This window comes from Bos indicus x Bos taurus, chromosome 1 (assembly GCF_003369695.1).
Source record: "Bos indicus x Bos taurus breed Angus x Brahman F1 hybrid chromosome 1, Bos_hybrid_MaternalHap_v2.0, whole genome shotgun sequence".
Taxonomy (NCBI): Eukaryota; Metazoa; Chordata; class Mammalia; order Artiodactyla; family Bovidae; genus Bos; species Bos indicus x Bos taurus.
The window spans coordinates 70,865,585-70,937,673 of record NC_040076.1 but is presented as its reverse complement, the minus strand read 5'-3'; the positions used below and the strand labels follow the sequence as shown (position 1 = coordinate 70,937,673).

The window sequence follows — 72,089 nt, the reverse complement described above, 5'->3', positions numbered from 1 at the left end:
GGCCTGGTGGGCTGCCGTCTATGGGGTTGCACAGAGTCAGACACGACTGAAGCGACTTAGCAGCAGCAAGCTTCACCTCCTAGAGTGGGGATCGTCTACATGCATTCTTTGGATTTCTGCATTTGTCTCTTCTTCTCCCTTATTTACTTATTTAACTATTTCTTTATATTAGTGTGGACAGATACAGAACAAAACAGGGAATGATAAAAAGAATGAAATAATTCCATTTTCAGCAACATGGATGGTCCTAAAGAGTGTCATACTGATCGAAGTAAGGCAGAGAAGGAGAAATAGTATGCGACATCCCTTATATGTGGGATCTAAAAAGAAATGATACAAATGAACTTACTTACAAAACAGAAACAGACTCACAGACTTGGAGAATGAGCTTATGGTTGCTGGGGGGAGATTTGGGGGAAAGGGATTGTTAGGGAATTTGGGATGGGCACGTACACCTTGCTGTATTTAAAATGTGTAACAACGAGGACCTATCTTACAGCACATGGAATGCCACTGCCCAATGTTATGTGGCAGCCTGGATGGGCAGGAAGTTGGGGGAGAATGGATACATGTATTTGTATGACTGAGTCCCTTTGCTGTTCACCTGTAACTATTATGACATTGTTTGTTAATGGGCTATACCACAATACAATATAAAAGGTGTTTTAAAAATTAAAAACAAAAATAGAATGGATTTGAAAGTAAACAAGCAGCTGACTGGCCCTAGAGCTCAAGCCAATATTACTTAACTTGATCTCTAGTTTCTCTGAGATTCTGAGGCTCAAAGCCTAAATTGAAGTGGGTTTTTTCAAATTAATTAATTAATTAGCTTCACTGGGTCTTAGCTGTGGCACGTGGGATCTTTGATCTTTGTTGTGGCATAAGAACTCTTTTGCGGCATGTGGGATCTAGTTCCCTGACCAAGGATGGAACCTGGGCCTCCTGCATTGGGAGTGTGGAGTCTTAGGCACAGGACCACCAGGGAAGTCCCCTGAAGTGTCTTTTGGGTCACTGGATCTGTGATGGATTGATGTTCTGTATCACCCAGCTTTGAGATCAAGAATAGAAAGGGCCACTCTGTAGATCTGTACTATGTGACAAACGCATGGTTGACACAGGAACAGAAACTGCTCTTCCGGGAGCACATTAAATTAAGAAAACTGAAGACACAGAAAAGAGCTTCTGTTAAACATGTGCCACACTCTTTCATAAATGCCCAAAGGAGCACGGAGTACCTCAGCCCTATTTTAATCAGAGTAGTCCAGTACTCAGCTTTCCAGGCGAGTCAGAAACAGTGGAGAGTCTGGGAAATGGAAAAGAAGGAAAGTAATTGCAAGAGAAACCAAGAAGAAAAATAGCTTTATCTGTATTCCCGGGGGCTTTCCTGGTGGCTCAGATGGTAAAGAATCTGTCTGGAGACCTAGGTTTGATCCCTGGGTCAGGTAGATTTCCTTGGAGAAGGGAATGACTACCCTCTCCAGTATTCTTGCCTGGAGAATTCCATGGACAGAGAAGCCTGGCAGGCTACAGTCCAGATCAGATCAGTCGCTCAGTCGTGTCCGACTCTTTGTGACCCCATGAATCGCAGCACGCCAGGTCTCCCTGTCCATCACCAACTCCCGGAGTTCACCCAGACTCACGTCCATTGAGTCAGTGATGCCATCCAGCCATCTCATCCTCTGTCGTCCCCTTCTCCTCCTGCCCCCAATCCCTCCTAGCATCAGAGTCTTTTGGGGTCGCAAAGAGTCAGAGACAACTGACACTTTACAGGGACAAGTATAGAAGAGGTTCAGTAAATATTTGCTGAATGAATGAATGTCTTAGGGCTGTGGGCTTGTTCTCTCATCATAGAACATTGGAGGACATGGAACAAAAGACAAGGTGTTTCTGTGCATTTGGGCTTGAAATAAGCCCCAAGCAACTGAGTAAATGTTCTTAAAATTAACAAACCTGAAAGGTTTACAATGTTGAAACCATAGGGAAGACACTGAGCTGTAATTCGCTGATTAGGACATCAGATTTGAGGATGTAGGGTTGGGATGATGCAGCTGGTTTTTTTTAAGCTCTAGTTGACTGATACCAAGAAACCCGTGGGCAGTTCACCAGCAAAGCACCACTTGTCATGCTCAGTAACTTCTAACCTTCCCCTTGCCCTGTCCTTCTGTTACTGTCAGTTGGTTTGTAGCAGAGGGGAATTCCAGCCCATTTTAGGGGCATTAAGAGGGAGGTTTCTGACTTCTATCCCTTAGGTGCATCCTGGGACTCTGATGAAAATGGTAGATCTGAAATACACCAGTCTCAGAGAGTTACTGACTCAAGAATGGATATGAGCTGGCTAAAACCTTTGCAGACAACAGACAAAAAGATCCATGTATGTGTTCTCACAAGTCTAGAAGCTCACAGTTATGCACAACAGGATCACGGTGATCCATTATCACCTTCGGGCTATCAACAAACCAGGCACCTCCATGTTGCTCTGTTTCTTAACAAGGCTGGCCCCTCCCCTATTCTTTAGAATTTTATCAATTAATATTTCATTTATAAATATTGATAATACCTGCCTACTTCCCCCAGAATGATGAACAGAAAGCTCCTGAGAATCATGAAATGCTAGATTTGTAAGTCACTGAAGAAATTATCTAGTTCAGCCTCCTTAGTTTGTTGGTGGGGAAGGTGAACTCCAAGAGGGAAATGTGTGCCTTAAGTGTGAGCATCCAGTTAGAAGTCAAGTATAACCTCTCAGTTTAAGGCTCTTTGTTCCTCCAAAGCTGCTCTTCTACCTTGGGCAACCTCAGAGTAGATGCTATAACCAAACCTAAGACTGTCCTACCCTCCTACCTAACAAAGCTCAGGAACTGACAGTGGAAAGATGTATCATCAAATGGTAGTTTTTTTTTAAATTATCTATGCAGAAAAGAGCATTTTGGGATTGGGAAAAAGCAGATGGCCCATAAAAGATAGAAATTGTTAGCCAATGAGGACTCAAAGGAGCAGGACCAGTCAACTGGCAACACTCCCTCATTTGATACAAGCCTCCAAAAGAAGCTCTACTCAGTTACCTCAAAGAAGGTGCTGAGCACTGCCATCTGGGACCAGAAATTAAGCAGAATCTCGACTTTAATATTGAAACCAAGTCATATGAGAACCTACTAGTTTCTGCTAGCAACTCAAACTTAAATTGTCCTCTGAAAATGAACAAACCTCACGGACATGAAAGTTCAAACATCAGTTAAGTCTTAACAAACAAGCCATGCACCATCTTGGTTACCATGCAACAGGATCATAACTCCATAAATGATTCAGTGATTAGAACCATGAACAAAATACAAAAAATAAACAGTAAGCTCAACATTTTGCAAGGGCACAGAGATTTCCATTTGTGAGGCAATGAATCCACATTGGAAAACTAAGCCCGCCAAAGGAAGTAAAATTTGGTCATGAACTCACAAAAATACATCCAAGAAAAGCCCCTGAAAATGAAAGAAATGGAGAAGAAGGACGAGTAGGTGCAAACTGGAGAGAAAAATATTAAATAAATCAGGAAGGGAAGAGATGATAAATTCAGACAACCAGAATTCAATGTCAGCCATCAGAGGCTGAGCTTCTCACATAATTAAAGAAGCATCAGTCATAGTCTTCCTTTGAAGCCTGAGAAGCAAATTGTACCTATTTCAGTTCAGTTCAGTTCAGTCGCTCAGTCGTGTCCAACTCTTTGTGACCCCATGAATCGCAGCACGCCAGGCCTCCCTGTCCATCACCAACTCCCGGAGTTCACCCAGACTCACGTCCATCAAGTCAGTGATGCCATCCAGCCATCTCATCCTCTGTCGTCCCCTTCTCCTCCTGCCGCCAATCCCTCCCAGCATCAGAGTCTTTTCCAATGAGTCAGAGATCTTAAATGCCAAAAGGGGGAGAGTACTCAAGTTAAGAGCTATCAAAAAGGAAAAAAAAAAAAAAACTACAACTGTTCCAAAAGTTTTCACCAATGGTCTGAATAAACTAAAAACGTTCAAGGAAAGCTGTTCTGCCTCTGGAAAGAGGGAGAGCTAAAATACCAAGAGAAAATTCAATAGTTGGGGAAACCCCTCTCCAACTTGAAAGCTTCAGTAAAATTACCTGTAGCCAAAAGTAAATAAAGCACATTTTTAAATAGATTTTCATTCTCTTCACAACACAGGATTATATTGCAGGGACTGACTTCGTAAGGGCCAATTTCTTTTTTTTTTAATATAAATTTATTTATTTTAATTGGAGGTTAATTCCAATTTCTTTTGAATAGTATTTTTTTTAATATGTTGACCCAGTTTGTTTATTTATTTTTACTCTTTTTTTTTTGGCTGCAGGATATGTGGGACCCCAGCTCCTTAACCAGGGATTGAATTCATATTGGAAGCATGGTGTCTTTTTTTTTTAATTATTCATTTAATTATTTGGGGCCATGCTGAATCCTTGTCGCTGCTCAGGCTTTTTTCTAGTTGGGACGAGTTGGGGCTACTCTCTAGTTGCAGCGAGGGCTTCTCATTAATGTGGCTTCTCCTGTTGCAGAGCATGGGCCCTAGGGCATGTGGACTCAGTATTTGTGGCTCCCAGGCTCAGCAGTTGTGGCCCACAGGCTTCTGTTGCTTATGTTGTTCTGAGGCATGTGGGATCCTCTCGGATCAGGGATCCAACCCATATCTCTTGCACTGGGAGCTGGATTCTTTACCACTGAGCCATCAGGGAGGCCCAGCATAGTGTCTTAACCACTGGACCACCAGAGAAGTCCCCCAGTTTCTTCTTTGTAAATACATTCTTTATGCTAACAGTTCTTTCATCACAGAATGCAATTAGTTTTACAAATTCAAATATCTTATTCTTCCTTTTTTAATCTTTCTTCCGTAATTAATTTGCTCTATTGATAACATTTCCACTTAACTATCTTTATACTTTCATACGTTTTGAATTTTTACTGTCGTAATAAGCTTTTTTTTTATTCCTTTAATATTTACAAAATTGTGATATCTCATTCTTTTTCCATTTTTGGACTCTCTTTTTTTCCTATGTGTAATTTCTTTATTCATTTATCCCCACATACATATTCAAATGGCATTAAAGCTCTTGTGAAACTGGAACTCAAGTAAAGACTTATGTCTCTTTGCCTTATCTTGGGTAATTAGTTTCTCTAGATTCACTAAACAGATGATTTTCAAAACTACAATAAGGTATTACCTCTTACTGGTCAGAATGGCCATTGTCAGAAAGTTTACAAATAATAAATGCTGGAGAGAGTGTGGATTAAAGGGAACCGTCCTATACTGTTGGTGGGAATGTAAATTGGTACAGCCTCTGTGGAAAACAGTATGGAGATTCCTTAAAAAACTAAAACTAGAATTACCATGTGATCCAGCTATCCTTGTCCTGGGAAAATACCTGGACAAAACTATAATTAAAAAAGATACATTCATCCCAATGTTCAGCGAGGCACTGTCTACAATAACTGAGACATGGAAACAACCTAAATGTTCCTTGACAGATGAATGGATAAAGAAGATGCAGTGTATATATGCAATGGAATGTTACTCAGCATAGAAAGAGTGAAATAATGCCATTTGCAACCTCATGGGTGGAGATGATCAAACTGAGTGAAATAAGTCATACAAAAACAAATATCATATGATATCACATATCATATGGATCTAAAATTGTACAAATAAATTTAATTTACAAAACAGAAACAGACTCACAGACTTAGAAAACAAATTTATGGTTACTGAAGGGGAAAAGTAGAGGGGGAGGGATAAACTAGGAGGTGGGGACTAACATATGCATACTACTACATACAGCAGATAACCAATAAGGGCCTACTGTAGAGCACAAGGAACTCTACTCAATATTCTGTAATAACCTATATGGGAAAAGCATCTAAAAAAGAATAGATATATGTATACATATAGCTGAATCACTTTGTTGCACACCTGAAACTAACACAATACTGTAAATCAACTATACTCCAATATAAAATTTAAAACTTTTCAATAAATAAATTGATTTTGCCCAATAATTTGTCATGCCTCATATGCTGCATTATGTCTCCATTTTTATCCAAACCACATTATATTCAATCTCTTATACACCATGATCACTTAAACTACAAATTCCCTTTTTTATATTTGTACCATCTTCCTATTCATAATGAACACTTGTATTTGTTCTGCTGCTTTAGTAGTATTTGTAACCATTTTTGCAATTAATGACAGTTTTTATTTCAAAACTGAAAAAGAAAAGAAAGCTTAATTCAACCTGTCACAATGCTCCCCACTCCCAGTGGAGCCAGCTGACGGAGCTGGGCACATCTCCTTCTGCAAACCTACTGCACTAGTTGGTTACTTAATACATGTGTAAAGTTTTTTCTGTGGGATATGATACATATCCCAAGAATATCTGATAGTCTTCCATAAAAATTGGTGAAGAACATAATTTAAATATTGTTGGAACTTCTGGTAAAGAAAAATGAAGTAAGAACACAGTATCTTTAGAAACGCAGCTGGATGTAGCAAAAAAAAAAAAAAGAAAATCTAGGCTGATGCTAGCGACAAAGATGTCTGTGCCTCTTGACTTTGTCTCCACCTGCCAGGTAGTCCATATTTGCCTGTTAAGAGAACTATAGGAAATGGAGTTGGAGATGCAAACCTTACTTTTCTTTCAAGGGGAGAAAGCATAGCCTGTTGGAAAAGTTAGAAAACTGGAGGGAGTTTCCCTTCCTAATTGACTGTTATGATCAAAGTGGAGCTTGTGTTGTTGTTATCTCTCTTTTGAAGGAAGGATGTACTCTGATGTGAAACACAGCAACAGAGGAAGATATTATTGTTAAAGAAATCTAGTTCAAGAAAGTTAGGGTTGGCTTGAAAAGTTGAGAGAAGTTTCTTACAGATTCTCAAAATCTTAGGAGAGGTGACAGATTGCAGTTTGACAACAGTCTTTTCCACAGATCTCCCGAAAGTATCATCTAAGAAGAAGGCATGGGGAAGGTACATGCCAAACCAAATTTCAAAGAGGATAAAATTGGCCTTTTGAAGAATAGAAGACAAAAGTTGGCCACTGAAAAGTAAGGCAAGGGTAGGCTATTTTATTAAGTGGTAAGTTATGTGGTGATATAAATAAATATTTGCACTGATTATGGTCCTATAAATAGATAAATATGTAAATATATGGCAGCCTGTTGGCACCACCTGTGTGTTTCACCCCAGGGACCAGGATGTTATTTCAGCTAAATCTCATCAAGTATTTCATAGACAGTAAGAGCTCATAGTAGCAAAATAAATCAGAATCTGATATTTAAATGATTCTTTCTAACCCTGCAGAACTTCGGGGGAGAGCCTCACAAATAGAAGGATTTTAAGGGCATTAAGCTAGGGTAAGTACATTACTCATGCTCTTTTTTGGGGCTCCAAAATCACTGCAGATGGTGATTGCAGCCATGAAATTAAAAGACACTTACTCCTTGGAAGGAAAGTTATGACCAACCTAGACAGCATATTAAAAAGCAGAGACATTACTTTGCCAACAAAGGTCCATCTAGTCAAGGCTATGGTTTTTCCAGTAGTCATGTATGGATGTGAGAGTTGGACTATAAAGAAAGCTGAGTGCCAAAGAATTGATGCTTTTGAACTGTGGTGTTGGAGAAGACTCTTGAGAGTCCCTTGGACTGCAAGGAGATCCAACGAGTCCATCCTAAAGATCAGTCCTGGGTGTTCATTGGAAGGACTGATGTTGAAGCTGAAACTCCAATACTTTGGCCACCTGATGCGAAGAGCTGACTGACTCATTGGAAAAGACCCTGATGCTGGGAAAGATTGAGGGCAGGAGGAGAAGGGACCGACAGAGGATGAGATGGTTGGATGGCATCACTGACTCAATGGACATGAGTTTGAGTGAACTCCGGGAGTTGGTGATGGACAGGGAGGCCTGGCGTATGGCGGTTCATGGGGTCACAAAGAGTTGGACAAGACTGAGCAACTGAACTGAAGTATGTTACTTTGGCAGTATCCCTCTGTACAGATTTCCTTATTCTTCCTTTTAAGATTTCCTTTGTCGTCTACTCTGTTGTTTTTCAAAAATGTCCTTTTTCTGGAGAGAGATTATTTCCTGGATCTGGATTGACTTGAGAAGCAGCTGAGGATGTGACCTGACTGCAACATCTCAAGGAAAAAGGGAGCTGTGTTCCCTCCCAGAGGCTGGCATTCCTGACCGACCCAGAGGAGCTCCCCACTCCCCTACCCGCCTTTCCCCCTTTTTTTAATTTATTACTTGCATTTTGCTGCACTGGTAAGACAACAGGAAGCACTGGGCTTCCTCCCAGGGCATTCAACTGAAGGGATGTGCTCACCACATTGATAACAGTAGCCGGAAAAGAAAGAAACACACCCACCCTCTAGAAAGCGTGACCCTCCCCCTCACTCTCCGTTCCCGCCTCATGTGGCTCCACTTCCCCTCGGAGCCTCACAGGCTCCGTCAGGGTTGCACTATGGAGGCACTTGAACACTCCAGTGTTCAAGCCAATTTTATCCCCATGAAAATGTGGTTTGGCCGTGTACCTGCCCTATGCCCACCTCTCCGGTAGTGTTTTTTTGGAGCTCTGCGGCAAAGACAATCTTCAAACTGGCTTCTGCTAATGCCACTTCTCCAGAGATTTTGAAACTTCTTCTCTCAGTTTCAGAAACACGTGTGATACTGTTGTCTAAACTTATTAAGCATGAATCATTGTCGCACTGACTCAACTGGTATCAGTATTGCTGCTGCTGCTGCTAAGTCGCTTCAGTCGTGTCCAACTCTGTGCGACCCCATAGACGGCTATGCATGTTCTTATATGAAAAATTGTTGTGTTGTCCTTTATAAGCCAACATCCATGAAATAAGAAGGGGGAGTGGATTTTTAGTTACAAACTTAGTGCATCCAGTGATGTGTTACATATCACTGAAGTTTGGAGTCTAGTTTCCATATTTTCCATATGAAGGGTTGTGAAGTTAGGGAAAGTGTGAGACTGAGTGCCCGAGGAATGACCACACGACCAAGAAGACCCAAAAAGATGCTGAGGACGGTCATTGCACTCACATGAAGATGGAACAACTGAAACAATAGCCGTGGCTAGGATATGAGTGAAAGACACAAGCAGATCTTGGGAGCAGTCGCTGAAGACAGTTTTTAAGGAGCACTAAGAAGTATAATTTGATCAGAGATTTCATCTGGAATGTGGAGTCTGTGCATTGCAGTCTTTCCTGGGATTTAGCTGGCCCTCGTCTACCAATCCTGGTAACTAACACTAAGACCAAGAATTGCCTGAGCTCTCAGATGTCCCGAGTGAATGGGTCAGTGCCTTAAGAATTCATAAGTCTCTAACTGAGTACTATGTCCACTGATGGTTCACCTAATCTTTCTTACCAGAGAAAATGCATCTATAGATGTTGGATTCTGCATTTGAAAACTTGGTTATCCCAGAAACAGTCTCTGCCCTGGAACAGGTAGTTTCCCTGGTCAGTCCCCTCAGCCACCATGAATCTTGAAAATCATGGTGAAAACTAGAATCCTTTTGCATCAGCCTTTTGTCTTGATTGTTGAGTGGGAAGACGCTGCATGAGTGAAAGAGGAAGGAATTGAAAGAGATTCCTTTGTTGTAAGTTACCTCTGAGCTCTTACCAAGCCATGCTGCTGCCTTCAGAACAGCCTCAGAAGGATAGGTGACCTTAACTACTCTGGACTTTCTCACCTCTGTACCATATGAACCTTTCCACGTTTGCCATTTTATAACCAAACATGTGCTATTCAGTAACCACTAGCTGCCTAGTGGTTGCTATTAGGTTGACAGTTAAATGTCTCCGTGCTGTGCTTTGCTTAGTTGCTCAGTCATGCCCAACTCTTTGCAACCCTATGGACTGTAGCCGGCCAGGTTCCTCTGTCCATGGGATTCTTCAGGCAAGAATACTGGAGTGGGTTACCATGCCCTCCTCCAGGAGATCTTTCCAACTCAGGGATCGAACCCAGGTCTCCTGCACTGCAGGCGGAATCTTTACCAGTTGAGCTACCAGAGAAGTCCAAAGTGTCTCTAAACTTCCCATAGCCTAGGGTTTTCACAAATTAAATGAAATATTCCATATAGAGCACTTAGAACAAAACAAAGGTTTGGTAATTGTTGATGAGATGGAGTAGAAGACAAGGCTCGTTAGTGATGAGTATTTTTTTCTTTTCCTTACAATACTTTCCCCCTACCTATTGTCTGTTTCTTTTGGCCCCATGCCATCATATCCTCCACACTGTTTTAGAGAAGGTGTCCAAGGCAGGAATCTTCTCTCCAATTTGGGCTACATTTGAATATGCGTGCTCAGTCGTGTCCTACTTTTTGCGACCCCATGGACTGTAGCCCACCAGGTTCCTCTGTCCATAGGATTTCCCAGCAAGAATATTGGAGCAGGTTGCCATTTCTTCCTCCAGGGGATCTTCCTAACCCAGGGATTGAACTCACATCTCCTGCATCTCCTGCATTGGCAGGTGGATTCTTTACCTGAACCACCTGGGAATCCCACATTTGAACGTACTACTTGTAATATGATGAGATGTGGCATCTTACTCATGTCCAACCTCTTCCGATGTCTACTCATAATGAATTAGAGGTACAATCATTTCTGGAGGATTTGCCTTTATACCTCTGACTGCATTCTTAGCTGTCTGTGGTTCCCTGATACACCCGAGTACCAGAATTTCTCAGGCTCAGTATTACTGAATAAACAACCAACACACTCAGGGTCCCAGAAGGAACCAGATGGGTAAAGGTAGGAATTGCATTCAAACAAGGATAACTCTAGAAGGATTTATAAAGGGACTGTTTACAAAGGGGTGGGAAGGGAAAGGCAAACCACAAGAGATAATGCAATTACACAGGGCTGGTAATCCCAGAGCTGTCCCCTGTTCCTAGGCCCAGAAAGGAGGAACCCATGATGTGAGTGGCTCCAAGAACCCCAAGGCAGAGGTCTGTGTGGAAAGGACCACCTTGAGAGGAATGTGACCTCTGATTGTGAGTACAGCCAGTTTGAGACAAATCCAGAGGAAGGAGTCAGGAGAATGAACACTCTTGCCTCCTTTTCTCTGATCTACCAAGGCTCCTTCTCAGCCAAAGACAATCAGATATGCCCTCCCAAAGGACAAAGGAGCCCACTGAGGTCTGCCTCCTGAGGCAGGATAGAGAAGTGTGGAGGATGATTCTGGAGGGAGCAATGGAAGAAATAGGGCATATTACAGAGATAAAAGTGGGCCATGCATGTATCAACAGTGACCAAAGACGATCAGTGGTATGAACCAAGTGTTTATCCAATTTATTTCAACTGGGGTCCTTGAAAAAAATCAGTGGACCTCCAAACAACTTGTTTTGGGCTTCTAGAAAAATCTTAAATTTGTTTTGTGACTGGATTTTCAAAGTCTGAATCCCTGTTATACTAACAGTCCAAATTCTGACATTATTTATCTTTGATTCTGAATACTCTCTTGTCTGAATATTCCAGCTTGTGGCATCTGGTGGTGGCCTCCCATCGCCACCCACTGAGGAAGCATCACTGGGTGCTCCATCTGGCTGTGCGGGAGGCTTTAGGCAGACATCATGCTGGTCTCCCCAGGGAACTCTGGGAACAGGCTCTGTGGATCCCCACCTCTGGCATCCACGGAGAGGACATGAGTGTACTCTTCTCCTGCAGGTGGGGCAAGGGTGGGCAAAGCAGGACAAAGGTACAGAATTAGCTGGAGAAGCAGCTCAGGACTGGAGGCAGAAATCCCCCTGCTCTTACCACTCTTCTTCCTTTTTATTACTGGTGTATAATTGCTTTGAAATGTGTTTGTTTCTGCTGTACAACAAAGTGAATCAGCTATAAGTATGTGTGTATATATATATATATATATATATATATACATATATCCTCCCTCTTGAGTTTCCCTCCCACTCCTACCCTCCCTTACCACTCTTCTTAACACAAGGAAAGAAAAGAAATCTGGAAAAATAGCCTTTGGACCCTAGTGATGGACTAACAGACTAAGAAAAGTTTACAGCCTTCTGAAGTTCCTGCCACAGGCAGGGGTAGGGCTCTGTCCTGATGTCTTCTCAGGGCTCCATTCTGCAAGGCTGGCCTCTGAGAACAGGTAGAGAGGGTGGTGAGTGACATGGTGTGACCGGAGGGACTTCAAAAGGCCTGCCTGATCCCAAACTATTTCCCTTGCTGGCAGGAGGGTCTGTCTGGAGTTTTCATCATTAGAGTCATTTCTTTATGCAAAGAATTTGCTTCAAGAAGTCCTCTGCTAAAATGTACACTCTGCTTTAAAAGGTGTGGAACGCATCTGTCTTTCTCTTTGGTCTTCTCAAGATCTAACTTCCCCTCCTGTTCTGAGAATTTCACCCCTTATGATTATTTATAGGAAGCAGAGCCCATCTTCTATTGCCAGGGCAGGCGCACGGGAGCTAAGGTCAACCAAGCAGGTCCAGTTGCTCCAGACTATGTATCTGGAACTAGTGACCCGGGATAGCAGAATATGGGCGAGCACTTGTTTTGGCAGTAGGGGGCAGCGGTGGCGGTGAGCCTTGTGCCAGGGGCCTTGTCGCGAGCTGTCAGTGGCAGCAGCACAAACTCTGGTGTCCAGAGGTAGGGAGAGGCTGCAGTCATGTCCTCACAACTAGTTTGCTGCATGATTCGGGCTGCGGTCCTCACTGCTGTGTAGCATCCCCTGTTCCTGCCCATTTTAAAGTCTGTTCTTCAGCCTTCCCAGAGTCTAGAGCTTCCCAGGATCCTTTTACTAAATCTTCCTGCGGCTTAAATCACACAGAGCCATCCTTAGCTGCAGGAAGCTAAGAACACTGGCTGACACGAGGGGTGACACAGTAACTCAAGAGAATCCTTATAGGTACCAGCCACAGATAGATTCGTGTGTGGCTAATTGCCACCTTGGGAAACAGCAGGATGGCAGGAAAGAGTTTTTATTGGTGGGAGAAAAGAGTCTGGTCTTAGGGGCATCAGCTGATGGGTCTTGCCTAGAAGAACACTGGGCAGACACTTCAAGGCAAACTGAGGGACAGCTATCCATGGGGCTAGGCTAGAGCAGTGCAGGATGGAGAGAGGTACGATGACAGGAAGGATGAAGGCACAATGAGGGCAAGAGCTAACACAGGCTGACATGAGTGCTACCGAGTGTGAAGCTTGCTGAAATGGCCTTGTTTATACTTGTAGAGCATCCAAGGGAAGTTTCAGCTTTGTCAAAGTAAGACCACTGTTTTTTTTCACTTTGATTTGCCTAAACATTTCTGCTGACATTTAGCCTTCATGGTAATAGTAATCAACTTGTGGGATTTCTATCCTCTCCCCACCTTCACATCCCCACTGCCGTTTATTTAATGAGCAGGGATAACAAGGCAAAGACAGCTCGCTCTCTCTCTCAACTACTGAAAGAGCCATGTCTTTACGAACTTTTCCCCAGAGAGGAGCAGAGAAACTGTTCACCGTGGGGAGGAAGGGGGAAAGGAAACTAGGAATGTGGTGAATCCAGATACCGAACATCTGCTAAGAAGTTTTCGTGGGTTTTGTGGAGAGTAGGAGTGTTCACAAGCTGAGAGAATTCCCTCCTTTCTGCATTCCTGTCTACTTGCCCTCAGAACAAGGACTGTGCCAGGTATTCAGTCACTACCTGAAGAAACCCAGGGCCCCCCAGTTACCGTTCTCTTAACTTTTCCATGGAACGGTCATGTTTGCCTGCTGGAGACTCTGGGCATGAACCCAGGGCACCCAGAGAGGACCCTGTTGCAGGCCCACTCTGGCTGCAGTGGCAACACAAACGAAGACAGGAGGTGAGAGGTCCTGTCTCAGAGTCCCCAGCTTGGCTCTGAAAGACTCATCCCTGAGGAACCCTCAGCACACTGACTCTCTCCATCCACAGGACGAGATTTGAGCTCTTGGAGGTGTTTTTGCTGCAGGGAAGCACGGAATCCCTTCCCTTTCTCACCAGCTCCAGGGATGTCACCAAAGGAAGGGCACAGACATAACCTGTGTGAAACTACCAAAAAAAAAAAAATTTAGGAAAAAAAAAACACAAGGTGAATTTGATTTTAAAAATATTTATAAGACACATTTTTTTTATTTTCACAGAATATCACTTAATAAATATTTTACCAAGATGGTTGAGGATATACCACAGTGAAGGAGGAAGAACCTGGGACAACTAAGGGATGGAAACATTTTAAACTTTAATTTAAACCTCAGTTCATCAGATTTGTCTTCTGCATCAGATCTTGAAACTCAGCAGAGAAGGTGTCCTTACATGCACAGACCAAAGTTCTAATGTGGGCACGTTAGAACATAGTCGGGGTCAGTATATGGAGGACCAGTGGCAGCGGCTCTTGATGACCTGCAGCAGAGGCTTCCTGAACGTGAGGAAGGTGATGGTGCAGGCCACCAGCAGGGTGAGGCAGCTGGGAAGGATAAGCACGAGGTACAGCAGGCCCATGTCCACCCGCTCCCACTTACAAACCTGAGGAACGCCTGCGGGCAGCTCCGTCAGGCGAATGACCTTGGAGGAGAGGTTGCAAGTGACCATGGCCAAGTCGGCAACAATGTGCAGGCGCTGCAGGGCCCCCCAGTCCTCCACCCCACAGCAGTCATATGGATTCTGACTGAGGTAGATGGTCCGCAGGCTTCCTGCGAGCTGCTCAGACACCGCCCTCTGAGGAAGGGCCGTGAGCAAGTTTCTGCGGAGATCCAGGGTCTGCAGGGCCAGGCTGCCCCCGAACCTTGGGAAACTGGTCAAGGCATTTCCTGACAGGTCCAAGCTCCTCAGATTCTCAAACGCAGAGAAGTCCAACTCTGTGAAGCTGGAAGTGAGGCCCACGTTCCTGAGAGACAGGACCTGTAATGTGGGGGCAACATCCCAGAGAGGGGCAATGCTTCCATTCAGAACCCCCCAGTTTCCAGACAGGTCTAAGTGGGTGAGAGCGGTGCCCTGAAACGAGCAGTCTTGTAGTGCCTCCAGCCCACAGTCCTCCAGGGACAGGCTCTGCAAAGATGCCACATTTCTGAAATCCACACAGCCAGGGGTGCCCCCGGGGTCCAAGCTTGCAGGCAGGGGACAAAGTGAGATCTGATTATGGCTCATGTCAACTGTAGCGAGGTTCCTGGCATTGGCAAAAAGGCCAGCGGGGACACCCAGGAGCTGGTTGGAGCTCAGGTTGAAGGACTGGAGGCTCCTCAGGCAGCCAGGGAGCCCGGGAGCCAAGTGCAGCTCTGACAGCTGGTTCTGACTCAGGTCCAACTCCACAAGCGCCCCTGGCGGTTCATGCTCCCGGATGTGGAGCGTCACCAGGCAGTTCTGCTTGAGGTTCAAGTGGGAAAGGGAAGGCATTTTTTTAAGGAAGCCATCTGGCAGGTACTGGAACTGGTTCTGGCTCATATCCAGGAAGCGGAGACTGGAGAGGTCGCTGGACGCGAACTCCTCCCAGAGGTTGACGGTGGTGATGTTGGTCACGTTGCCATCCACCAGGAGGAACTGGGCCACCATCTCCTGTGGTGAGGAGGTGTTGTACAGGTCCCTGTAGAAGCCCATGTTGTTGTCCCGCAGCAGCAGCGTGTGCAGCTTGCTGCACTGGGGCAGGAGGGGGAAGAACAGCAGCTGATTGTGAGAGAGGTCCAGGGTCTCCAGTTCAAAGGCGGCCTCTCCCCCAGACGCTAGGAACCACTCCAGGACGTTGTAGCTGACATTGAGGGACCGCAGCTGGGTGAGGCTGAAATCCACAAGGCATGGGAGGTTGTTATAGGCCAGGTTGAGGTGTCTCAGTTGTGTCAGGCCATCAAACGCACCACCCTCAATCTCAAAGATGTAGTTTCTCTGCAAGTCCAGCTCCCTGAGGTGGCCCAGGCCCTCAAAGACGGACTCATCGAGCCTCATGATGATGTTCCTCGCCAGGGACACGGACTCCAGTGAAGACAGGTTCTGGAGCATGAGAGCCGCCATGTCTTCCGTCAGGGAGTTCCCTGACAAGTCCAGCATGCGCAGACCGCGCAGGCCGTGGAGGGCGGCTGCAGTCTCCTTGTAGCTCTCGGAGAGGGCGTTGTCAGGCAGCGCCAGGCTGCGCAGGCGGGCCTGCTCCTGAAAGGCGACGTGGCCGATGCGCTCCAGGTAGCAGTCGTGCAGACTGAGGCTCTCCAGGAAAGGGTAACGCTGCAGCGAGTTGTTCCCCAGGGTCCTGAGAGGGTTGGCATCCAGGAGGAGCGTCCGGGAGGAGGGCGGGAGATCGCTGGGCACTGAAGCTAGGTTCCGCCCTCGACAGTCAGCCACTCCATCCAGCTAGGTCCAGAAACACACTGGTCAGCGGGGCAGGGGGCCTCTGAGGTCGGGGCGTACGTACAGAAATAGAGTTCACTCATCTGACTGCTTACTTAATGCTCCAGGTCTCACTCAGAACACACAGTGTTTAGGAAGATTGGAGCTCCTGTCCTCAAGTGCGGAGTGCTGACATTTGCTCTTACAGTTTGGTTTTAACTGCAGAAAGGGACCAAGGATCAGGTCTCTACCTGAGTTTGAATCCCTCCTCTGCCCTTTGTTCCCTATGTGACCTTGAGCAAGTAATTTAGCCTAAATCTGGTATGTCTTTGGGAAAATGGAGATAAAGTTATTTAGCTCTGTTGGTAAAGAATCTAACTGCAATGCAGGAGACCAGGGTTTGATCCCTGGGTCGGGAAGATTCCCTGGAGATGGAGATGGCAACCCACTCCAGTATTCTTGTCTGGAAAATCCCATGGACAGTGGAGCCTGGTGGGCTACAGTCCATGGGGTCGCAAGAATAGGACATGACTTAGTGACTAAACCACAGTACCTACTTCAGAGGACTGTAGTGAGATTGGGCAAGAGGTTACACAGTGCCTGGCACTCAGTGGAGCTATTAATGCAGTGTCTATTGCATTGTTAATGCTATGATCTTAAGATCTGTGTGTTTAACAGGGACGCTGCTCAAGAACTAGCAGTGCTGTGGCACCCTGATTTCACCCAAAGAAATTTTGCCCAGGAGGCTCCTCTACACTCCTAGCTGATAAATATTACAGCTCAGGAGGACTTGAGAGCTCATCACCCTGAATCCCCTGAAGTAAAGGGGGTTCTGGAGAGGACAAGTGAAGAGCCAACGGCAGTGCTGATACTGGAGCCCAGTGCTCTCACTGCCAGATTCAGTGCTTTTCCTGAGCGCAGTGGCATTCCTTTCCATAGACTGGTCAGTAGGACAAGGTTTGTGATTGTCTACAATTGTGGACCCAATCCCAGGGGAGAAGAATCTGAGAGAGAGGAAAAAGCAGCACTTTGAAGAGATGACAGACTGAAGTCTGAATCTTGGCTGTGCTACTTACTAGCTTTGGACTCTGGGCAAGGAATTAACCTCTTGGAGCCCCAAGTTCTTTATCTGATTATCAAAATAAACCTTCTCATAATTAAAAATGGATACACTATATAAATGTACAAAATTATTCAGTAACCTCAGTCTCTCCTTCAAAGAAATGCCGTTATCCTTCTGTTACATCTCCTCTGAACTCCTTCCAAAGATATTATCTAACTTAAAAAAACCATTTTTTTTTTTGCAACATGGATGGACCTAGATATTATTATACTAAGTGAAGTAAGTCAGAAAGAGAAAGACAAATATCACATGATATTGCTTATATGTGGAATCTTTAAAAAAGAAAAGGATACAAATGAACTTATATACAAAATAGAAATAGACCCACAGACATAGAAAACAAACTTACGGTTATCAAGGAAAGGTGTAGGGACAGATAAATTAAAAGTTTTGGATTAACATAAACACACTGCTGTATGCAAAATAAGCAACAAGGACTTACTGTACTCAATATTTTGTAATAACCTACAAGAGAAAAGAATCTGAAAAAGAATATATATATATATATATATCTGAATCATTTTGCTATACACCTAAAACTAATACAACATTGTAAATCAGCTATACTTCAATTTAAAAAATAAATTTAAAAATAAATTAAAAAAATTTTAATGAGACTGCATTCTAAAAACTATTCAGTAATTAACTTCCCCTGCCCCCATTAATAAAATGTGATAGACATATTGCCTTGGCAATAAAAATAAATTTGATCACATTCTTTTTGGCAACTGTATGTTACTTCATTGCATGAAGAGCACAGAAGTTGAGAGCCAGATCTCTAGGATCAGCCCACTGATTCTGCTTTTTATCAAACATGTGACCTTAGGCTGGTACCTAACCAGTTAAGACCTTCATTACATCACCTGTAAAACGGAAATTATACTTGTAATTTTCTCATAGGTTTGTTTTGAGGATTCAGTGTGATTGTCAATGTAAAGCACTTAACACAGAACCTGCCATATAAATGCTTAATAAATGTTAGCTAGACCGATTATTCAGTTCAGTCGTTCAGTCGTGTCCAACTCTTTGCGACCCCATGATTCGCAGCACTTAGCACGCTCTAATTAATTAACCTCCGGTTGTTGAGCATTTATTTGTAATTTCCAAATGAACATTAGGATGAATTTGTCTAGTTCCTTCTATATCTCACAGCCCAAAAAGTTTCCGGAGTTTTGATTGGGACTGCATTATAATTACAGAGTAATCTGGGAGGAAACGGACATCTTTGCAAAATTGAATCTCCCCATGCAAAATCAAGATGTATTTCTTTATTTGAGTAAGTGTTGGTTTTTCCCCCTGTGGGGACTAAAGAATACAGTGATTAGGGGCTTTCCTCAAGCTCTGAGACCCTGTTTCACCAGAGTTGCTACAGTTGTGGGGGACCCGTCTCTGCAATTCCTGCAGCCCCACTGACGTGTTGCAAAAAGACCACATGGCCATCAGAGCCCAAGAAAGCTTTCTAGGTCAACTTCGCGATAATGTCACATAGCTATTGCAAAGAGGGGCTTTGGAGGGTGCCTGCACTTTCAAACCCTCAACCTTCAATTCAAAAGAGCATAGGAAATCCACTCTTTGATCTCACTGGTAACTGAGTCCCTACCAGGCTGCAGGGGGTCAGGGAGGGAGTCTCCTGCTTTATTCCCTCCTTCTATGCCTGGTAACTCCTGAATTTGCTATTGTGATGTTGACCTTTCATTGCCTCTGTAAGAGAATAAAGAAAGTCTGTATAGCAGAGACTAACAACAACAACAGCAGATAAAACACATAGCACTTAGCACATACGAGGCACAGTTCTGAGTGCTTTACATACACTAACTCATTTAGTCATCACTGAAGTCCAGTGTTATGGTATTACTGGTTGGTACTATTATTACCTACATGTCTTACAGATGAGGAAACTGAAGCACAGATTGGCTCAATGTCACCAGCTAGTAAGTGGTAGGGCTGGGGTTTAAACCTGTTCTGACTCATAACCCCTACCTTCTGCGTGCATGCGTGCCAAGTCGCTTCAGTCGTGTCTGACTCTTTGCAACCCTATGGACTATAGCCTGCCAGGTTTCTGTGTCTATGGGCTTCTCCAGGCAAGAATACTGGAGTGGGTTGCCATGTCCTCCTCCAGGCGATCTTCCAGACTCGGGGATCGAACCCACGTCTCTTACATCTCCTGCATTGGCAGGCAAGTTCTTTTAGCGCGAGAGCCACCTGGGAAGCCCAGGTTTAAACCTGGTCTGGCTCATAACCCCTACCCTCTACTGAAGTCTCTTTCAGCGTAGTGGTTAGAGGTTACTAAAAGTGGTTAAGAATCATGACCAGCTGGGTTTTTAAGATTCATCAGCTTGAAGAACACATTTTTGAATGTATTAACCCTGATGACTTCCCAGGTGGCGCTAGCGGTAAAAGAACTTGCCTGCTAATGCAGGAAACATAAGAGATGCAGGTTCCATCCCTGGGTTGGGAAGATTCCCTGGAGGAGGACATGACAACCCACTCCAGTATTCTAGCCTAGAGAATCCTACGGACAGAGGAGCCTGGAGAACCACGGTCCATAGTGTTGCAAAGAGTTGGACACAACTAAAGCAATTTAGCATGCAGGCACACATTAATCCTGGAATCCAATTTATCTTCCCAGTGCCTAGTACATAACGTGTGTGTGTGTGTGTGTGTGTTAGTTGCATAGTCGTGTCCGACTCTTTGCAACCCCATAGACCGCAGCCCACCAGGCCCCTGGCTCAAGGAATATTCATTAACTGTATGTTTCTCAAGCAGACTTTTGACACCACTGAGTTATAGGCAAAGGAGAAACTTTCTAAAGTGTGCTCAGTTGTTAGGATTCAAGTCTGCTTCCATATATAGGCTGAAAGCCCAGGAAAGGGTGAACCACAGAAGCTCAGGTATCTCTTGCCGGACTGTCTTAAGCCTGAGCGTGGTGGGGATGTTGCTGTGCAGGGCAGCGTGGGCAGCACGCTCTTCAGTACAGCTGGTTAAGAATTCGCTACTGGCTCACACACAGGCTCTGAGGTAGGGCTTCTCCAAATTTAATATGCCCCACCCAGAGACTCTGATACCATTAGTGAAGCTCCATCATCCAGATTCCTAACAAGGTGTTTTTAAAGTTTCAGGTGGCTGCCCTTGGTGTGCCTCTGAGATCACCTGTCCTCAGTAGGTATGAGAAAGGTGGGGCAGGGCCTTTCCCAGGCATCATATTTACCTTTTATTAAAGAAAAACTTGCACATGGCATCGTGGTAAGAAGGTACAGAGTGATTCAGACTCATTCATCCCGTCCCCTCCTTGATTGACAATCCATCAGCTTTCGGACTGGACCCAACCTTGTCAGGACAGGAGCAACAGACAACTTGGAGTACCCAGGAAAACTCACCAACTCACAGCCCCCTTGCGAAGCTGCTGTGACCATTCCACTTCGGTGCCTCCATTCCACTGTCAGAAAGTGAAAACCCAGGCAGAGCCAGAGGGGCAGTAGCTCCATCTCAAGTGCAGCACTGTGGACAGAGGGCAAGGAAGGAGCTGGTAAGAGAAGGACATCCCAGAGGGCTGCTGTGCCCTCCTTGTAGAAGAAGCCAGTTCCCACTGTGTCCGCTCTCGGAGGCCCACAGCTATGGGGAGGTGGAAACCCACAGATTATTCAAATACCTCAAGTTAGCCAGCACATTTAACCTTTCACTGCAACTCTCAACAAGAACTCATTTTCATTTTGCCTCTACCATTTGGTGGGCAGGTGGCTGAACCTGAAACTCTCAAGAGTCCAGAAACAGAAGAGAGAAGCAAATGTTTTGAGGAACCAGGTCTCAGGTCACCTAGAGTTTGCCATGTCTTGTAGTTCTGTTGAAATGTTCCTCTCAAAGCTCAGATCTGCCTGATGCATCGCCTGAACTCAATAAATACTTGCTGAATAAATGAATGAAAGAATAGTGAACTGGGATTGAAATATTAACTGTATCCTGTGGTCTCATAGAGTTACTAATTGTTGTGTTGACATGAGGCTTTTAGAAAGAGTAGATCTCATTGATTAACTCATTTGAATACAGACCTTTGAAAACAGGATTTTGGTATTTTGCCTCCATAAGGGAAACGCCTGAGGGAAAAATGAAAAAAAGCAATCTTCAAATATAACAAGGACTATGATAAAGTGTGGTTACTGGCTCTCTTACCCAGCCAGTGAGCACACAAGAGAAGTCATGAGGAGGCATAAAATTATACATATACCAATAGAATTTAGATATGCAGATGACACCACCCTTATGGCAGAAAGTGAAGAACTAAAGAGCCTCTTGATGAAAGTGAAAGAGGAGAGTGAAAAAGTTGGCTTAAAGCTCAACATTCAGAAAACTAAGATCATGGCATCCGGTCCCATCACTTCATGGCAAATAGATGGGGAAACAGTGGAAACATGGCTGATTTTATTTTGGGGGGCTCCAAAAATCACTGCAGATGGTGATTGCAGCCATGAAATTAAAAGACGCTTACTCTTGGAAGGAAAGTTATGACCAACCTAGACAGCATATTAAAAAGCAAAGACATTACTTTGTCAACAAAGGTCAGTCTAGCCAAGGCTATGGTTTTTCCAGTGGTCAGGTATGGATGTGAGAGTTGGACTATAAAGAAAGCTGAGCGCAGAAGAATTGATGCTTTTGAACTGTGGTGTTGGACAAGACTCTTGAGAGTTCCTTGGACTGCAAGGAGATCCAAGCAGTCCATCCTAAAGGAAATCAGTCCTGGGTGTTCATTGGAAGGACTGATGTTGAAGCTGAAACTCCAATATTTTGGCCACCTGACGTGAAGAGTTGACTCATTTGAAAAGACCCTGACGTTAGGAAAGATTGAAGGTAGGAGGAGAAGGGAATGACAGAGGATGAGATGGTTGGATGGCATCACTGACTCAATGGGCATGAGTTTGGGTAAACTCTGGGAGTTGGTGATGGACAGGGAGGCCTGGCATGCTTCGGTTCATGGGGTCACAAAGAGTCGGACACGACTGAGCGACTGAAATGAACTGAACTGAACTGAATAGAATTTAGAAACAAAGAGAAACTTTAATGGAAATGTAATGTACCCTCCACCATTGCATTTTTACAGGGCCAAAGATGAAAAGGCCAAAGACAGTAATAGGTTATTCAAGATCAACTTAGTTGCCAGGCTGGAAGTAGCCTGCAGACTCCCCTCCCTGAGTTCCAGGTAATTTCTTACCCAGGAGGTGCTGTTGAGTTGACTGTCCTCTTGTTGGGAGAGTTTACAGCCGGGTGGCATCCCCTCCCAGCTCTGCATTCCTCAGAATCAGAGGTAATTCCCTGGCCCCCAGCATTTCACCTGCCCCATCCTTTCCTTGACATCTACCCAGGAAGGCCCACAGGATCTGTTCTTGAGTCTCCTGGACCAGCAGTTCCAGTGCTACCATGAATCTCCTCCCCTATTCCATGGGACCCACAGACCTTTCTGCCTGACACATCTAGCCATCTCGGGCCCCTTCCTCTTTCCCTTTCTTCGAATAAGTTTATACATCTCTACAGCTAATTTTAACATTCTGGTCAGATTTGAATACTCACCAGTGAAAACAGACGGACAGAAAAGCTAAGTGAAACCAGGTAAGTCAGCTTTAACCTTCGCTTCAGGTCGGGCCAGCTCCCCTTACCACAGAGGGAACCTCCAATTCAGAATTTATCCGTATTTGCCAGACACTGGGAATCCCCTTCCCAGGCTCACCTTCCGCTTCTGCACTTGTGCAGGAATTATTACCTTATGGCATATGCAGGGCACAGATGGCAAAAACAGAGCCATATGGGCTGCTCTCCTCAGTAAACTTCCAATCCTCACACACACAGGCACACAAGGTGGGATCACTGCCTACCTTGAGAGAAGGTTGCCAAACTTAGCAAATTACAAGATGCCATTTGAATATCAGACACACAACAAAAAACTGTTTTAAAAATTTGCCAGCTTTAATGTTTCTTTTCTTTCGTTTTTTTTTTTTTGGCTGTGCTGCATGGCTTGTGGGATCTTAGTTCCTTGACCCAGGGATCGAACCTAGGCCTTGACAGTGAAAAGTGCTAAATCCTAACCACTGGGCTGCCAGGGAATTCCCCAAACAACTTTATAGCGTAAATATGTCCCGTGCAATATTTGGGACACACTTATACTAAAAAAAAAAAAAAAAAAATCACTGACACTCAAATTTCACTGTATCCTCTATTTTATTGAGGAGAGGGAGGTGGGAACCATGGACTTCCTTCCTTCATCCCTCACCCTCTCTGTCAGGCTTGGGATGGTACATGCTGCTGTGACCTTCTAGAACTGTCAACCCTGTATACTGATATCAAGTTCAGATGTATTCAGGGCAAGAGTACAGGAGTGTAACTCTGCAGACTGGAATGCCAAATAGGCCTGATGTCAGTTATGCCCAGACTGTAACTTTAATTTCTGGATCAACAAGAAAACCTTTGCAAATTTAAAGCATATTTTCTCCTAAACTCAGCCAACCAGCCCAGAAAGCCTCTTGCTGTACCCTCTGGGCACTCTATCTTTCATGAGGCAGCACAGGAAGATTACAGGATTTGGAACCAGACAGATCAGGGTTTGAATTCTGGTTCCAGTATTTGTTATTCGTCCCTGAGCCATTCATATGAAGTCTCCGAAACTCAGCTGATCCTTCTATAACACAGAGATAATAATAACTACTCAGAATTTTTATGAGAATCAAATAGTATATATGAAAGTACTTCAACTATGAAGGTACTTAATAACATAATTATTATTTTTGAGTTCTTAACACCTATGGGCTGGTTGAGTAGCTATAACTCCTATGTGTAATCTCCAAGGTAATTTAATAGCTACAGAAAAAGGGGAAAGAATGAATAATTTGGTTGGAAGAATGAATAAATCATTATATCAACTAAAATTGTAAAAGTTATGTGAGAAGGTTGGATTACAAATTCTGCATTAATAAATTCCAGAACAAATGTATTTGAACAGAAACAAAAAAGGCTAATCCTAGTAACAGATGAGAGCTATTTGTCCTTGAAGCCATGGTTTACCCTCCCCAACTCAGCTCTGGTTCGCTGGGGGCTGACTTCTGAGGGCTCTGGATGTCAGCTGGTCTCCAGCTGGCCTGGTTACTGGGAGGTTAGTTAGAAGGTAGAAGGAAAAGAAAATCCATGGTATTTCTCTCCCGCCCTCTCTGCCTGGGACTAAGAAGTTCTTAAGCTTTTTCTGGTGACTTCCAGGCTCTGGTAACTTCCTTCCTCTATCCTCCCCCTACCTAGGAAGGTGGCAGCTTCCTGAGGTTGCTAATCTCTGGACTAACTGTCTGTTCTCTAGTTGGTGTCTCAGCCTCTTCCATCATGTGTACCCAATTTCCTGCATTAAATTTCCTCTGTTTTTAAATAATCTGTGTGTTTCTGTTTTCTGGTTGGAGCCTGGCTAATACAGTGATGTAAGTGAGCATGAGCTTGGAACAATACTAAACAAAAAGGTATGCAATGACTCTGAAAAGCAATAAAAGGCTTTCAAAATAATAATCATTTATTGAGGAGAGGGAGGTGAAAAACACTCTTCCTGGAGCATGTAGCTGCAGAAGCCTTCCTTAGAGCCATGGCACAGTGAATTGTGTGTACTCAATTGTGTCCGACTCCTTGCGACCCCATGAGCTACAGTCAGACTCCTCTGTCTATGAGATTTCCCAGGCAAGAATACTGGAGCAGTTGCCATTTCCTACTGTTGGGGATTGTCCCTACTCAGGGATCAAAATTGCATTCCGGATTCTTTACCACTGAGCTACCTGGAAAGCCCAAGGCACAGTGAAGGATACAAGATTAACAATTGGAATGCCAAATCTTCATGGGAAATCCCATGAACCTTCTTCTGTGTGCACAGGACTGCCTCCCTCCTCCCACACTTAAGTGAGGACCGCTTAACAGCATCTCCAAATGGATGAGAGTGTCTATGTGTAAGCATGCTTTTAAAAAAAATAACCCTCCCACTTTATTCCTATCTGTCTGATAACTTCTGAAAAATACATCCATTTTTAAATCAAATGTTACTCATCTTAGATACATTTTTGGTGGAGAAAAAAGAAGTGAACGAAGAACAATTATGATGGAGAGTACACATGACATATGATGTTAATAATTTAAATGAAGTAACCTGGAACCTCCCTTCATTATATTAAAGGGGCTTGGATCAAGGGTGCCTATTTCATGGGCTTGAACCACAGTGGGAGCCATAGAGTAATACAAAAGAACTGCAAATCAACCCATGTTCCAAGTAGAGCCTGATAAGTACCGTGTTTCCTCCTGGTCTGGGTGACCACTGGGCAAGTATACAATATAAGACCTGAGATCCTGACATGAGAAGCAGATGGCATTAACAGAATCTACTTGCACCTCTTTTTGTTAAACCAGATAATGAAGTTGAAGAGTTTTTTCCAAGTGTGGAAGCAGAAAATGCTAAATCCATTTTTTTTTTAATATAGTAGTGGCTCAGTCAGTAAAGAATCTGCCTGCAGGGTGGGTTCAATCCCTGGGTTGGGAATACCCCCTGGAGGAGGGCATGGCAACCCATTCCAGTATTCTTGCCTGGAGAATCCCTATGGACAGAGGAGCCTGGTGGGCTGCAGTCCATGGGGTCACAGAGTTGGACATGACTGAGCAACTAAACACACATGAAGATTGCCAGGAGAAATAACAATAACCTCAGATATGCAGATGACACCACCTTTATGGCAGAAAGTGAAGAGGAACTAAAGAGCCACTTGATGAAGGTGAAAGAGAGTGAAAAAGCTGGCTTAAACTCAACATTCAAAAAACAAAGATCATGGCATCCAGTTCCATCACTTCACGGCAAATAGATGGCAAAACAATGGAAACGGTGACAGACTTTATTTTCTTGGGCTCCAAAATCACTGTAGACAGTGACTGTAGCCATGAAATTAAAAGACGCTTGCTCCTTGGAAGAAAAGCTATGACCAACCTAGGCAGCATATTAAAAAGCAGAGACATTACTTTGTCAACAAAGCTCTGTCTAGACAAAGCTATGGTTTTTCCAGTAGTCATGTATGGATGTGAGAGTTGGACCATAAAGAAAGCTGAGTGCCGAAGAATTGATGCTTTTGAACTGTGGTGTTGGAGAAGACTCTTGAGAGCCCCTTGGACTGCAAGGAGATTAAACCAGTCAATCCTAAAAGAAATCAACCCTGAATAGTCATTAGAAGGACTGATGCTGAAGCTCCAATACTTTGGCCACCTGATACATTGGAAACATCTGATTCATTGGCAACGACTCTGATGCTGGGAAAGATTGAAGGCAGGAGAAGGGGATGACAGAGGATGAGATGGTTAGATGGCATGACTGACTCAATGGACATGAGTTTGACCAAGCTCCGGGAGATGGTGAAGGACAGGGAAGCCCGGTGTGCTGCAGTCCATGGGGTCACAAAGAGTCAGACATGACTGAGTGACTGAACAACAACAAATAAGTCCTATATTCATTTATTCAGCTAATGATTTCTATAATCTCTCTATTATCTTTTATCTTGTCATAGTTATCATGGATATTACTAAAGTCAGAGACTGTGAATTTCTTATTAGTGGAAAGTTTTGAAGGAACAAGATGCCATTGACCTAGATGTGGGCAGGAGACAAGATTCTATACTGTCTGTAACACGTCTGACTTGGAAATATTAAGATTATAAATCCCATGTCGTGTGTGAGGCCCTCTTAGTGTTGTATTTACATTTTTTCTCTATCTTCTATCTACTCTGTTTGTGTCCTCACAAAATGTCCTTCCTGGTTCCTCTTTAAGAAGTCCTTGAAATATCAGGACCTCAAATGCTTAGTGGCATCCCTTATATAACCATTCATCTTGATACTATGTTTTCTAATCAGATATCAAAAAAACCTGTGATTCAATCCCACATTCATCCCTTGTCTATAAAGAATATTCCTTTTTTTAGACAGAAAGCCAATTGGCTTTCTGTCTGGTTTTTCTCTTTCCAGATCTGGTCATCATAAATAAGTGGTGAAAATAAATTTATTTCATAAAACAACATGCACCAAGACTATATTCTGAAACAGGAGGACACTAACAGTGAGGAGGAAGAATGTGTATCGGCTGCAAAAACTCCTGTTTTAGAAATTATGCTTGTTTGTTTTTTCTGTTTCTACAAAACAATAGGGAGAAGCTTCTGCTTCATTGAGCCAAGTGAGGTGAAAGGAGACTGACTGGATGGCCCCGCGGGTTGGGTGGAACGAGGGGAAGGGATGGGAACATTTACTCCTTTTGGAAGGAGCATCCTGATCCTGCCAGGAGTGGCTGTGCAGTGCTTCCTTATCCATCGTCATGACTACATCAGTACTGGGTTCAGGATTGCTTGGATGGAAGAAGACTGTCACATACAGGCCAAGGAGTGGCTCCTGTCCAGGAGACCTGGGTAACACTTTCTTTTGTAAAGGACAGGGAAGAAATGATAAGTGAAGCCTTTTGATTGGTCTCTGCTTCTTGAAGTCCTGAAATTTCCATCTCTATCATCAAAAGAAGCAAAATACAGGATGGCAGCAGTGTCCCTGTTTTTGTCAGGTCCTCTGACAAACACTGGAGAAGGAAATGGCAACCCACTCCAGTATTCATGCTGGAAATCCCATGGACAAAGGAACCTGGTGGGCTATAGCCCATAGGGTTGCAAAGAGTCAGACATAACTTAGCGACTAAACAGCTGACAAACACAAATGTACACTATTTTTTTCTTCAAACGGACGTAGGTTTTCCTGTATTAATAAAATACAAGGTCTTTTAAGGGTTATTGATTCCAACTAGCTTTCTGTTGCTATGTAATGTCTTAATCAGCAGATAGTAAAACACAGCCATCAGGTAAGGGCTGATCTATAGGTATTTTTGTGCATACAAAGGGCTCCTCATACTCAAAGTTTGGGAATACTGAGGAATAACTCTGGGCTTCCCTGGTGGCTCAAACAGCAAAGAATCCGCCTGCCAATGCAGAAGACACAGGTTCAGTCCCTGGGCTGGAAAGATCCCCTGGAGAAGGGAATGGCTACCCACTCCAATATTCTCGCCTGGAGAATCCCATGGACAGAGGACCCTGGTGGGCTACAGTCCATGGGGTCACAAAGAATCAGACAGGACTGAGCAACTAACACACACACACACATAGGGAGTAATTCTGACCCGAGCTTTGGGTTTGCTTTGTTGGTGTTTTCTGCTTCATTTTCACAAAGGATGCTGGATTTCTAGTATTCAGAGGCACCCTGAACATCACCTCCTCACTCCCTCACCTTCCCACCCTCTCCAGCTGCTGCTACTACTATTAGCAGCTGCCACCAGAGCTGGGACTGCAACCTCTTTGCTAAGGGCACTATTAGCAAGTGCTAAGAGTGTTATCAATACATTAGCACGTAATTGAGAATTTTCTCTGCAAAATAATCAGATAAGCTAAAAAAGGCTTTAAAGAAAGAGGCTTGTAGGTGAAAGTGGAGAACTCTCAGAGGTACTTGGTGTTAGAAGCAAGTATTTATAGACTGGTTGGGGGTGGGGGATGAGGAGCAGAATCTCTAGAAGCAGAGTTGGCACAAGTGTGGGGTGTAAACGTATGACAGTGACATCCCAGAACACAAAAGTCACAGGCACTAGGGAGAGGACTCCATAGGAAGGGAGTTCGCCTTTGTTTAAAAATAAAAGAGCAAATCCCACTTGGGATCCTGGGAGAAAGGGAAGGCAGCTGGTCACAGACCACAGAGAATAGATAATGAAGAACAGAAACCCCAGTCTGTGACCACTTCAAATAATTCCTACTACCAAAAAGTATTTGAATGCCTCAGGCAAGCAGCTCTAGTCTCTGAGTTTCAGCAAAAAAAAAAACAAAAAAACTCAACTGTCTCCACATGGTCATATTTAGCATCTCGCCTATGAGACCACCTGCATCCTGAGTCTCCAGGTGTCCTGCCTTCGGAAACAAAGTCCCACCTCAGTAGTACCCTTGCCAAAAATTGTTTGCCCTGAGCCCAGTCAAAATGAAAGTTAGAAAGATACAGACTGTAAGATGTCTCACAAGACAACTGGCTTCGACTCTTTAAAAAAAGTCAGTTTTAAAAAACAAAGAAAGACAGGGGAGGGAAGAAGTCTGATTACAAGTGACTAAGAAACATAATACAGTCAAATCTAATGCATGTAACTTGAGTGGATTTCGGATTTTAAAAAAATCTCTAAAAGAACATTTTGAGACAATTGGGGAAATTTACATGTGTACTAAATGATGTCTTTTTAGATAGTATTATGTACAGATGATATTACCAGACTGTTGCTATCTTTCTTAGGTACGATAAGGATCCTGTGGTTATGTACAAAAATGTCTTATTCTTAGGAAATGCGTGCTGTAATATTTGGGGGTGAAATTTCACAATTTCTACAATTTATATAACCTTCCTTCAAACGGCTCAACAGAGAGAATTAAAGCAAATTACTACCAACTAGCAAATTTAGCATTATACTTTCAACTTTCCTGTAAATTTCATATGTTTCAAACTTTTTTTTTTTTTAAGAGGAAAATGAAATAAAGGTGGGAGTTCCTAAAGGGAGTGTGATAACGGTAATCTTTTGTCCCCAAATTTCCAGGAATGTACCTTTTTTCAAAAGTTCTTCTCAGAAAGGTACTCAGGAAACATTTAAGCTTAAAATGCATTACACATAAACCTTTAAAATATCCTGAAAATTCTAACACTTTGACATTTGAATCAGAGCTTCCAGACAGCACCTCTCTCTCATACCTGAAAGGGGTAGAGGTTTTAGATCACGTGGTCTGACTGTGGTTCAAGAGACGTGATTGATGTACTACTGTAACTTCCACTGTCCAGGTACATAGCTCTGTCCACCACAACCACAGTCCCTCTGGAGGGGCAGTCCTCAGAAGAAGCTTGTGAGCTCATCACTATCTGTACCTCCACCAAGCTGACAGGAAGTACCTGACCCACGGAGGTCAATCCTTACATGCGGCCGGCACCCATGAGTGATCTCAGTGCAGAGACAAGGGAGAGAATTAGGTAATTGGCAGTGAAATTGGAGCCAAGAGGCACAGAGAGAGAAGGTGGAATTGAATCTTGAGGGATTTGCCATGAGGAAGCAGTTAGAAGCTAGATGACAAGGCACAGAAAAAACAGAACAGGACAGAACAGAATGAGACAGTCAATGGGGAGCAGAGAGCAGAGAAGACGCTGGGAAGAATGGCAAGAGGATGAACTGCACAGGCTGGGAGAGAGGGTGGCGAGAAGGGCTCAAGGCTGCCTCTCTGGTTCCTGGTGTTTCTTGGAAACTGCTGGGTTCATTTCTGAGCTCCATGGTGTTCCATGGTAGTACTTCACCACCATCACCACCTGCATAGGCTGGCCCACATATTGCATCATGGCAATGAAAAGAACCTAAATAAAACAGGACTTGTGCTCTTTGGTAAGCTTAAACAAAACAATGTAATATTTCAAAAAAGCACAGTCAAGTGACTGAAATCTGAATGCAGGAATGTATTTTTCAAAGTGCATCCTACAGGCAAGAATCACAAGGGATGGTAAAACTAAACGTGAAACTTTGCTGGGAAACAAGATATTAATATAGTCTTAAAGTATCTTCTTATTTCATTACTTGTTAATGCAAAAGTAACAGCTTTATAGTGGAAAACTGGCAAATGCCTCCTTAACCAAATGATCGAAATACTTTAAAGGCTTTACTGGGGTACTTGGTAAAATTTGAATACAGACAACATTTGAAATATAGAATTATATCAATGTTAATTTACTGGGCTTCCCCTGTGGCTCAGCAGTAAAGAATCCACCCGCCAATGCAGGAGACGTGGGTTCAATCTCTGGGTCAGGAAGATCCCCTGGAGAAAGAAAATGGCAACCCACAGTACTTTTGCCTAGGAAATCCCATGGACAGAGGACTCTGGCAGTGCACCTGGGGTTGCACAAGAGTTGGACGCAACTAAGCGACTACACAACAATGTCAACTGACCAAATTTTGATCATTGTCCTCTGGTTGTGTAAGTCTATCCTTGTTCTTAGAAAATATATAACGAATTATTTAGAAGTAAAGAGCATGATGTCTGCAACATTACTAATGTTCCAATTTCTCCTCATTCTCACCAACACTGGTCATTTTCTGTCATTTTTATTATAGACATCCTAGCATGTGAAGTGTATCACTTTGTTGCCTTGATTTGCATTTCCCTGATGACGAATAATGTTGAGCATTTGTCATGTGTTTACTGACCATTTCTGTCTTCTTTGGAGAAATATCCAAAATGTGGACCTTTACATCCAAAGATTTTTAAATTTCGATGTTGGAATTACATGTAAAAGAAAATGCAGAATAGTTATAAAAGTAAAGGCCCAGTTGTATCTTTGATCAAATTAATTCATTCCCATATTTTGCAAAGAATATTGACTTGTTAAAAAAGAACATGCAAATTGAGGATTGGAGCAAAAGAGCCTTTAGAATTGAGATGTGTTATTCAGACCTCATGATTTGTTTCTCTGGCTTCCTCTCTTAATAATGAATTTGTTAACAGAAAATAAACTTACGGTTAACATTAGGGGACAGATGGAACAGGTTCAAAGCCTGGCTCTCATCTTGGGTACATCACTCAATTTCTTGGCCTCAATATTCTTCCAGTAAAATGGGAATGGCTGTGCTGCAAGGCTATTACTGTATTAAGACAACTTTTATAAAAAGTTAAAAAAATACTTTTTGTCATCCTTAAGTATCCTCATTCCCAGGAAGCTGTCCACCTGCCTAGGCTTAAACACAATGAGGGGCAGCTCCCTGTTTTGTGAGCAGCTGGTTGTACTACTGGAGCCCCTTTGCACTTGCTTCTGGGACCTGGATCCCACTCTGAGCCTGGACAAATAAGTGAGGAGTTGCATCATTTGAATTTAGTCACTGACCACACTTTTGAGGAGAACTGTAGCTTTCTGAAGGGACTACCCACCAGTGTGCAGGAGGTGAGAACACTCAGACCAGAAAGATGAAATGATATGGACAAGGTGCCACAGGGAACACACAGCAGTAGCTTCCAAGCGCTGGTTTAAAATTCAGATCTCTTTCTCCTACTCGGAGCCTAGCACATCTGGTCAGCCAGCCTCCACAGAGGATCCTGTGAGAAGAATCTTCATCTGGGAAGGGCTCCCTCCACCTGGAGGGAGCCTGGAGGCCACAGAGGCTCTTCTTCCTTTGGGCTCTTCCTATGGCAATTCCAGGCAGCCAGGGTGTGGAGAGTGCTACTCTGTGGACTTCCATCTCCTCGGGGCTACAAATGAGTCAACCAGCTTCCCCGTGTGGTCAGGGTCAGCCTTTGGAACCAAGAGAAGTCAGTGTGCTCCATCCCGTCCCATAGCCACAGGCTGCATCTGGCCACAGGCTTAAAAATTGCAAATCTGCTCCTATTGGGGTGGTAGTACCTTGCTGTCACACGGCTGGTGGTATCACCTTTGTGCAGAGAGACCCACACTCTCTCTCTGATAGGCATCTAACCAATAATGTATTTGTTTCAAACTTGTCACTTCCGTTCAGTATCACAGGTTTGTTCTCTCTGATCACCTCACTCTTGTGGTGGCTCTGGTTGACAATAATAGCTGCCTTGCTGACCTCACAGGGTTTTGTCAAGACTGAATGAGAGAATGTGTATGTGTGACAAGGCTTTGTCAATAAGGAAATGTTGTGGACTTCACTAACAAGATAGTGTCAGGTTAAAGGGAAGGCAGAGTTCCTCTACAAACAGGGAGCTGGTGTTAAATAACACAGAGGGGCTGCAACACCGTCTCCCTTCTCTGTGAGCTGCAGGGTATGGGCCTTGGGACATTCAGGGGAGACATTACCCAGAGTCTGTGAGAGATTATGCACGGAAGGGGTTACAGGTGATAACTGAGGCTTACTGCTCAGAGTGGAAATATATCACTCCCACTCAACCACTGACCTTAGTTCCCTTGAGAAAGAGCACACCTCAGGAATGAAATGATATGGATTCCTGATAACTGACCAGCTCAGAGGGATAGTATTCAAGCTCCCAGAGCGCCTTCCAGGCTATTAGCTGTAATAACTAATGCTTATGGAGTGCTCACCTTAGAATAAGTGCTCTACATAAAATAATCTTCAGAAAATCCTAGCAAGTAAATGTTCTCTTCCTCACTTTAGACTTGGTAAATTGAGGCTCTCTTGGGTTTGGGACAGCTACAGAATGTCAGAGCTGCAATTCAAATTTAGTCTGTGAGTCCAGCAAAACTCAGTGTCAATCCCAAAAGCCCCAGCCACCTTGGAATATCCTTGACTAACTTACACACTGTTTCTCTGTGGGAAAGGCCCTTTTTCAGGCCTTCTCCAACTGCTGAACTCCTATTCATTCTTCAGGGACCGACATAGGTGTCACCTCCTCATTATATCCTAACAGTTCAGATGCATAATGATCCGATAATTCAAATAATATGATATTATATTATAGATAGTTATAACTCCTATGGAAGTTTTAAATTACTTGGTTTTTCTATTTATGAAAAAGAATGTGGGTAGTTATTAAATATTAATAGTAATTTCTCCAAATTTTTATTATGAAAAATTTTAACATAGGGCAAAGTTGAAAAAACTTTAACAGGGATCACTGGTATACCCACCACCTATATTCTAATACTAACATTTTATTATACTTGCTTTTCCCCTGGAGGAGGAAATGACAACCCACTCCAGTATTTCTGCCTGGAAAATCCCATGGACAGAGGAGCCTGACAGAGTCAGACACAACTGAGCAGCTGAGCACACATGCTTGTTTTTAATTATACATCCATCCATCTACCCATCCTTCTATCCATCCTGCAAGCCATCTTGTTTTTTGATTCATTTCAAAATAGATTGCAGTCATCAGCACACCTCCCCCTAAATACTTCAGAATGCAAAACAAGTGATTTAACCTTTAAAAAACGTTCCTACTTTTTCAATCTTCTGGGTCAATTTAATTACTTTAATCTCAATTTAATTGAGATTGCAAAGTCAGCTGTTTTATTTGGAAAAAAAGTTTCTGTCTTGTAAGAGAAAAAAAAGATTTGATAATCACAGCCTCAGTGTTCTCAGCCAGAATTAGGAGGAAAGCAGCTCATCCTAAACAGTGAATGACTGATATCCTCTTTAATGCACTGCTGTTTAATAGATATTCATATAAGTTTTCATTATATTATATAATGAAATGTTCATGGTATAGTTTCAGGACAGTATGGGAGATAGTTTTACCCTTTTCAAAATCCCCCAAATTATACTAGCAAGGTGGGCCTCCTGCTCTAAGGCTATTTCTTTTTCTCTCTTAACACTTATTTGAATTCCCAGAGGAATGAAAGTAATGTGATTTTTTTAACCCTTTCATCAAAAAAATAATGATTTTAGGGAATTTTTGGATAAAGCAAAACAATTGGATTATGACTTGTTGCATGTGTACGTGCTCAATCATGTACAACTCTTTGTGACCCATAGACTGCAGCCTGCCAGGCTCCTTTGTCCATGGAATTTTCCAGGCAAGAGTACTGGAGTGGGTAGTCATTTCCTACTCCAGGATAACTTAATGTTACTCGTTAATAATAATAGCACTTGAGGTTGCAAAGGCTTCTTATAGATATTTGATCTCATTTAATACTTGAAACAGGGGACGACAGAGGATGAGATGGCTGGATGGCATCACTGACTCGATGGAAGTGAGTTTGAGTGAACTCCGGGAGTTGGTGATGGACAGGGAGGCCTGGCGTGCTGCAGTCCATGGGGTTACAAAGAGTCAGACACAACTGAGCTACTGAACTGAACTGAACTGAATACTTGAAACAGTTCTACACGGTAGGAATTATCATCTCCATTTTTATTGTGGTAAAATATACACACAATTCACCATTTTAACCTTTTTGAGTGTACATTCAGTAGAATTAAATGCATTTACACTGCTGTGCAATCTCACCATTATCCCTCTCCAGAGGTTTTTTATTATCCCAAAGCAAAATTCTGTCCCATCAAACAATAGCTCCCCCTTCTTCCCTCTCCCCAGCCCATAATTACCACTAATCTTTCTCTATACATTTGCCTATTCCAGGTACCTTATATAAGTGGAATCATATATTATTAATGTTTGTCCTTTTCTGCCTGAATTATTTCATTTAGGATAATAGTTTCAAGGTCCCTTCATGTTATAGCCTGCATCAGAAAGTCATTCCTTTTTGTGACTGAATAATACACAGATCGCATTTTGTTCCCACCATTAATCCATCAGTGGACATTTGGGTTGTTTCTACCTTTTGGCAATTGTGAATAATGCTGCTGTGAACATTAGTGCACAAGTATCTATAGTACAGTCATTGTTTATTATTCCCATTTTACAAACAATACATCTAAGGTTCAAAAGGGCTTCCCTGGTGGCTCAGCTGGTGAAGAATCCGCCTGCAATGCAGGAGACCTGGGTTTGATCCCTGGGTTGGGAAGATCCTCTGGAGAAGGGAACAGCTACCCAGTCCAGTATTCTGGCCTGGAGAATTCCATAGACTGTATAGTCCATGGGGGTCGCAAAGAATCAGACACAACTGAGTGACTTTCACTCTCAAGATTCAAAAAGGCCAAAGTGAATTGCTTAAGTCTCATAGCTTGTAGACAGTGAAGCCAAAACTAGAGGTGAGTACTTCCCTAGCAGCCCAGTGGTTAAGACTCTGAGCTCCCAATGTAGGGGACACAGGTTCCATCCCTGGTAGGGCAACTGAGATCCCACAAGCTGCTCGGCACAGCCAAAAAACAAAACCAAATCAGAGCTGAGTTCCGGCCCAGATAGGAGGTGCTGGATGTGCACCTGTTTGGGAAGAATATATATTGGGGGAACGTTCAGCTGGGTTGTACAGGTAAGTATTTATTGGTAAACAGATATCCCATGAGCCCCCACCCCAGATTCCTGGCTGCCCTCTTGGAACTCCTAGCCCCCTTTCCCCCATTATCCAGCAACAAAGGAGGTAACATCTGACCTGGGGTTGGGGAAATCCCAGGATCCTGCCTCTAAGGACAATGTCCATTCCAATTGGTTAGTGCCTATACCTATGGTGTTTGATATTCTGAATAGTACTCTTGAGTGTTCACGTAGTCAAGGTCTTCTCTGTGGATGAGGTACCTTGTCAATGCCATGGTGTGTACCTATGACAAAGATGAGAGCCTCTGGAAGTTCTGCAAAAAGAGCTATAGAAAACCTAGAAAAAACTGAGGATTTAGAAGGAAATAAGAAGACACTAATATTAGCAAAAGTTTGATCAGTTTAGGGACCCAAGGATGGAGAAGGAAATGGCAACCCATTCCAGTATTCTTGTCCCAGGGACAGAGGAGCTTGGTGGGCTGCCGTGTATGGGATCACACAGAGTTGAACACAACTGAAGCGACTTAGCAACAGCAGCAGGGACCCAAGGAAGGGCACAAGAACCTAGAAAAAGAGAAAGGTCATAGAGAGAGCCCTATGAGGAAGACTCAGGGTGTCAGGCTGAGCAGTGATGGGGAGACCATCAACATCTCAGAAGGTGAAGGAGGTGGCCCGGGGCCAGGAATGCAAAGACTCACTTTCCCTGACCCTGCAGGCTGAGTGAGGGAGCTCAGCCTTGGCATTTGGTGGGACCACTGAGGGGAGACACTGGAAAGGCAGAAGAGACCTGAGGGATCGTGGCCGGGCCAAACAAAGAGTGAAACAGGGACAACCAAGAGCAGCCAGTGTCCAGCCTGGCTAAAAGAGAACAACATGAGGTTGTGGGAGAGTGTAATGTGCACCCAAGGTGATCCCCTGCAGGGCACTGTGGGTGCTGGGCTGCCTCAGACACTTAAGTGCTGCTTGAGAGAGCCAGGGTGGAAAAACAGAGCCCCAAGGGTTACCTTGTGAAGAAAAATCCCCTCCCTATTCTTTTCTTTCTTGGAAGGGACAACAGAAAGTTCTGGGGTATAGAGCACAGCATCTGACCACAGTGACCTTGTGGGTTAAGGCGGGAGGTGGGGAGTCCCTGGGTCTTCAGAGGGCTTTGTGGCCATGTTTAGCCATCACTGGTACCAATCCTGGTCTTCATGCCCACCTTGCTGGTGAGATGCACTCTAAGGTTCCACTTCCTCCTTTACGCCCTTTGCTCAGTCTAAAATCACTCACACATTAAAATGAGAAGACATGTGTGGTTTGGTCTCAGCTCCTGACTCCATTCACTCTGGAAACCAGTTGGTTTTGTCTACCCACATTCATTTCTCGTTCTGGTAACGGCTCCTCAATTCCCCTTTGAGGAAATCACCTCTTGTTTTCTTTCTTGCTTTTATTTTTAAAAATGTTTTATTTGTGGTAAAATACACTAACATAAAATTTACCACCTGAGCCATTTTTAAGTGCATAAATTTTTAGTGTTAAATACATTTACATTGTTGTGCAACCAACCCCCTTCCTTTCTTAAAAATCTGTGTTCTTTTGGGTCTGGCCTCAACTCAAGGCTCCAAAGTGAGGACTATGAACAAAGCTGGGCCCATCAGAGCTGCCTAATTCCTTGACCACAGTGATTGGTTTATAAAAGGTACAACACAGATGCCAACCCCAAGAGAATCAATCCAAAGATTTCTGCTAGTACTACTAGAAAAGAGGTGTTCTCTTCCTACTTCAGATGCCAAACTGATAGGAATTAAGCTTAAAGCTTCAGGCAGCCATCTTTGCCAACAACTTTAGGATCTGCCTAATAATGAAGCCTACACAGAGGAAAGCAAAGCTGAGGAATGAAGATAGATGGATTCCTGGCAATGTTTGAGCACCCAGATCCAGCCATGCCTGAAGCTATTCCCCATAGACTTTTTTTCATCATTGGAAACAATAAATCCTCTCTCTCTCTCTTTTTTTTTTTTTTTGCTGAAACCAAGCTCAGTTGGATTTTTGTCAATTGCAACTAAACAACCCCTAAACTCAAGCTGACATTTGCTCATGAGGCTTGATAAAATCATGTCCTTTTCCCCTCTTCTCACCTCTCTGAGCTTTCCGAGATCATCACCTAACCTAGCCTAGAATCTCCCACATAGTAAACATATGACATTTATTATATTTATTTGATGACGAGGTTGAGGAGAAGAAGAATGCGGGAGGGCGAATGAGTGTAACAAGGAAAAATATTTGTCACTAATGTGCAGATCCATCAGTGAGCATCCCTGAGCATATAAGCCTCTTCCAAGAAAGATAATGTTTTTTAACCTTGGGTGCAAGCCCACCCTGCCCTAATGTATGTGGTTACAGTGTGGATCTGAGCACGATGTGAGGTACGCCTAGTGTTCCATCCAAGAGTCTAGCTCACACTTGGTGATGTGGATGCACATTACAGCCAGAACACAGATTACAATCAGTACTGGCATCACTTTTTTGAAAGAATCACAAAGACTAGAGACAGACAGGTCAACATATTCCTAACACAGGCCCAAAGACAATTACCAGGAGCCTTCTGCTTTTGGATGATGGGTTTAAGGACTCTATGGGATCAGGTTCACATGGGTTTTCATGAAGTTCCCATGAGGGCACCCGTTAGATAAAATCACCTTCTTTGTGAAAGAGGTCTTGGGTTTTGTTGAATCTAAACACAAGAGTTGAGGTCCCCCACCCCATGATTCTATAATCCCCTCTAGGAACTCTCAGACATACATGTACAAACCTACGTGGTATGTGAGGAAAATAAATAAGCCTCAGGGCTATATAACCCAGTAAACCATCAACAACCACAGAAAGAGTCGGTACAGCCAGTAGGTGAAGGGGGCACAGGAGGCCCCAGTTCAAGGCCAACTCTATGAACTGGATGATTCTCCCATCCAGATTGCTAATAGGTTGTACCCATCATGGAAGAAACCTCCACTGGAGTCCCTTTACCCCCAACAACCCCCTTGGGAATTGCACCACTCTATGGGCTCGTACAGAGTCGGACATGACTGAAGTGATGCAGCAGCAGCAAACCAGCCCTATCCAGGGGTTCCCTCCCTGGGACCCTGCCTCAGCCTTCTGCAATCCCAGCCACCCTTGGTCACGTGGTCACCTCCCCTCAGGGGTGCAGCGAACTGGCAGCTGATTCTCAGGGCAGCCTGCAGCCCACTTGGTGGCTCCGAACTTCTGTCAGTTCCTAAGGGCTGGGGGATATATGCTGACCCTATCAGAATCCAGGCCACCTGGAGATGGCCTGAGGGCTACAAAAGAGCACTGGACACCAGGGTCAGAGAGGCCTGGAGTCAAGTCTCTGGGCTGTGGGAATCTCCCATGGACACACACTCTCGGTGGGGAAAGGGTTTTGCCTGTCTTCACAGCTCTATCCCCACCCAACACCTTGAACTCGAACTGGGTGGCACGTGGAAGATATCCTTAAGTATGTCGTTATTCATCAGTCTCCCGGTCTTCATCTATGAAATCGTGGTTCTCAGTCCACAATGTGGGGCAGGAAAGGCAGGCTCAGTGTTCACAGCCGAGGCTCATTACATCCAGTCACCCAGCCCCAGGAGGGAGCATTATTGTTCCCATTTAGCAGATGAAGACACTGAGGCTCAGGAATTCTCCCCATAGAGCCAGGAATCAAACCCGGGTCTGACTCCGAAGCCCTCGCTGTTTCCACTACACCATGCCACCCCTAAGTCTCCCAGAGAAGGTATTTCCACCTCCACCCAGAGCCGCAGCACCCAAACAGAACTGGTGGAGCTTGGATGCAGCAAGCCACAACTTCCCTGTCAGCCCCCCACTGCGGGCCACGGACGCTTGACCTCCTACTTTCCAACCTGGTCCGAGCCTCCCGCCTCCGGAGGGGCCGCGGCCGCCCTCCCGGTGGGGAGCCCTCCCGGTGGGGAGCCCGCCCCGCAGGAAATACTCACGGCTCCCGCAGGCCCAGGCGGCTCCGCGGGGCGCATCCTCTCCCGGGACTCCGGCCTCCTCCTCGACAGCAGCCGAACGCGGGGCTGAGCTGCCTCCTCTCTCTGGGGCATCAGATTATTTTAGCACTTGCGGAAGGAACTGACGGAAACTGAAGTCACATGGAGAACAAGCCGCTCAGCAACTCAGCACTCGCAGAGAGCAGGCATCTTAGAGGGAACTGCAGCCGCAGGGGAGGCGGGGGTGGGAGGTGGTGGGGGGGAGGGTGGCGAGGAGGATGGGAGAACGCGAGGGCGGGCAGGAGGGCGGGAGGCAGTGGCCCTCGGACTACCTGCTGGATGAGTCGAGAAGGTAAGGTATTTGTATGGTCTCCCAATCGTGTTAACCGAGGCTACTCGGGCTTTCTTACCTTAGAGATTTTGAGAAGGTGGGCCCCTGCCTACAAGCTCTGCTGACCCAGAAACTCTTCTTCAAGGTTAGGTCAAGCTAGGTCAAGCTAGGGCAGATTTTGAGAATGGGTAGGATACACGTTTCCCAAGTGGGAGAGAATCATCCACCCAGGTCGTCTTTACTTGACTCCAGCATATAAAAAAAAAAAAGAAAGAAAGAAAGAAAATGAAATGGAAATTGCTTTGTGGAAGACTGTCAGGGTGCCCTGAACTTCTTGGATGAATTTGTTTGTGCCCGATGTGTACAAAATTGCGAAGAATTCAAAAGAATAATTGAATTGGTAACAGTCACCATCAAAGGGGTGTGCCAGGCACTATGCTAAGAGCTTCCTGTGCATTATCTCCTGTTCTCCAAAAGCTTACTATCTAGTAGAGAAGGCAAAATATTTACAGCGTCTGTTGCATGCAGAATGAGTAATGCAAAGAAGCACACTTGGGGAGTTTTAGAGCCAGGATCTCCAGTTCTGCTCTTTCCTGTCAGATCTGGAGGTGGAAGCATCCTTGAGGGCTGGCTCCCATCTCTTGTAGCCTGCCGATTTGTGATTCTGTATTGCAGTTGTCAGCATGCCCATCCTTAGAGAACAGAAGCAAGTCCTTCCTGCCCCAAACATCCAGTAAGTAAATTGCTTCCTAAAATGTTCATTTGTGACGGTAATAAATGATAACACCAGTGAAAAAAACGGAATAAAAGTCGAATTATCACTAGGTTGTCTTTTAGGCGTTTTTCTTCTCATGGTATACACATTTTCTACTCCCATATCTTTTGTGTCTACCAATCTGTTGATTATTCCCAAATTGTAATTCTTAGCTCCAACATTCTCTCCTAGGAGAGAAGCAGCATGGTTCTCTCAGATATGTTCTCAGACATATTTTTTAACTGTCTATCGGTCAATGTCCCAGAGTGGCTGAAACAACTGCCCTAAAGTGAACTCATCATTGTTTGGCTGTCACTATTTATGGCATGCCTCAAGCCCTAGCAGGCTCCACCCCCTCGTATTGGTCACGCATCCCCACTGAGTCTCACTCAAAAAAGTTTCTTGAATCCAAACCTACTTGTAATCCTTGATAACAGTGCCCTGGGTCTAGACCTCTTTAACTCATGTCTGCATCATTTCAGTAGCTTCTTAAACTGGGATCCCTGCCTCCAAATTAGATTCCACCCAGAAGCTACGGGCATCCTTCTAAAATACATATTGGTTCATCTCACTCCCTGCTTACAGCCCTTTCATGGCTTGCCATTGCCTCTTACCTGGATCAGCAGCTTAAAACCAGGTTCAGTATGTTCAGGGTTCCTAAGGACTGTCTGGTAGGATTCTGGGCACTCTGTTCCCTCCCTATCTGCAGCAATTCCACTTTTAAATATTTTATACATTGAGGTTCTTTAGAGAATTTCTTTTGAGAAAGGCAGCTGCTACCCTTCAAAAGAACTTAGAAAACCAGTGATCCTGATGGATGTGTGGAGACTAACCAGTTTGTTGCCAGTTCTCCCTCTAAATTTAGCCACAAGCTGACTCAGCAAGAAGTCCTGTAAGACTTCCAACCAAAAACAATGTTGATGTGCAGCTGGAAACGAACATTTTTCATACCAGCAAGGCTGTAACCCTGACTGCAGCTCAGGATTCTCCAGCGTGAATGGGTGCTCTGGGCCCCTCCCAACCATGCTGCTTCCTCCAGAACACAACGCATGCTGCAACCAGCACTGGCCTGGCCACGCACATCTCTCCATGGGATGATGAGAGTCTGGGGGATCATGTACCTTTTTCTTTGAACCTGCTCCTTGTGTCATGGCATTTGTACCCATTGCCCACCCAACCATAACAAAGACAGGTTCAGTGTCAAGCAGTACACAGGTTCTCCAAGGAGATCTAGGTGAAAGCAAGGAGCTGGGCAGTTCCCAGCTGGAGGAGAAAGTCCAGATGCCTCTTTCAGTCCAATCTTGTCTCCAGATTCTTTTCACTGTTACCTCCCACACTTCAACACATGATCCACAGTGGGTTTCAACCCTAAACACAGAGCAAATGCTCCCCACTCTGTACTCCCTTCATTGGAGGGTTCCTCCCAGACACGCCCCCTCCAACTTTTCCCATCTCAAAAGCACAATTTGAGCTCCTCTCCTCTGTGAAGCCTCTACCTCTTCCTCTGAACACATAGTCCCAAGTGTTACATGTGTCTAAATATCCACTGGCTTCATGATACTTCTTTATTGTGAATTTAGGATTTCTATGTTGTTTCCCCAACTTCACTACAAACTCTTTGAGACAGGGGTCATAGGTTATTCCAAAAAGTATATGCCCAGTGCATAGAAAAGGGCTCAGTAAATATTTGGTGTAGGAAGGAAGGCAGAGAAGGAAAGAAGAAAGGAAAGCAATAAACCTACCATGTTGGTGATTCTCTAGGCACTGCCTTCTGAGGGTTTCTTGTTTCCCCCTTCTTTGTTAAACTAAGCTTTATAATAATGTCACTGGTAGAACTTTGCAGTCTCTCAGAGATTAAAGGTACTCTGGCTTCTTCTCTCCCCAGTGCTTTTCAGATTCTACCCAGGTACTATTCAAGACTGAGGGGCAGGGGGCAGAGGGGAGAGACCTACAGCAGAGACTGTGAAGGGAGACACATCTGAGTTGGGGCCAAGTGTTCAAACGATTCAGTGGGAGAAATGGGGCCAGCTTCCCTCTTGCAGATGTGTCTGTGGGAGCAGAGAACAATCCAGTGTGCCCAGCAGTGGAGTGGCTGGGTCCTCCCTGAAACTGGCAGCTCACCTCAGGCCGAAGTCTTAGTCACCTCACTCTCACGTGTGGCGTTTCCCATTTGGCCTTGGGTTCTCTACTCCTGGCCACAGACAGCACAGCCACTGCATCCTGGCCCTTCACCTTGGTGACTGGGCCTGGCCAAGCAGTGAGCTAGGGCTTCCCCCACTTCTCCTGGCCTCAGCACATGACAGGGAGGGGATTTCCTTTGGGGCCTTAACTGGGAATTATTCTCTTGCCCCATGTCAGCTGGCTGCTGGGGGAGAGTCTTTGGTAGTTTCATTTCCCTCATTTGGAATGTAGTTTTTAAGAACTAAAAATCAAAAACAGAAAGAGGAGAGGCCACCACCCACACTTGTACCACTCAAGCCCTCATGATGCCAGTCTTGGAAGAGGTTAGGGGTCAAAGCAAAGACTGAAGGCAAGTGAGGCTGACTTGGCTGAGGGTCCTTCTGGGCAAGTTTTATTGCTATTCTCTAACCTTCTGGGCAAGGGGGTGGGTCTCCAGTCCTGAGGCCAGTTCCTGATGCTTCCTGTTGCCCAGGAAGGTAGGAACTTAACCAGTTCACAAAACTCTCCCAGGATAACGAGCTTATGGCCTCCCCCGTCACTAATTTCAGTGGCTGATGTCTGGGGGCACACTACCTCTTCCTTTTCTGTAAACACTGACCGTATCAACATATGATGAAGATTTCATATTGTACAAAGATAACAAGATGCTTACAGAACTATAATGTCAGTGCCAGGGCGGGGCCAGCAGTAAGACACTGAGAGAGAGGGGCACACACATCTAACTGTGGTCCAGTTCAGGGCAGAATGGAGGAGAATCATGGAAAAACAGGAACAAGGTGCTGGGAGAGTCATGGGAGGAAGAGATTTCAAGGAACGCTTTCTGGAAGAGGTGGCCTCTGAACTGAATCCCTGAGAGACAGGACCGAGCAGTTAGTCAAAGAGCGAAGAAGAGATAAGGAAGACGATGATTAGATGATGAGACAAGGCCAGGTCAAGGAGAGACTGTAGGAGTGATGATGATATCTCCTATGTCCTCACAGGACTTTGTTCATGGTTCTGTCAAGTGCTGCGCAGGGGCCTTCATCATTTACACACCAATCTGCCCTTGCCGAGGGCAGTGAGCCCTGGCAGACTGGGACTAGGTTTATTCACATTTTTACGTTTCCCCAGCAATACCTAGTCTAGCATCTAGTAGGTGCTCAGTGAAGGTTTCTTGAGTGAATTCAGCTTATAGCAGTTGGAGAGGTTGAGGACTTGGGAAACATGTTGCTGCTGCTGCTGCTAAGTCACTTCAGTCGTGTCCGACTCTGTGCGACCCCATAGATGGCAGCCCACCAGGCTCCCCCGTCCCTGGGATTCTCCAGGCAAGAACACTGGAGTGGGTTGCCATTTCCTTCTCCAATGCATGAAAGTGAAAAGTGAAAGTGAAGTCGCTCAGTCGTGTCCTACTCTTCTCGACCCCATGGAATGCAGCCTACCAGGCTCCTCCACCCATGGTGTTTTCCAGGCAAGAGTACTGGAGTGGGGTGCCATCACCTTCTCCAGAGAAACATGTTGGTCACTGAGAAATCATTTTTTCTTAATTGACAAATCCAAATCCCAGTCCTTATCATGGGCTCTTGGCCCTGCATGATCTGGTCACGTCTCTGCTCCCATGTATTTCATATCATTTTCCTCATCATTTACTCCACTCAAAGCACAAGGTCATCCTTGAAGCCCATTTAAACCAAGCGGGCTTCTGTCTTTGCCATTTTTCTCTTTTCTAGGTCCAGAATGCTCTCCCCCTCCCCAGATATCCAAATAGTTCTCTCCTTAACTTCCTTGCGGCCTCTGCTCAAATGTCACCTCCCTCAAAGAGGCCTTCCCGCATACACCCTCCATCACTTTCCCCTCACTTAATATTTTTTTCAGAACATTTTTTATTCATGTCACTGACTGATATTATATATTTACTTGCCAATTGTCTGCCTCCCCAACTGGACTGTGTGCTTCTAAGGAAAAGAAACTTGTTTTTAGCTATTGTATCCCAGTGCCTAGAACAGAGCCTGATACATACTGGATGCTTACAAATTTATGTTGACTATATGAATGAATGAAAGAACATTCTTAAAAAGAACAGTTGTGGCAGAGTCATGGGGTCAGGGAGCCAGGTTGCCACATGTTGGTTAATCAGTGACAAGGTATGAAAATAAGCCCAGGGAGAGACAAATGCTCTTTCAAGAATTAAGGTCACACATAGAAAATAAACTGTTACCAAAGGGGAAAGAATGGAGGAGGGATAAATTAGGAGTTTGGAATTAACACATATACACTACTGTATATAAAATAGATAAACAACAGGGACATATTGTATAGCAGAGGGAACTACATTTAACATGTTGTAATAATCTATGGTGGAAAAGAATCTGAAAAATATATATATATAATGTGGAAATTGAAAAATGATACAAATGGACCTATTTACAAAACAGAAATAGATTCACAGACGGAGAACAGATTTACAGTTATCAAAGAGAATAACAGGGGTGTGAGGGAAATAAATTAGGAGTCTGGGATTAACATGTACAAACTACTACATGTAAAATAGGTAGACAGCAAGGACCTACTGTATAGCACAGGGAAGTATACTCAAGTATCCTGTGATAACCAATAATGGAAAAGAATCTGAAAAAGAATTTATATACTTATATAGAAAACTGAACCCCTTTGTTGTACAATTGATACTAACATAATATTGTAAACTATACTTCAGTTTTAAAAAGAAAAATTATATATACACATATAAAACTGAATCATTGTACTGATACCTGAAACTAACACAACACTGTAAATCAACTATATTTCAATAAAAATAAATTAAATTTTAAAAGAATCAAGGTCATAAAGGGAAGGATCAGTATGTGAACACCTTTGATAAACTGTGATGTGCCATGTAAATATATCTATTTCCTTGGCAGAACAAGCTAGGGAGAGATGAGTGGAGATGGGATCAAGTCTCTAAGAGGGGGTTAACCTTGGTAAAGTGGCGAAGCCTCTGCATGTGGCAGATATTAAGGCAATGTGACAGGGAGAGGGAGAGACAGGCCCAAAAGGACTGTCGATCATCCTTGTTCGTAAGAACCCACTCGTGAGACCATAGGCAACATGTGGGGGACTCGGTCTGCACTACTGCATAATGGCAGTGGGCAACCCTCACCAGGTGGAGGAGAAAGGCACCTTGACACAAAGCCCACAGTCACAGCCACCTTCCAGCCAGGTACATGCGCTGTCCCTCAGCGACTCCATTAAGTAGGTACTGATGGTCCCAATTTACCAAAAAGAAAATTGGGCTCAGATTCATCACACGGTAGAAAATGTCAGTACCAACTTGTTTTTAGTAATAGCTATGGTTTTGGTTTCTTTTAAATTTCTGATTATAAAAGTATTACATAGATGCTGAAAAGGCTAAAAGAAGAAAATCAACCACAGAGACAGCTCACTGTTAACATGGTGTATTGCAGGTCAAGCATTTTTTCATGAATGTGCTACATGCTTTTTTAAAAAACAATGTTGAGGGCTTCCCTGGTGCCTCAGTGGTAAAGAATCCTCCTGCCAATGCAGGAGACACGAGTTGGATCCCTGATCCAGGAAGATCCCACATGCCACGGAGCAACATAAGCATCTTGGCCACAACTATTGATCCTGTGCTCTAGAGCCCAGGAACCACAATTACTGAAGCCTGTGTGCCTAGAGCCTGTGCTCTGCAACAAGAGAAGCCACCGCAATGAGAAACCCCCATTCACTGCAACTAGAGAAAAGCCTGAGCAGCAGCAAAGATCCAGCACAGCCAAAAATAAATAAATAATTTTTTTTTAAAGTTGAAATCACATTCCACATGCTCTTTTGTAAGTTTACATACATAATCTATAGCAATACATTGGAATTCATTTCCGATGTCCCTAAATTTTCATGGACATGATTTTGATTGGCTCTATATTATTGTCACTTGGATTACCCAATTCTATTCGGTTAATTATCCAGTTCTATTTTGTATGGCATTACAGGACATAAAATTTGGGGACCAGAAGTGTTTCAAAAATCCCAGTTTTTCATGGTATATATACCATATATTACATAATTCTTCCAATAGGATCTAGAACTACATCCTCAAATCAACACTAACATTTTGGCCACAAACCTAAGTAAGTATTCATAGTTCAGTTCAGTTCAGTTCAGTCGCTCAGTCATGTCAGACTCTTTGCGACCCCATGAATCGCAGCAAGCCAGGCCTCCCTCTCCATCACCAACTCCCGGAGTTCACTCAAACTCATGTCCATCGAGCCAGTGATGCCATCCAGCCATCTCATCCTCTGTCATCCTCTTCTCCTCCTGCCCCCAATCCCTCCCAGCATCAGAATCTTTTCCAATGAGTCAACTCTTCGCATGAGATGGCCGAAGTATTGGAGTTTCAGCTTTAGCATCAGTCCTTCCGAAGAACACCCAGGACTGATCTCCTTTAGAATGGACTGGTTGGATCTCCTTGCAGTCCAAGGGACTCTCAAGAGTCTTCTCCAACACCACAGTTCAAAAGCATCAATTCTTCAGCGCTCAGCTTTCTTCACAGTCCAACTCTCACATCCATACATGACCACTGGAAAAACCATAGCCTTGACTAGATGGACCTGTCTAAAAAAGTAATGTCTCTGCTTTTGAATATACTATCTAGGTTGGTGATAACTTTCCTTCCAAGAAGCAAGTGTCTTTTAACTTCATGGCTGCAATCACCATCTTCAGTGATTTTGGAGCCCCAAAAAATAAAGTCTGACACTGTTTCCACTGTTTCCCCATGTATTTCTCACGAAGTGATAGGACTGGATGCCATGATCTTCGTTTTCTGAATGTTGAGCTTTAAGCCAACTTTTTCACTCTCCTCTTTCACTTTCATCAAGGGGCTTTTTAGTTCCTCTTCACTTTCTGCCATAAGGGTGGTGTCATCTGCATATCTGAGGTTATTGATATTACTCCCGGCAATCTTGATTCCAGCTTGTGCTTCTTCCAGCCCAGCATTTCTCACGATGTACTCTGCATTAAGTGGACAAAAGATAAAGTGAACAAAATAGGCTTTTTCTTGGTTCAGGCCAGGTTTTGCAACCAAATGAGTGTGTTAAATCCACCAAAAAGCCTCTAATTTTCGGAGCTTTTTGGATTTCAGAATTGTGCACCTGTATCAGAATTGAAGCTGGCTGGTCCCACAGCATGGCCATGTTTCCCAACTGCTGTGACATTCTAGAATGGCGGCAGGATGAAAGGCATAGCCATAAAGCAAGGTTCTGGAGGCAAAAGAAGCCAAAAGGTGGTGGTGGGTTTCCTGGATCAGGGAGGGCTGCAGGCCTGGAGGTAGAAGCAAGGTCCTGAGGATCCTGTAGAGGAGTGCCTGGGGGAGAAGGAGGCCTGGGTGACTGACATCAGAGAGGCCTTGGTGCTGAGGCAAGGTGTAAGCTGTCACAGAGTGCAGGTCCAAAGCCCCTCAGTACATTTCTCACCCACCTATCCCCAGAAGCTCTACATGTCAGTGATAAGACCACAAAGGAGCCCCCTGGGTCTCCTGAGACTCTGGGAGGGAGGAAAGAAGGGTGGAGGGCTCAGAAGCAGCGGCTGTGGGAGAAGCAGCACTAGCTTGTTGATCTGGTGGAGACCGAGGGCAGTGGGCCCCGTTCTCCTTCCTGTGCCGGTGTCAAGTGTGGTTTGCTGTCAAGTGGTAGCAGGTTTAGCCACAGTCAAGGCAGGCAGTGGGGCGAGGCCCTCCGAGAGTGAGAGCAAGAGGCCCTGAATCTGACAGGTTATTTGCTAGAGCTGCTTTCAGCAGGGGAGCAGAATGAATGGTGGGGACTGGGGTTCTGGGTGGTGCAAGGCATGCTGGGAAATGTGGGTTTTAATTGGCAGTTGGGCAGTTTAGCCACAAGTTGGGGGCAGGGCGGGGTCGACAGAGTTGGGTGGGGGAGTGCAGGGAGGGTGGTAAGATGGAAACAGGGTGGAGCAATCTTTTTTTTCCTTACCCCATCAAACCAGAGGAAGCCTGACCTATCTGATCAACTGTTATCAGGTTGGCAATGAGTTCTGGAGTTGGGTATAGAGCCTTCACCACTCTGCAGGAGTCTCTTCCTCTCCATTGCTTCTTGCCATAGCTACCAACGTCAGTTGCACCAGTGAGGCAGTTCCCACACACATCTTGCAAATTCCCTCCTACAGGACTCTGCTGTCCTCTGCCAGGTTATCATCACTACCTTATTGGGGAGCAAGAATACTGGAGTAGGGTGCCATTTCCTTCTCCATTTCACTAATGATCACCTCCTCAAAACCTGTCCCAATTAATCCTCCCCTATGCAAAATGCCTCTAATTCCTCTGGAAGTCAGATTCCCAGGTAACAGAATTACCCAAACACAGCAGAAAGCTGTCTCCGAGCCCAGACACCTCATTCATGGGAGAAGCTGAGTACTCTGGGCCTCTGCCTAGAGTAATCAGTCATAAAAATTTACAGCTCTGTGAACAGAGGTGATAGCAGAGAGAGTAGGAAAGAAAGACATACATGAATATATAAGGACAAGGTCTTCTAAGTGCCTTTTAGTTCTCTCTGATAGCATCACCTTGCCTTTTCAAAAATATTTATTTTTGCCTGTGCTGGGTCTTCACTGCTTCATTTCTCTAGTTGCAGCAAATGGGGGCTACTCTCCAGTTGTGGTGTGAGGGCTTCTCTTGTGGATCACGGGCTCCAGGGCCTGCGGGCTTCAGTAGTTGCAGCGAGTGGACTAGTTAGTTGTGGCTCTCAGGCTCTAGATCACAGGATCGATACAACAGGCTTAGCTGCTCCATGGCATGTAGGACATTCACAGACCAGGGATTAAACTTGTGTCTCCTGCATTGGCAGGCGGATTCTTTACCACTGAGCCACCAGGGAAGCCCTCGCCTTGCCTTTTAATATAGATCAGACAACTCGCGTGAGTCTATAAACCCATGAAAGCTCCTCTGTATCACAGTGAACCTCAGTCGTTGATGCCCATAAGAAGGCTCTAAGTTATCAAGAACAGAGTAACATATAAAGAATTCTTGAAGTGACGCAAAGTCACTCAGTTTTGTCTGACTCTTTGCAACCCCATGGACTGTAGCCTACAAGGCTCCTCTGTCCATGGAATTTTCCAGGCAAGAGTACTGGAGTGGGTTGCCATTTTCTTCTCCAGGGGATCTTCCAGCTCAGTAATTAAAAGACAAAAATCCAATTATAAAATGGGCAAAGGATATGAACATACATTTCTCCAGAAGATAAAGAAATGTGTGATAAGCACGAGAAGACACTCAACATCATTTGTCATCAGGGAAATGTAACTCATAACCACAATCAGATACCACTTCACACCCACAAAGATGGATAAAATGAAAAAAGACAAATAACAAGTAGTGGCAAAGATGGAGAGAAATCAGGACCCTTACACACCACCTATGGGAATGCAAACTGATGCAGAAACTTTGGAAAAGTTTGACAGCTCCTTATGGAGTTAGCATAAGTAAGTAAGTAGAAGTTGATCAGTTGTGTCCGGCTCTTTGCAACCCCATGGACTATACAGTCCATGGAATTCTCTAGGCCAGAATACTGGAGTAGGTAGCCTTTCCCTTCTCCAGGGGATCTTCCCAACCCAGGGATCAAACCCAGGTCTCCCACATTGCAGGCAGATTCTTTACCAACTGAGCTATCAGGGAAATCAGCTATTTCATGCCTAGGGACTCCCCCAGAATGCAAACATATGTCCACAATAAAATCTTCATACAAGTATTCATCACAGCATTGTTCATGATAGCCAATAAGTGGGAACAACCCAAATATCCACTGAGGGATAAACGAATAAACAAAATACAATATATCCACACAATGAAACTCTGTGTTCTGTGTTCACTCAGTCACATCTGACTCTTTGTGACTCCATGGACTCTAGCCGGTCAGACTCCTCTGCCCATGGAATTGCCAAGCAAGAATACTGGAGTGGGGTGCCATTTCCTGCTCCACAGGACTTTCCCAACCCAGGGATCAAACACAAGTCTTTTGTGTCTCCTGCATTGGAGTTATGCTAACTCCATTAATAGCCAGATTCTTTACCACTAGAGCCACCTGGGAAGCCCCCAGTGCAATGCTGCTGCTGCTGCTAAGTCGCTTCAGTCGTGTCTGACTCTGTGAGACCCCAGAGACAGCAGCCCACCAGGCTCCCCCGTCCCTAGGATTCTCCAGGCAAGAACACTGGAGTGGGTTGCCATTTCCTTCTCCAATGCATGAAAGTGAAAAGTGAAAGTGAAGTCGCTCAGTCGTGTCCGACTCTTAGCGACCCCATGGACTGCAGCACACCAGGCTCCTCCGTCCATGGGATTTTCTGGGCAAGAGTACTGGAGTGGGGTGCCATTGCCTTCTCCAATGTAATGCTACTCAGCCATAAAAAAGAATGAAGTACTGATTCACGCTACAACATGAATGGACCTTGAAAACATTATACAAAGTGAAAGAAGTCAGTCGTGAAAGACCACATATTATGATTATTCTTATGTGAAATGACCAGAATAGGCAAATCTATAGAAACAGAAAGATTAGTAGTTACCTAAGTCTGGGGATTTGGGGAAAGTTGAGGAGAGACTGCCAATGGGTATGGAGTTTCCTTTTGAAATGATGACAGTGTCCTAAAATGGTTTGTGGTGATGGTTGCACAACTCTGTTAATATGCTTTTTAAAAGACATTGAATCATATATTTAATATGTGTTTAGTATATGAGTGATGCTGGGCTTCCTCAGTGGCTCATTGGTAAAGAGTCTGCTTGCCAATGCAGCAGACACAGGTTCTATCCCTGGGTCAGGAAGATCCCCTGGAGAAGGAAATGGCAACCCAATCCAGTATTCTTGACTGGGAAACCCCATGGAGAGAAGAAGCTGGCGGGCTATAGTCAATGGGGTCACAAAAGAGTCAGACATGACTCAGTGACTATACAACAAATATGAGTCATAGCTCAACAGATGTTTTATATAAAATAAATAAAACTAGAAAAAAACGGAATCTATAGTCTCCATTTCTTGTATAAGAATCTCATACAACTTAAGAATTTTTTAGGAAATTCCCTGGTAGTCCCATAGGCAGGATTTAGTGTTTTCACTGCCTCGGCCCAGGTTCAGTCCCTGGTTAGGGAACTAAAATCCTGCAAGCTGCACAGTGGGGAAAAAAAAATTAGCCTGGATCTTGTGTGCACAGATGGTGTCACCTGGAACTTGAGAAGCTATAGGAGGGTGTCGGAGGCCTGACAATGGCCAAGAAAAAACTAGGAGGGCAGAAGTCCAGGAATGTATTCCATATAGCCAGCCAAAAACCTTTAAGGTTAAAAATAAAGCAAAACCATTTACCACTAACCTTAAGAAGATAAACATTATAAATGATGAAAAAGTTAACAGAGTGAGTACATCTTTTGTAAACATACAAAAGGAACTTGCAAACTTCTCAGAAGGCCTTTCCCTTGAACCTCTGCAGAAACAGCTGATTTCTCAGCAGTGTCATGAAAACGTACTAGTTAATGTTGATGAAGCCACAAGATTAATGCCTCAGTTGTAATGCATCAAAAAGATGAATAAATTAAATGTTTTATACAAAAAATCAGCATTAAAAAAATTAATGCTTAAATCGATACTTTCCAGTTATCTGGAAAATACATTTATGTAAAACACCATGTTTCCTGACTACTGCACTCTAAAGCAGATGGGATATAAGAGAAAATATCAACATCTTTTGTCTTGAAAAGATTATGCTAAGTGACAGAGTGACATAAACTTTTAACTATACTCTCTTAAATTTGAGCAGAGCTTCCCTTTGTAGCTTTTGAGTGTTTCATATATATATATATGATATATATTTAGCTTTTCGAAGTAAAAAGATTTCAATATTATTGAACTCTCCCTTTAACACCTGTTTATTTTATTTACTTTATAAATTTTATTTAGTTTTGGCTGTAATGGGTCTTGGATGCTGCATGGGCTTTTTTCCAGTTGTGACGAGCAGGAGCTACTCTTCTGGCTCCTTGTTGCAGGGACCTCTTGTTGCAGTCACAGGCTCTAAGGTTCTCAGGCTGAGTAGTTATGGTTCCCAGGCTCTAGAGCACAGGCTGAGTGGTTGTGGTGCGTGGGCTTATTGCTTCACAACTTATGGGGTCTTCCTGACCAGGGATCAGACCTACACTGGAAGGCTGATTCTTTACCACTGAGTCACCAGGGAAGCCCTAACACCTGTTTAAATGTTTTAAAGATTTTGAAGTTATAGATTTCTTACTTAAAATACAATTATTTGGGAATTCCCTGGAGGCCCAGTGATCAGGATTCTGTGCTTCTAATGCTGAGGTACATGTTTAATTCCTGGTCAGGGAACTAGGATCCCACAAGAAGATCATGAATATATATTAATGATATTATTATTGTGTGTTAATTATTATATTGTAAGTATAATGTAAAGACAAATATAAGTATACAAATACATATACGTTTAATATATAAATTAAATTAATTGTATGTTTCAGAACACTTTGGGCAGCTGGTATTCTTTGTTAAAGAGAAAGGGGCCCTCATCCTTTTGAGAGCAGAAATAATTTTTCTGTTTGGGAAAAAGAGGATTCTACACCTAGAACTTGGTTCTGTAATAGTCAATATTTGCTGGGCTATTTTTGAGGAGTGCTTCATATCCAAACTCCCTTTCTGTTTAGGAGAAACTTTTCTTGCACAGTCTTGGTAGGAAACAGAGCCATATCCCTTGGAAATTAGAACACAATTGCACAGTCCAGGCTCAACCATCTGAATCTGCACCAAGAACCATGGGTCTGGAGCAAGTGATGTAAAGAAGCTGACTGTTTCGGGGTGGCAGCCGCAGCTCGTGGTATCTGGAGCAGTAGTGGCCACAGCGCCAGGGACAGGGTTCTGCAGCTGCAGTGATGCAGCCTTCCAACCAGGCTGTCCCCGTGGCATGACCATGGGTTACAGCTGTCCACCTCTCTCTGGTGCTGCCCATTTGCTCTTCTGGATGGTCAGCCTTCACATTTGCATCCACCTTCGATCCTTCCAAGAACTTCGTTCCTGCTCAAGTGAGCCAGAATCAGTTTCTATTTCCTGCAGTCAGGAACTCTAACTCATTTTCCAAATGGGAAAAGAAAATACAGAAAAACTCTTAAAGTTGAAAAAGGTGATGGGCAAAGGAGAGAAGCAGGGGCATAAAGGAGACATTGGGGCTTCACTGATATCTCAGTTGGCAACGAATATGCCTGCAATGCAGGAGACCCCGGTTTGATTCCTGGGTCAGAAAGATCCACTGGAGAAGGGATAGGCTACCTACTCTAGTTTCTTGGGCTTCCCTTGTGGCTCAGCTGGTAAAGAATCCGCCTGCAATGTGGGAGACCTGGGTTCGATCCCTGGGTTGGGAAAATCCCCTGGAGAAGGGAATGGCAACCCACTTCAGTATTCTTTCCTGGAAAATTCCATCAACAGAGGAGCCTGGTGGGCTACAGTTCATGGGGTTGCAAAGAGTCAGACACAACTGAGTGACTAACAACCAACAAGGAGATATTGGGATTTGGAAAAGTAAAACAGGCTTTTTTCTGGAATTTGCATAAAGCAGTGACAGCAACAAGTCTTGTTAGAGTAAGACATTACCTGTAGCTGTGAGCAAAGCTGATGAATTCCCAGGGAAACCAGAACTGCAATTAAATTGGCACAAGTCAAAAATTATAACCCACCATCCTAGAAGGATGTCACTCAGGTGCTGTGTTGAGTTGCTCAGTCGTGTCTGACTCTTTGCGACCCAATGGACTGTAGCCTGCTCGCCTCCTCTGTCCGTGGGAATTCTCTAGGCAAGCATACTGGAGTGGGTAACCATGCCCTCCTCCAGGGGGATCTTCCCAACCCAGGAATTGAACCAGGGTCTCTTGCATTGCAGATGGATTCTTTACCAGCTGAGCTACCCAGGAAGCCTCACTCAAGGAACAGAGTGATAGAATTATTTTCAGATACAGTAGTGTCTTTTATTCTGAGATGATGTTTTTTGGTGGGTATACTTTAGGATAAGTTAGACCTGGAAACACATAACATAACAGGAGTAAAATGGAGGCCCCAAACTTGATAATAATACAGGAAAAACTGAAATATTTGAAACATGTAAAAATATTAGTGAAAAAATTAATAACCAATACATTTTTATAGGTGAAATAATGTGAACCCAAATTTTAACAATAAGAATTGAGGGAGCTAGTTTATGGTTATGTGATAGAAATGTTTATAGTTTGGATTATAATTACTACTTAAGCTATCCTGAAACTACAATTCTATATTAAGTTTAATAACAAATACTATAATTGGAATTGTTAACAGAAAAATAATGCTCTCTGATATACTCTCTATAGTGGTTTATAGGTTAAATTTGGTAACACTGAATTTAAGGCCATTTCAATGAAATGATACTTTTTTCATCTTAGGATCCCTTCAATCATACAGATTAGCTGAATATAATTAACGGAAGTTTGTGAAAGAAACAGATCCATATAGGCTTTGTTCCACGTTAGGTTTCAGCAGAAATGAGCCGCTCTGTAGCTGTATGGCTTCTCTGAGCCTCTGTTTCCTCATTTGTTGATTATAATGGTAGCTACTTAATAGAATTGTTCTGAGAAAGCTAAATAAGTTAATACTGTAAGCTCTCAGAACAAAGCCTGATGTATTTTAGGGACTCAATAAGTGTTAGTTGTTTTTATTATGATTATTAGGTTTTTACTTAGGATAAAGTCAGATATACTTTCAATGGCTATGGAAAGGAAAGCAGGCTTGGGCAGCAGTTTAATTGAAACAAGATAACTTAAAAAACCCAAAAGGTGAGGAATTCTCAAAGGTGACCTAAATTTAGAAAAAAATAAAATAAAAAGAGCAGAAATGTTTAGAGGAGTGTGTGCATACGTGTGCTCAGTTTTGTCTGACTCTGAGACCTCATGGACTATAGCCCACCAGGGTCCTCTGTCCAGGGAATTTTCCAGGCAAGAGTACTGGAATAGGTGGCCATTTCCTTCTCCAGGGGTTAAAAGGAGGATCCACAGGAAATAAACTTTCTGCTTAGAAACCCATCACCAACAGCAGATGGCCCCCAGGGACATGCCACCATTATGCTTCTGGCAGCAAAGTCTGTAATGAGTGCAAAATGGCCCACAGGCAGCGGGAGCAAAGGTGTTTACGAAAAGCCTCTCTGAGTGACTTGTGAGTGGTGAGGATGTGGACATCCTGGGAGGAAACCAAGGAACCCTGCTCGGTAACCCTAGTAAGGGCTTTACTAAGGAAAACTCAACAACCAAGAGGGTATTGGGTTGTAGGTCACAAGGAGCGAAAGCTGAGGGTGGAAGGAAGGGAGAGATCCAGAAAGGATGTTGCGGTGGGAATTACCACAGCTCCCACAACAGATGCAGGAAATGGAGCAAAGCCTCTCCACGTCACAAAAGCGGCGTGGAGGCGAGATGCTGACAGGAGCTCTTCCTTGGGCTGGGTGGAAGTCCACACAGCTCAAACTAGACCGGGCGATATGCACTTTTAACCTGGGACAGAACGTGGGCTCTGGAGTCAGACTCCGGCCCCTGCCAGGTGGATGAAACTGAGCAAGTTCTGAGGCAACTCTGGGCCTCAGTTTCCTCCTAGGAAAGGTGTCTTGCACATGTCAAGAGCTCAGTAGACCTTAGCTGATATTATTGCTTGCTGACAATTTCATCTTCCAAAGAGCAGAGGAAGTAATAAGGGGAACTGCCACTCTGAACCTAAATTTGGCCAAAAGGAGGAATTGGTTGGCAGAGTGGAAGTGACAGGAACCTTGGGAAAGAGCAACTGTGTCTTCTTAAAGTTTGTGATAGAGAAATGCTAGGACACTGTTAAATGTGTTCCCTAGATTTTAACAATTAAAAGAATTGTTTTTCCATTTCCATGGCTTGAAACTTGAGAAAGATGCTCAAGAATTTGGTATATCTTCTTAAGAACATCTCCTTTACCTGTGAAATCTCAAATCAGTGAAAAAGGAGAAGGGACTTAAAGAGATCACACAGTTATATATATATATATATATATATATATAGGTTTGCTTATTTGATTGTGAGAGAAAGTAAGCCTAAGATGGACAGGGCAGAGCAAAAACAATGATGAGTACAAGAAGGTGGAACAACTGCCTGATGTGCTTTTGAGAAAGTGAAAGCCTCTCGTGAATTGAGGCCTGTAAAGTGCTTCATAAAGTCATATTCGAAGCAAAAAAGGGATACGATAATTGTGGTCAATGTTGTCATGTTGGTGGGTGACAGAGAGAAAGAGGAACTTAATTTGTATTTTGCTTCTGTTTTCTGTGTCACAGGGAATGTTCTTAGAACAGAAAGGCCCAGAGGAGAAGTTTATCCGAGGTGAAAGGGAAAATTGTAAAAGACACTCCCAGTGTTTCTCTATGAATTCCAAGAATCTAACCAGACAAATTACTTTCCAGAGTATCAGGAGTCTTCCAGTTGAATTATCCTTGAGGCATTGTCTAAATGACAAACCTCTGGAGACAGACACTTATTACAATTTTCAAAACAATGAGCAAATTCACTTCCACATATGACAGCCATTGAATTTATTGCCGGTCCCAGAACCAAAATGGAATATTGATGAGATGGCTCATGGGCACCTCAAAAAGGCAGTCGTCACTAGGAGGCTAAAGAATATTTCTGTCCCTGCCATTTTGTCCCCAAGGAGGTTTTTCAATACTAGCAATTGAAATAAATAATACCAACATAGGTTAATTTTCATCAGGAATGTGTTTTCTGGAACAAACACCATCAAATCAATTTAATTTCTTGATCAAGATGATCAAGTATCAAGTGATGATGAGTGTCTTTCTATGACACTCATTTGCAACATCTCCATATTTATCCATTTTTATTTTATTTTAAAATAAAATATGCTTTATTCAACTGAAATATTTTTCACTAGAATCAATTCTTTTATCCGACTGCCAATGCAGGGGACACGGGTTCAATCCCTGGTCTGGGAGGATCCCATGTGCGGTGGAGCAGCTAAGCCCGTATGCCACAACTCCTGAAGCCTGCACACCAAGAGCCTGTGCTCTGCTGCAAGAGAGGCTACCGCAGTGGGAAGCCTGGGGACAGCAATGAAGAGTAGCCCCACTCACCATGACTAGAGAAAAGCCTGCGCAGCAACAAAGACCCAGTGCGGCCAAATAAATAAATACATAATTTTAAAGGATCAGTTATCTTCCATTTATACTTTAAAATTTAGTTTTGTCTCATGTCTTGGTTTCTTTATCTGTATCAGGTCTATATCAAATTTTACTAAAATATCTGCCATGTTCAGTGACATTGTGATTTTCCCACTATCCCCCGTCCATTTCCTAATTCCTGGTGAGTACCCCAACTTTTGTCTGGGAACCATATATCCACCAGCCAATGCAGGAGATGTGAGGAAAACTAACCGCATCCATCACTGGCTTAAGAAAGGACCATGGCTCAAGTCAGGGGTCATCAGCAAAACCTCAACTCCAGTGAACTGTTATTGCAGGGGGTAGGATGTGACTTAATTCAGGTCAGTTGGAAAAAGACTGTCTGGTTCTGGTCTGGTCTGATTTCTGGTAGGGCCGAGTTCCAGTCCTCCCTTCTCTGGAGGCCCAGGGAAAAGTCCCATAATGCCTGGGTATCTGTAGGTGGCAGGAGACGTCTGTAAGGCCACCCCTTTCGCCCCTCCTCTCCCGGCTCCTCCCTCTTCTTCTTTCAACCTGGATTCCTTTCCTCCCTTGAAATCTTTGATGTTAGTACTTGGATCTGAAGTTCTGTGTCTCTATAGGAGGTTTTCTGAGAGACTGTATTCTTGTATTTAAGGGCTTCCCTGGTGGTGCAGAGGTTAAAGCATCTGCCTGCAATGTGGGAGACCTAGGTTCGATCCCTGGGTCAGGAAGATCCCCTGGAGAAAGAAATGGCAACCCACTCCAGTATTCTTGCCTGGAGAATCCCATGGACGGAGGAGCTTTGTGGGCTACAGTCCATGGGTCGCAAAGAGTTGGACACGACTGAGCGACTTCACTTGGGGAAAGCAGTTCTCTTCTCTTCCATTGACTAGTATGATATGAAGATGTGAAGCTGGGAAGCACTGCAGCCATTTTGTTGCCATGAGGTAGAATCCTGGTAGAGGGCTAAGCCACCACATACAGGACGACAGGACCTATAGGCCTCCGTGGAAACTGAATGGAAGCCCTGATTAAATTACATCTGAACGAGCTAGTTATGGATTTTACTATTATACAAGCCATTAAATCCCCTTCCACTGCCCCTTTTTAGCCAGTTCAGTTGAACTTTCTGTTCCTTGCAACTGAAAATGCTTTAAGTGGTACACCCACTGTGGATTTTCCTTTACAGCCATTGTTTCGATCAAGTCCAGATTTTCTTACTCAAATTTTACAGGCCTTAATTTCATCTAGAAGATTTTTATTTTTTAATTTTTAGGTAAAAACAAATTTTTAAATGTTTCAGTATAAGCAGTTGTCTGTTTCATTTTCTGTTGATTGTGTCTAACAGAGATATTCATAATTAATTAGATTAAAAGTTAATTTATATTTTCAGTTCAGTTCAGTCACTCAGTCATGTCTGACTCTTTGAGACCACATGAACCAGCTCGCCAGGCCTCCCTGTCCATCACCAACCCCCAGAGTCCACCCAAAACCATGTCCATTGAGTCAGTGATGCCATCCAGCCATCTCATCCTCTGTCGTCCCCTTTTCCTCCTGCCCTCAATCTTTCCCAGCATTAAGGTCTTTTCCAATGAGTCAGCTCTTCACATCAGGTGGCCTAAATATTGGAGTTTCAGCTTCAACATTGGTCCTTCCAATGAACAACCAGGACTGATCTCCTTTAGGATGGACTGGTTGGATCTCCTCGAAGTCCAAGGGACTCTCAAGAGTCTTCTCCAACACCACAGTTCAAAAGCATCAATTCTTCGGCGCTCAGCCTTCTTTACAGTCCAACTCTCACATCCATACATGACCACTGGAAAAACCATAGCCTTGACTAAATGGCAAAGTAATGTCTCTGCTTTTGAATATGCTATCTAGGTTGGTCATAACTTTCCTTCCAAGGAGTAAGCGTCTTTTAATTTCATGGCTGCAGTCACCATGTGCAGTGATTTTGGAGCCCAGAAAAATAAAGTCTGACACTGTTTCCACTGTTTCCCCATCTATTTCCCATGAGGTGATGGGACCGGATACCATGATCTTAGTTTTCTGAATGTTGAGCTTTAAGCCAACTTTTTCACTCTCCTCTTTCACTTTCATCAAGAGGCTCTTTAGTTCTTCTTCACAATCTGCCATAAGGGTATGGTTAGCAAAGGTGAAAGAAATGGGAGTGTGAATTAGGACTTTGGGATGAACATATGTATGGTGTAGTTTAGTCACTACTTAGTGCCTGACCCTTTTGTGACCCCAAGGACTGTAGCCTGCCAGGCTCCTCTGTCCATAGGGTTTCCCAGGCAAGAATACTAGAGTGGATTGCCATTTCCTTCTCCAGGGGATCTTCCCAAAGCATGGATTGAACCCACAGCTCCTGTGTCTCCTGCATTGTAGGTGGATTCTTTACTACTGAGCCACCTGGGAAGCCCTAACATATGTATACTACTATATATTCATAGGTATATTACTATAGATAACCAACAAGGACCAACTGTATAGCACAGAGAACTAAACTCAATATTTTGTAATAATCAATAAGGGAAAAGAACCTGAAAAGGAATATATACATATATATATATATGAAACTTAATCACTCTGTTGTACACCTGAAACTAACACAACATTGTGAATCAACTATTTACCTCAATTTTTAAAATTTATTAAAAATAAAATAAAGTTATTGTTCCACTGTTTTTAAAAAAGATACATACTGAAGTACTTAGGGGCAGAATGTAATGATGTCTTAAAATATACTTTTAAATATTTTAGCAAAAATTAATAAAGTGAACTGAATGGGAAAAAATTCTTGCAGAACACACTGAGCACACGGAGGGGAGCAAAGACAGTAGGTAAAGGTCACAGTAAACATCAGGTCTCCTAGGCGAGGAAAGGGACCACCAACAGCATTGTTCTCAGCGTTTCCTTCCTGTTTAGGTTCCAGCTTGGATGCCCTTTGGGACGGTAAGTTTCTGAAAAACTGATGTCTTTATCAGGATGTCCCCTGGGGCGTCAGACTGGAGGGTAAGGCAACTAACTGAAGGGCTCTCCCATGGAGGAAGGAGAGAGGTTCTGGCGGGCCAGAGGAGATGCTGGAAGAGGCAGATTTCAACGGGATGAAAGGCAAAAATAGAGCTGATTCCTTGGGGAAGCAGTGAAATTCCCAGCTCTGGAAGCATCAAACACAGGCTGGAAGACTTGGGAGTGCTAGCCTGGATGTTTTCTACAGTCTCTTTCAGCCTCACTTGCCAGGACCCAGGGAAAGGAGAGAAGGGTCTGGAAGTGGTGAGGGCAGGATAGGGCTTCAGGGAAAGGGGCCTGGACCAGGCACTAACTGGGCTTGGCCTCGAGCTCATTCTCCGGCTTCCCTCCTGGGACACTGCTTCTCAGTGCTGCTTCCTGTCTCTCACAATCTGGAGAAGCTAATTTCCTTCAGTGGCTGATCTCATTTGATAAGTAAGGGAGGGGAGCCCAAGCCAAGCCATCACAAGGCATTTCTTGAGCAGAAACAGGGAGATCAGTCTTGACAGTTTCTACCCCCATCCTGGTCAGTCTCCACAGGAGGGAGGACTAGGAGAGAAGCTGCAAGTCAAATTACTGCAGTATTTGTTTTGAGCTTTGCAAATACTCCATGCAAAACTGGCAAAGAACAGTGATCAGCATGTTTCCTAGTTCTGGTGAGGACAGAACAGTACAGTTCAGCCCAACACACTGGACCCCAGGGTCACTCTGTGCTGGGCTTAGATGGAATACAAAGATGAATGTATGCTTTTCCTTCCCTTAAAGTATTCAAAACCTTCAATGGCAGAAAAAAGGCAAAAAATAAATACATAAAAATAAGAACTCACTGCAAAATATACTTGATTCTGAATTGCCAGGAGAGAATATGGAAATATGGAATCTCCCAGAAATACTTAACCAACAGATTGTATGCTGTATTCATTCTTATCCATCTGGGGTAGTTTAGGTGCAACCTCAGGTGAGGGATAGGGAAATGGCCTAAGACCACTGACCCTTTGGTGATCCTGTCCAGACCCAGAATTCTAGAGGCAAATCTTCCTATCAGTTTCCCTAGGCCCAAGATAAAAAAGACACCCTTCCTCTCACAGAGGGCTAAAAGCCAAGTCTCCAGAAATAATCCCACTGGGTTCTGTCCTGACTTGTCTCTCCTATAACCCTCAAGAATCCAGTGTGTCCCAATACCAGATTCTGTGCCCATGAAACAGAAGCCAAAGTGCTCTCATAACAAATGATGTTTTGGAAGCATTCTATTGTTCATAAAACCTTTTCGTATCATTATCTTACTTGACTCTCTCAACTCTGTAAGGTAGTTATAGAGAGAACTATCAATATCCATTTGCAGATGAGAAAGCTGAGGCTTGAAGGTAAGTGACTTGCCCCAAACTTGCCCCAAACACAGCAGTCCAATCAAGCATATGGTCCCATGTGCTTTCTACTGCACCACACCACCTCCACTGTGATAAGCCAGGGTGGCCATGCTGGGTAAAGGCATTACAACTGCGGATTTGGGGAAAACATGGAGACGGTATTAGGATCGTGGTCTTTTGGGACCTTTGCAAAACTGTCCCCCATCACTGTGCCTTGATCTCTAACTCCACAAGTTCTGCCCCCAGGTATTCCTTCCCACCGTGGCATGCAGGCGTAGGCCATTACAGGCCAGACTGCAAGGGTGGTGCCTCTGTTCTCATCCTTTCCAGGCAGAGGATCACAAGTGAATGGGACAGGACGATGTGTAAGAGAGAGCCAGAGGCCTTTGAACAGAGGTAATTGGTAATCTAATCTGAAAATGATGTCCCTGGAGAGGCAAGGAGCTCAGGAAGCCAGACAGCTTGCTCCTCCCTCACACTGTATCTCTTCTTCCCAGAGTGACCCGGTCAAGGAGGTGAGTATCTACATGGACCCATAAAGCATTGTGGTGGGAAGCTGGAGGAAAGAATGGAAAAGGAAAGCTGGAGGAACTAGAACTTTCATTAGCAAAAGCAGAGGACAAAGAAATAGGAGAAAGGGATTAAAAAACAAACAAAAAGGTCCTCAAAAGTATTAAGAGCATCCTCCTCCCTCCAGAAGAAAAGATTCTGTTAGCTTTACAGAAAAGACTGTGGCTCAACCCACGGCAGCTTGTGGGTTTAGCTCTGAAATGGGACGAGGAACTAGTTAACTTTTTCCGGTCTGTATGGGTTTCCTTCTATGAGCTCCTCCCCACAAGGCACTCCACCCCACCCCACCCAACCCTTCCCTGAGAATCTGAAGTGTGGCGCTGCTGCCCCCTGGCGGGAGAATGCTACAAACCCAGGGAGCCAGGTGCCTTCGGGGGATGGCCCCTTTCCACACCCAGGGTGGAAGAGGGAACTCTAAGGAGCGGGCAACAAAACGGAATATTTTAATGCAGACTGACACTAAAAATCAATCTTTGCGGGAAATATCTGAAACATCTGACTTAGAATCAGTATATAGGTCTGCTGCTGCTGCTAAGTCGCTTCAGTCGTATCCGACTCTGTGCGACCCCATACACGGCAGCCCATCAGGCCCCGCCGTCCCTGGCATTCTCCAGGCAAGAACACTGGAGTGGGTTGACATTTCCTTCTCCAATGCATGAAAGTGAAAAGTGAAAGTGAAGTCGCCCAGTCGTGTCCGACCCTCAGCGACCCCATGGACTGCAGCCTTCCAGGCTCCTCCATCCATGGGATTTTCCAGGCAAGAGTACTGGAGTGGGGTGCCATTGCCTTCTCCGATATAGGCCTGCTAAAAGAGGTTAAAAGAAAACTAACAACTATGTAGATCATTGCTTTCCTAATTAGAATCAATAAATGACTTAAAAAAATAAATAAGGAGATCAAGGTAGAACAAGGGGGAGAGTATTGACTTGAGACAGAAAGCTTTTGATGAGCGTAGACTACCAATCTTCTCCCTTTGGGCTATTTGAAATGTATTAACTTTCCTAGACCACGGTGTAGTACTTCCTAGAGCACAAAGCAGGGTTAAAACTCAACATTCAGAAAACTAAGATTATGGCATCCGGTACCACCATTTCATGGCAAATAGATGGGGAAATAACGGAAACAGTGACAGTCTTTATTTCTCTGGGCTCCAAAATCACTGCAGATGGTGATTGCACCCGTGAAATTAAAAGATGCTTGCTCCTTGGAAGAAAAGCTATGACCAATCTAGACAGCATATTAAAAAGCAGAGACATTACTCTGCCAGCAAAGGTCTGTCTAGTCAAAGCTATGGTTTTTCCAATAGTCATATATGGATGTGAGAGTTGGACTATAAAGAAAGCTGAGCACCAAAGAATTGATGCTTTTGAACTGTGGTGTTGGAGACTCTTGAGAGTCCCTTGGACTGCAAGGAGATCCAACCAGTCCATCCTAAAGGAAATCAGTCCTGAATATTCATTGGAAGGACTGACGCTGAAGCTGAAACTCCAATACTTTGGCCCCCTGATGCAAAGAACTGACTCATTGGAAAAGACCCTGATGCTGGGAAAGATTGAAGGCAGGAGGAGAAGGGGACGACAGAGGATGAGGTAGTTGGATGGCATCACTGACTCGATGGACATGAGTTTGAGCCAGCTCCGGGAGTTGGTGATGGACAGGGAGGCCTGGCATGCTAAAGTCCATGGGGTCACAAAGAGTCGGACACGACTGAGTGACTGAACTAACTGACTGACGGAGAGCACAGTGTTCATTGTGTTTTTTGCTGAAAAACATCTTCAAAGATGACATTGTTAAGAGAGTAGTGTTCAAAATCTTCAACTTACCTTCTCTCACGTTTTGCTCCAAAGTCCACAGATTGTCCCCAACCCACCTTTCCAGCCTTGCCTCCCACTAGACTTCAGTGCACAGGTTGTGCTCCCTTCAAACTGAATTCTTCACTGCTCCCAAACCCTCCCTATTTCCTTCCCATTGTCATTTCACTGTCAGGGCTTCTCTCCTATCCTTCCCACTACTCATCTAGCTCTGTGAATAATGTGCATTACACAGATACAAAACTAAGAAATAAAAACTGGCAAAAATAGAACAAGAACAGATGTGTTTTTAAAAAGCCAATAACTTCTTCATTATGTTTTATGTCTTTTGAATTTTGTACAATGTGCCTATACTGCATATTCAAAACAAATTAATTAAATGGCTTTTTTCTTAATAAGAAAAAAATAGATTAGAAATACTGGAAATATACTTTTTATTCAATGACTTTACAAATTTAGCAAACAGGAGCACAAAAAGAAAGTTTGTTAATTAAAATACGACAGAGTCAACCCTACAAAAAACACTTTTTAAGTAAAAAAAAGAAACAGCAGCCAAGTGACATAGAGACTAGCTTGAGTCTCTAATCCAATCTCTTTAAAAAATTTCATAAGAAAATAATTGAGAGAATTTTGAAGAAGAAATTTTGAAAATTAATTCATGTGTATATCTTCATGAGAAAGAATGAAGTTGGGCCCCTACCTTATACCCTAAACAAAAATTATCTCCAAATGACCATAGGCCTAAACGTAAAACCTAAAACTAAGACTCTTAGAAAAAAACAAAGGAATAAATCTTTATGATCTTGGATTAGGCAATGGTTTCTCGAATATGACACCAAAACTTCAACTGATAAATAAGAAATAGATAAATTTGACTTCATCAAGGTAAAAAATGTTGTACTTCAATAGTGAAGTCGCTCAGTCATGTCCGACTCTTTGCGGGTCCGTGGACTATAGCCTACCAGGCTTCTCCATCCATGGGATTCTCCAGGCAAGAATACTGGAGTGGGTTACCATTTCCTTCTGCAGGGGATCTTCCCAACCCAGGGATTGAACCCGGGTCTCCCGCATTGGAGGGAGTTGCTTTAACCTCTGAGCCACCAGGGAAACCCCTGTACTAGGGCACCATTATTCCAGGGTATATAAAGAACCTCTACATTTCAACAATTAAAAGACAAATTTTCTTATTGAAAAATGGGCAAATAATTTGAATAGATGTTTCTCTAAAGATCTTGTATAAATGCACGTAAGTACATAAAAAGATATTCAACATTATTCAAAAAACACAAATTACTACTTCATATTCACTAGGATAGCTATAATTTTTTTAAAAAAAGAAAAAAAAAAAAAAGAAGCATTTGTGAGGATTTGGAGACACTGTAACCCTTATACACCACTAGTAGGAATGTTAAAATGGTGTGGTCACTGTGGAAAACAGTTTGGCCCCTCCTTGAAATTTTAAATATAGAGTTACTGTATTATCCAGCAATTCTATTCCTAGGCAATGCCACTGAAGGACATTGAAAGCATATTTTCATGCATAGGTTTGTCTAAAAATATGGATACAAATGTTCATAACAGCATTAGTAGTAATAGCCAAAAAGTAAAGACCAAAATGTCCTTCAACTGATGAATGGACAAACAAATGCAGTATAGATATGTGGAATATTATACAGCCATAAAAAAGGAATGAAATTTGACACATGCTACAACATGGATGAACCTTGAAAAAAATTATGCTAAGTGAAAAAGGCAAGACAGAAAAACTCATGTATCACATGATTTAATTTATTTGTAATGTCCAGAATAGGCAAATATATCAAGATAGAAAGTAGGTTACTGGTTGCTAGGGAACTGGGGAAGGGAGGAATGGGAAAGGACTGCTGATGCGTATGGGATTTCTTTTTGCTGTGTTGAAAATATTCTGTGCTTAGATAGTGGTGATGATTATATAGCTTTGTGAATAAACTAAAAACCACTGAATTGCATACTTTGGTGAATTTAATGGTATGTAAATTATATCTCAATAAAGCTATAAAAATAGTTGAAAGTTTTTTAGAATTGAAGAAAAATATGAGTCTCCATATGAAACGTACATGGTGAGTATCAAGCAAGATAAGTAAAAATAAATTCACATCTGGTTACATTGAAGTGAAATTGTACAATAATAAGTATAAAGAAAAAGGTTTAATAGCCATCATGGAAGAAAAGATTACTATACAGAAGAGACGATTAGACGGACAGCAAATTTCTTATCATGCCAGACAACAATGCTATTTTCAAAGCGCTGAGGAAAAGGAATTGCTAACTTAGAATTTGTTTCACTAGTCAAACTCATTCAAGCATTAGGGCAAAATGAAGACATTTTCTAGACATTCAAAGAGAAAGAGAGTCTCAGTAAAAGACACCTGTTGAGTGCCCAGATACTGGTTTCTAAATGTCATTCCCCGCTAAAAGAACCAGGCTTCTTGATAAAACAATTGATTTCAGGTCTGAAAAAGTTCCAGAGGAGCCTAGGACATTTTGTTATGCTAGAAATTTATTTCATGTAAAAAAGATGACATATGGAGACTTCTCTGGTGGTCCAGTGGCTAAGACTCCATGCTCCCAGTGCAGAGGGCCGGGTTCGATCTCTCGTCATGGAAGTAGATCCCACGTGGTGCAATGAAAACTGAAGACCTGGCGTGATGCAACTAAGACGGAGAGCAGACAAATAAGTTTTTTTTTAAAAGATGACACATGTATAAGGTTTCCCATTGCAGTGTATCTGTAATAAGGAAAGACTGGAAATAAACTAAATGTTCATCAGTAAAGATTGGAAAAATAAATGATGGGTTGTTCATACAATGGATACCACAAATTCGTGTGAAAGAAGTCTGCATGGGGATGCAGAGAGATAGCCCTGGAACTAGACTGCCTAGACCAGAACCAGACTCTGCCATATCCCAGATCTGTGACCTTGAGCAAGTTATTTAAACTCTCCGTTGCCTCAATTTCTTTATCTAAAAGAGGGATAATAACATTACTTATCTCATAAGATGGTTCTAAGCTTGCTGAAAATGAGTTCATCATAGATAAATCGAAAGAATTCCTATATCCCCATAATAACTAATGAAAAAATGTAATGAGGAACTAATTTCATTCTCAATTTTAAAAGACAGACACCTTATATAAGGTATATAATATAAAGAAAGAATATTTCTTTCCTACTAGTAAGATTTCCATCCATTTGAAAGGAGCTCTATTGGTTAACAAACATTCCTAATTTCTCTGCCTCTTTACTTCTTTTGCCTCTTGGAGTACTAAGTGTTATTAAGTAGTAAATTTCAGAAGAATAATCTGGACATGCTAGGTTCGTTTCTATTTTCCTTCTTCTTGGAGAGCAAATTGCTGGTGGTGTCCTGTACATAGCTATATCTATGAGATCTTTTGTATAAATCTTTTGAATGCCTACTAATATTTGGTACCAAGAACTTGACTATCTGACCTAAAACTACATTCTCTAACCTGGTCTCCATCAGTGAATCATAGTATTTTTTGTCTCCTAAGTACTTCTCCTTTATTTCTCAATTTTTTCCAAATCCAAGTGGAGAACCCTATCCAAGTATCACACCCTCAAAGATAATACTGAAGGTCATAAAAGATGACAAGATATACCATGATCATGGATGAGAATACACTTTATCATAAAGTTTTTTTAATATCGGTTCTTCCCTAATCTGTTAATTAAACATGTATATTGATTTATATTTTCTCACATCACAATAGAATTTTCAGGTAACTTGACAGGTTAGATATAACATTTACGTGGAAGAACAAAGGACCAAGAAAAACCAAAACAATTTTTAAAAATCACAAGGTTAAGGAACTTACTCTTTCAAAAATGAAGATTGACAATAAAGTGAGAATAACTACGACTATATGGTATAAGCCTATTGTAGAGATATAAACCAAAGGAATAGAAGAGGGAGCCCTCAAACTCATTATGTACGTATGAAAACTTGGTAAGTGATGAAGGGGATATTATTGCGAATCAGTGGAAGAAAGCATAAGCTATTTAATAAATAGGACTAGGATAATAAGTTAATTGTATTTTTTAATAATAAAATTTCTACTTTCTCCAAAACAAAAAATTCTCAATAAAGACCTATATTAAAAATGTGAAAACACTCTTTCTTCCTTTGGATTACAGATGTGGACAAGAAGTCTGAAAATATCTTTTCTGTCTTTCATAGCCTTTGATATGCATTTGTCACAATGTTGTCCACCAATACCTTCCCCGTGTCAGGAGGCCTATGTCTAACAAGCCTTCGGGGCCAGAGGTGCAACATAGAGAGAGAAACCAACCGTCTACTGGATGACTGCTGTGAGCCTCTTTCAGGTAGCCTACCTATGAGCAGGCTCTCAGGGAGGACCACAAAGCCTGGTCTACAAATTTTCTGAATTATTGGACTGTTTTTCATGCATTACTCATGCCAGCAAGGCTAAAATCTTAATTATAAAGATGGCTTGCTCAGATGATTCTGATTCCTCCATACTCCTCTGTAAATGTGTGCGGTCACAGGAAGTGTGTAGTCCCTCTCCTGTACACAATGCATAGTGTGTCCAGCTGTGCCTGGCCTGAGCACACTTCCTCAGGGAATGGTCAGCGCCTGTGGTACCACACACATGACCTGCATTGCCTTATACCTGCAGGGTGAAATATGCCTGTACCATTATCTGTGGGGTTTGACCTTGACTGCTTCATAAACAGAAATATTGCTAGTGAGAGTAAATTGGGCCAAATGTCTTCATAATTAATTAGGCAATACCTAACAAAGGTGAAGATGAGTATAACCTATAGAATGCCATTTCTAGTAATATATTCTAGATAGACTATAGCATGTGTACAGAACGCATTCAAGCTTTGTTTGTAATAATAAAAAATTGGAAATAACCCATTCATCAACAGAAGAATGAATATATGTAGTATATTTGTAAGATGAATACTGTAGAGAAATCTAAAATGAGTTAACATCTCTCTGTTTAGGTATGGATAAATCATAAGGATATAGCATTACAGAAGGATGTGAACAGTATTATGATATGTATGTACATACATATATAGTTTTTAAATATGCAAAACAATGGTAAACTTTCATGGAATCATGTATATGTAGACAAGTATAAAAATAAACATGGGAATGAGAAGTCTTAGATTCTGGAAAGGAAAGGAATCAAATCACAGGCAAGGGAATACAGGGGCTTCAACTGTATCTATAATATTTTGTCTCTGGGGAAAAATTATCTTAAGCACATATGGCAAAATGTTAAGATTTGTTAAAGCTAAACAGTAGGTGTTTGCTGTTATTCTCTTTATTATTCTGCTTATTTAAAAAATGTCAAAATTACACAGGAATAGTCATAAGATAGAGAAAGCTTCAAGCATGTGCCTGCAGAAAAGGGTGTGGGAATCAAATCAGTGGAGTTGCAGAAGCCCAAGGATACGGAGAAACGAATTTAAAGTTGGTTGGAAGCTATTCATCAGAAAGGAGAAGGTTCAAAACAGTATTGTATCCAGATCCTGAACTCACCTCATCCCATGGGCACAAGAGATCTACAACTACATATGGAATAATTCACTCAGTAGGAGATCTGAAAACTGGATGAATAGAACTTATACACAAAGGCTAAAATGACAGCATCGAGACAGGTCATAGAGGCAGAGAGACGGGCTCATCAAGGGAAAACGCACACCCCAGCGGCAGTGATCCTCACTCAGAGGGATCACAAAGGTATGAGTCTTTTCCCCAAGGAGCAAGGGATTGTAACTCCACGTCAACCCTTAGATCCTACATTGGAGAGAAAGGTCAGTCAAGCACCCCAAACACTTGGCTTTGAAAAACCAGTAGAAAATATGTTCAGGAAAATTCTAGAAATTCAGGTAATGGAAAACCCACTTTTCTCCTGTTTTTTATTTAATTGAAGTATAGTTGATTTACAATGTTAACTACTGCTATACAGCAAAGTGATTCAGTTATACCAATATATACACATTATTTTTAAAGTATTCTATCAGAGGATATTGAATATATTTCTCTGTGCTGTATAATAGGACCTAGTTGTTTATCCATTCTATTTATAAAAGCTTACATCTGCTAACCCTAACCTCCCACTCCATCTCTCCCCCAAACCCCTCCCGCTTGGCAACCACCAATATGGACAGTGCATGTGTGTGTGCTCAGTCGTGTCTGACTATTTGTGACCACATGGACTGTAGCCCGCCAGGCTCCTCTGTCTGTGGAATTTTCCAGGCAAGAATACCAGAGTGGATTGCCATTTCCTTCTCCAGGGATCTTCCTGACACAGGGATCAAACTTGCATCTCCTGTGGCTCCTGCATTGGCAGGCAGATTCTTTACCACTGAGCCACCTGGGAAGCCCTCCAATCTGGAAAATCCATTTTTAAAGGGCTCATGCACAGACTCTACCCAAAAAACAGTGCAAAATTACCAGATTGAAAATCGCATGGACCACAGGTGTAGCC

At 43.3% G+C, this 72,089-nt stretch overlaps 1 protein-coding gene and 1 pseudogene across 1 annotated transcript; one reads left to right on the top strand and one right to left on the bottom strand.

Annotated features, from left to right (window-relative positions):
- Positions 1 to 14,100: 14,100 nt before the first annotated feature.
- NRROS (negative regulator of reactive oxygen species) lies at positions 14,101 to 40,541 on the bottom strand. Its single transcript, XM_027537343.1, has 3 exons — positions 40,338 to 40,541; positions 20,815 to 20,935; positions 14,101 to 16,338 (listed from the first exon to the last, which is right to left on the bottom strand). The coding sequence occupies exons 2-3, from the start codon at positions 20,920 to 20,922 to the stop codon at positions 14,368 to 14,370; spliced, it is 2,079 nt and encodes a 692-aa protein (XP_027393144.1). The 5' UTR covers positions 20,923 to 20,935; positions 40,338 to 40,541; the 3' UTR covers positions 14,101 to 14,367.
- A 12,309-nt stretch (positions 40,542 to 52,850) lies between these two features.
- LOC113898857 lies at positions 52,851 to 53,152 on the top strand (annotated as a pseudogene).
- Positions 53,153 to 72,089: the final 18,937 nt, after the last annotated feature.

What these genes read in the sequence shown, in the direction of transcription:
- NRROS (XM_027537343.1), bottom strand. Translation starts at nt 20,922, where the DNA reads ATGGAGCTACTGCCCCTCTGGCTCTGCCTGGGTTTTCACTTTCTGACA. An exon ending in CGCAAGGGGGCTGTGAGTTG is followed by an intron (nt 16,339 to 20,814) that starts GTGAGTTTTCCT and finishes TTCTGGACCTAG; the next exon opens with CTGGATGGAGTGGCTGACTG.